Raw genomic sequence first — 72,089 nt, forward strand, 5'->3', positions numbered from 1 at the left:
AGCACGAGCACTTTGAATGTGAGCACAGGGTGGTGGACGCGAGGGGCGGTAGCAAGGGTCCCCGAGCCTGGGATTGTTTTATGATGCAAATTCACACGTAGAGGCGACTGTGTGCATTTTGTTTTGTTTTAAGAAATCAGAGCAGAAATCACTGGTATTCTCTCCATCCTGTTACTGGATCCAGTAATCGCCTAGCGAGGAGAGCCCTGTGTTGGCAGATAGTTTACAGAGCAGGGAGGCCATCCGGAACGTGGAATTACAACAGGAATCCTGGATTCCTTGCAAGCTAGATGGGACTCTTCCTTTTTTTTTTTTTTTCCTTCTCTTCTCTCTCTTCCTCCAAACAGCAGTGTGCTTTCACCTGGGCGATAGTTTATCATTGCCTGTGTTTACCTTCATCTCACTTTCTGGTGAGAGTGTCCTCCTCTCAAGGAAAAGGGGTCCCCCCAGAAGGAGTGGCAGCCTGAACGGGCCACAAAGAGCATGCTTGTCGATGGAGCAGCCCTCCCTGGCAGGAACGTGGTCACACCGTGGAGGGAAGGCCACCGCAGGCGGGCGCAGGGGGCGTAAACCCCCTTCCCTGGGCTCGCTTACTTTTCATTTGAACTATTAAATGTGTCGCCCCAAACCCCATTACCATTCTCCCTCCGTCCTGTCCATTACGAAGGATGAGATCCTGGCGGCAGAGTTAACACTGAAACACTCACTTGAAAAAGAAGCAACCAAATTAATAACAAGGAGTATTTGTTAACAAGAAGCAGCATGAAGGAGGGAAAAAAAAACCTGCTTTCTTTGTCAATGCACTTACCGCACGCAGTTCAGTGTTCTTAGTTATTTTAAATCAAAATGTGGAGTTACTTTAAATCGAGAGGCGAGTGGAATTTCCCCTCTCCCTGCCCGCCATCAGCACAGTGGAGAGTTCATAGTGACGTCCTCCGTCCTCCGGGTGGACCAAGGGAGGCGTCTGATTTGAATGAGCAGGGGCCCGAGTGCAGGAGGAGTCTTTCCGCCTTCTCAGTTCCAGCAAAGCAGAAACAGCAGTAACAGAAGGAACGTTCAGAGCCATGTAAAAGTTGCAAAGCCCACCATCGCCCCAGGCCAGGAGTTCTCATGGCGGGTATGGCTTCTGAATGACTCTTCCTGGATGTGACCGGGACTTGCAGCGTGGTCTAAAACAGTATTCAAGATGGCACCAGCCCTCCACAGAAGCCATTACCGTTTTTAATGGTCCTGTCATACTTTCAATCTAAATCACACTGATTTCTCTCTGAATGAAAATTACCTGGCAAACAGATCAAAGCTTAGTTATCAAAATTAGGCTTATATTTAAAGAGAATTCAGAACCCAAGGATACACCATTAATAATTTACTAACAATCACGAATTCAGCTTTGGTTTGGGAAAAACATAAGTATAAGGAGATTCGTAAAGCCCCACCCCCACCAATTTACATGTGTCTTCTGGATAACGTCATTCATTCATTCATTCATTCATATCTTACAAAGATTTGTTTGGTTGGTGCTGGCTATGTGCTGGGTCCTATTTCTGGTGCTGAGAAGAATTTCATGAGCAAATGCATGAATATGTTTTGGGATAGCCCTTTTCAGATGCTGTCTGGTAACTGAACTGCCTTCTCAATGCATCTTGAAGGGAGAGGCAGGGAGAAGGAAGGGAGTTTCCTCCTTGATTAACACACCACTCATAATAATGTGGTGGAAATTGTTTTGACCCAGGAAACTTAAGCTTATTATATATTCCTTTTTTCTTCCGGTTTGCTCTGACCAATCAAAATAGGAAAATCCCATAAGCTGCAGGGCTGCTTTTTTTTTAGCTATTCATTAAGTTGTGATATGTAAGCAGTGCTGTCTCTGCTGTATTTCGTACAGACCAGTGGGTGAGGGTACCTTCGGGCTTATGGATGATTCCACACATTCTACCTGGATGTTTTACCAGACACCAGCCTTCTGGATATCCTCTTTGTTTTGGACTTGTGACTAAAATTGTAATTGAATTTTTGGTTGGCTATTAGTAAATTGGTATTTTCTGTAACTTTGTCCAAGTGCATTGTTTCCCTGAGCGAATTTGGTAGCGGCTTCAGAGATGCATATGAATTCTCAATTTGAATTTTTTATTATTGTTTGAAAGTGATTCTGCAATATGTGTGCCCTTTGTGTAATGTCAGACATAACTCTAGGGGTTTATATAGTAAAGCCTGCCATCTTTTATAAATGGCTATTTATGAGTGAGTTATTAGTCCTTTGAAATTGGAGTTTTCCAAACAGTGGGCCTTGTCCTATATCCACCCGAATGCCAGATGCGTGCTACAATTTTCCGTCAAATTCAACTTTTCCTTTACGAGTGATTTCATGGATTTGTGTACAGGGATTCCCGGGACTGTCGTGCTTGTCCTTGTGTGCCAAGTTCTGGTAAGATCTCACTTCCTCACTCTGTAATTCTTTTCTCGGGTAAGCTGGCCACAGTGAGCTTTTTATACCCGGGTCATGGTAGTTACTGTCGTAAAGCTGATGTGACGGTTAAGATTATTGAGTCCTGCAGTATTTTGACTCTGGTAGTGCTATGATACTCTTCAGATTCACTGTAATTTCATTTTCATGCATACATTTATATCTCATCTTTCTGAGTAGACCGTTAACTCCTTGAGGGCAAGGACCATATTTTAAACGCCTACGAGTTCACTGTTCTCCACTCCCCGTGTGTGGTATACTGCCCTGCTCAACGTGTCCTTTTGCTAAAGCTGATTATCAGTACCAGCAGACATGGTTGCCTAAATTGAGACCATCTCTGATTTTAGAGGACAGGGGGTGGGAATTGTAGCCCAGCCTTTTCCCACAGACGCACCGATGCCCGCCACATGGACTTGTGTTTTGTTACCCAATGGAGTGGAGACGGTGCTTGTGTGCAGAGCGGTCCCTGCTGGGTGACCAGCGAAGGGATCGTGGGTGGACGGGCTTGTTGGTACCGCGTACTGAAGGTGAGAGCCAGACACTCAGCCACGCGCAAGAGCTGATCATGCGGGGAACGAGGAAGGCCGGGTGGGCGGACCCGCGGTGTGCGGGCCAGTGCTCTGGCGGTAGTTTCCGGCCGCCCTTCCCTGCCCTCACTGTCATCTCCCTTCCGTACTAGCTCAGCCGTTGGGTGGAACATTCTACTGCATCTGTCCCCCTGCCCTCACATCGCGGATGTGTGTGTAACATCAGAAACCTGACGCCTTGCAGGAAGGCGCTGATTTGTGACGGGCAGAGTTTTGTGAAGATACTTTATTTCAGTTCCATCTTAAATAATATAATGCTCTCTGGGACAATAGGGCTTTTTAGAAAATACAGACACAGTTTATGGAGTGTTTTTTTTTTTTTTTTTACTCATTACATTTTAAATAGAATCCTGTATTTTCCCCTGGCTTTATAACTTGTGCAAAATATATCAAAAATATACAGAAGTGAATGAACAAATGTGAAAGCCGCAGATGTGCAGGATTAATCTGTATATTTTTATGCAAAGGACATTTTATGCCAGGACAGACAATAAACACATCCTTTTCCTCCTCTCCGGTCTATTATTTGAATCGCTTCAGTACCAGAAATTGTGCACATTAATAGGTTGGTGAATCTAGTGGTTTATTCATTTGTCTGTTTGAGCCATAGACAATTGCTGGGGGAGGCTTTCTGAGGGGATTGCTTTTGACGATTTTGTAAATACTTTGTGTATGTAAGTTTTATTTATCTGTGGAAAAGTACACAGTTTTCCAAGAGCCACTTTTAGGGCAGAAATACTAGAAAACATTGATGAGAGTGTCAAGTTGAGGTTCAAAAGACAGTTCCCAAAGGGAACGTTAGCCCAGATGTGCTGAGACGTGGGGAAGGGTAAGAAGGGAATCTTCCCCAGGATCTCACCTGATCTGATACTTCTGGAAAATCGCTATTGATACAGAGAATCGGGACGTTGGTCCTAAGGTATTCCTAGTGTCTCCTCGACCGTTCCCTTTACCAAGTGCTTCTGGACGTCTTCCTCCCCAGTTCTGACAGCATGCTTCATCAGGCACCACGCGTGAACACGTGCATGCACACGGGAACCAAAAAGAGAGAAGGGACGTTGGGGTCACGTGTGCTGAGCGCAAGCCTGTGGTCAAGTTGAGGCGAGGGCCCCCCCGGCCGCGGCAGTGACCCCGTGGCTCTGGGGGCAGGGGCTGTACCTGCACGGCAGCGCGAGCCCACCCACTATGGTGAGAACGGATGGAGGTGGGGGGGCAGGCAGGTGCACCTGCTCTCCGAGTCTGTCCGTCCACACTTGAAGAGGCCGTGCAGGCCTCCCCACGACTGAGGAGTAAAGACAGACCAGGAGGCTAGGTGTGGTCCGAACAAAGCCTGGGTAGTCGAGATATCCCAATTATAGCTATTTTGTGTTGCGGGCAGCCGCGGCACCCCACGCGATGCCTTGCCAAGGACAAAGTATTTCCTTGTGTTTACACTTTTTATTACTATGTAGGATTAGGTCTGTTGCACACACAGAAGAGGAAGTCATTTTATTTTACACAAATCAGCTACTTAAAGTAAATTGAGATATATAGAATTTACCAATGAAATGAGTGATTTGATGTGAATAAAAGAGGTGGTGTGGTGTAAATCAACACTGACAGCCAAATGGGGGAAATTGACAGAGCACTGTAATCACTCCCAACATCCACTGAAGTTATTGATCCAGAACCTCTATAATCCCCCTTCACATAACACAAGCAATTTCATATAATACCTGTAATAACGGTGCATTCAAACTCAAGTAGCCATCTGAAGCATTGTATCTAATGGCGGAGCAGGCCTTGCTGAGTAAGTGCCACAACTAGACACAAAAAGCGCCAATGACTCTTGCCTTTCACACGTAACAGCCTCTGATAAGAGCTAGTTCCGAAGATAAACAGTTCCTAATGCCAAAGAAAATGAGCTATTAATTGCTGGCTCGCTAAATATGTTGTAAAAGACGGAGCGGTGGGCGCAGCGTGGAGAGAACGTAACTGGATTTGGGGGTTGATAAACTTCTTAGGTTATCCACACGCCCGGTATCTGATGTTAATTACAACAGAGGGAAGGCAGCTGACAGGCATTTAGCTGCCGGGTCATTACATCCTTCCCAGGTGCTTTTCCCGTGAAATGTTCCTCCAGTTTTACAAGCTCCTTCTTGCACTGATGGATTATTCCGCAGCCTTATCAAAGCTTTGCCAGCTCCTCATTAATATATAGAGCGAGCCGCACTGTTCTATATATCATTGTCTTCCTCTTGGGGAGGGCTAATCTGTCAGCCATTATCAGCCAGTCAGCAGAAGGTAGGCAATCAGAGCTGACAGCAAAGAATCACGGGAGATCAGGCGAGGTTAAATGAGGCTGACAGTTGTGATAATGATGATTATACTATAAATTAAGATATGATGATAAAGGAGAATAAAAGACACAATCTGAAGCAATATTTGGTTTAACATGTCTCTCTTTTTCGTTACTGTTAAATGGCCATAACATTTATCACACCGAACAAGAATGGACGTTTAACTACCATGATAAAATGGGACAGCATCAGATTGAAACCCAACAAGTTGTGATTACAGTGTCAGGCACTTTTCCACGGGCTGAGAAAAAAAAAATGGGAGAGAGAGCATATGTTATAATCATTCATGCATTATTCTGTCGAAAGAAAAGAAAATAGATCTATTTTAGAAATGTCTTCAGCCTTCTCGATGGAAAACCAAAGGAAACAGTTAATATATTCTTCTGCTTCCCAGATCATTTTTATCAATGAAACAATGGGGAGGGAAGTGATAGGGCTCCCGCCACACCTTTTCCCCCAGACGCATGTTTGTTAGAAGCTGGTTCGGAGACGGCACCGGGGTTCTGGGGATGCCTGCTCCCTGTTGCGTTCTGAAATAAAGGCAGCTAAAAATCAGCCCAAGCCTTCCCGCCCACGACTTTTCATAGGAGGCATTTACAGGCTGCAGTAAAACAAAAGTGAGGCACGATTGATTTGCTTTCAAAAATTAAGAAATGGAACAGCTGACATAGCCGCACGAGTCATTAAACTGCCATTTCTCTGGGTAGAGAGGCTGCGATGTTTGGAGCCTGCACGAAATCTCGGCGGCTCGAAGGGAAGGAAAATGAAAACCCGAGGTCCTTTCCCTCCACCTGCGTAAGTGTCGAATCGCGTGGCTTCCAGGCTTTACTTCTCCTCTGCACATGAGCACCGGCCACTGTCCCCCGGGTACCTGCGTGTCACAACGCCTAACACGGCGCAGGTGCGCTACCTCTGTCTGCCTATGGCGGGCTGACAGATCACGTAAGTCCCACGGTGAAATATGCATCCACTTCGTTTCGGATCTGTTTTCACTTTTCTAGTAAAATCAGGGACGGAGGAAAAAGAAGCCTTTTAATTCTCTTTCGCCTCCCTTGACAGTTTACTTTTCAGCTGGGAAAGAAAATTAGTTCTAGCTGAAAATATCCCACTCTGCCGTTCTGTGTTTACACTTCAGATGCTGAGAAATTGGGAGAATAAAAAGTTTAATGCTTTGGCTGTACCTGGTATTGACGGGTGCACACGGCTGTTGGGCTGATTGGTTTTGTTCGATGAGTATTTGTCCGTTCAAACCAGGGTTTACTATCGGCATTTGCAACAAAGCCTTCTTAGTTGGGGCGGGGGCATCCTGTGAGCCCTGGGATGTCGGCCTCACTAGCTGCCTGTAGCACCCCATTGCCAGAGTGACACCCCAGGTCGTCCCCAGATGCTGCCAAATGTCCCCTTGGGAGAACTATTGCTTTCAACCAATACTGTTAGCATATAGATAAACCAGCATGACTGTCTACTGCCCTGTGAAGGCTTCCCAGTGATTTCTGGGGTTTCTCATCCAGAGCAGGCAATTCGGCGGAAGTGAGTCAGGGGTGTTTTTTAACATATAAACAACACGTTGGGGTGAGTGTTTCCATTGTAAACCATTTCAGATTGCAGACTGAAGTTTGGCCAGTGAACCTCACAACAGCGTTTAAAAACAGGTTTAGAAACCTGTGGGTCCGTTCCGAAAATACTTAGCTGAGTACCCGGCTCTGGCCTTGAAGTTTACCCTCAGGAGCGACCAAGGAAGCAATGCCGGAGACGCCAGGAGGGCCCAAGGACATGTTAAGGCGTTTGAGACAAAGCGCACTTGTAGTAGATACACAGACTGTAACACGTGAGCCGTGTCTTCACAGCGCGTGGATGTTACATTCTCTTCACGTACTTACACATCTTGCACATAAATAAACAGGTGTGAAAGATCGTTGCGCTGTTTTGCGTGGAAACCCGTGACTGCTTTGGAATAGAAGCCGCGGCGTCTCCGCGAAGGTGGCGGTTGTGCATGGCCATGTGTCGTCCCTGCAGTAGGGCCAGCGCGAGGCTTTCATGGAACACGGGGAGCAGCCTCACCACCTGCCCCCCTGGCTTCCGTGAGTTCACCTCAGAAGGTTGAGGCTCAGTCCAGTGGCCCTCCAGAATTACACTCTGTTCTTTTCTTCTTCTTTCTCTCTCTCCTTTTCTTTGTTTAGTGCATCTTGCACTTTATTTATTTTTTAACTCCAGTTAGCTAACATACAGTCTTATGTGAGTTTCAGGGCTACAATGTCGTGATTCAGCACTTCCATACATCACCCTGTGCTCATCACAAGTGTCCTCCTTACTCCCCATCATCTATTTCACCCACCCCATCTCCCAGCTGCCCTCTGGTAACCATCAGTGTGTCCTCTATAGTTAAGAGTCTCTCTCTCTCTCTCTTTATTTCCCCTTTGTTCATTTGTTTTGTTTCTTTTAAAAAAAAAAGTTTATGTATTTGAGAAAAAGAGAGAGAGAATTCCAAGCAGGCTCCATGCTGTCAGCACAGAACCTGACACAGGGCTCGATCTCACAGACCGTGAGATCATGACCTGAGCCAAGGTCAAGAGTCAGACACTTAACTGACTGAGCCCCCCAGGCGCCCCCATTTGTTTTGTGTCTTAAATTCCACATATGAGTGAGATCATACAGTATTTGTATTTCTCTGATTGACTTATTTCACTTAGCATAATACTCTCTAAGTCCATTCACACCATTGTAAATGGCAAGGTTTCTTTCTTTCTTATGGGTAATATTCCATTGTGTGTGTATGTATGTGTGTGTGTGCACACTCACACCACCTCTTCTGTATGCTCCATCCATGGATGGACCCTTGGGTTATTTCCATAATTTGGCTATTGTAGATAATGCTGCAATAAACATACGGGGACATGTATCCCTTTGAGCTAGTATTTTTGTATTCTCTGGGTAAATACCCAGTACTGTGACTACTGGATCATATAGTAGTTCTATTTTTAATTTTTTGAGGAACCTCCATACTATTTTCCAGAGTGGCTGTACCGGTTTGCATTCCCACCAACAGTGCACGGGGGTTCCCCTTTGTCCACATCCTCGCCAACACTTGTTTCTTGTGTTGTTGATTTTAGCCATCTGACAGGAGTGAGGGGGTGTCTCATTGTGGTTTTGATTTGCGTTTCCCTGATGATGAGTGATGTGGAGCATCTTTTCATGTGTCTGCTGGTCATCTGGATGTCTTCTTTGGAGAAATGTCTGTTCATGTCTTCTGCCCATTTTTAAACTGGATTGTGTTTTCGGTGTTGAGTTGTATCAGTTCTTTATATATTTTGGATACTAACCCTTTATCTGATGGGTCATGTGCAAATATCTTCTTCCATTCCACAGGTTGCCTCTTAGTTTTGTTGATTGTTTCCTTTGCTTTGCAGAAGCTCTTTATTTTGATGAAGTTCCAATAGTTTATTTTTGTTTTTGTTTCCCTTGCCTCAGGAGACATATCTAGAGAGATGTTGCCATGACCACTGTTGGAGAAATTACTGCCTGTGCTCTATTCTTGAATTTTTATCGTTTCAGGTCTCACATTTAGGTCTTTAATCCATTTTGAGTTTATTTTTGTGTAAGGTGCAAGAAAGTGGTCCAGTATCATTCTTTTGCATGTTGCTGTCCAGCTTTCCCAACACCATTTGTTGAAGAGACTTTTTCCATTGGATATTCTTTCCTGTTTTGTCAAAGATTAATTGACCATATAATCGTGGGTTCATTTCCACGTTTTCTATACTGTTCCATTGATGTATGTGTCTATTTTTCTGCTAGTACCATACTGTTTTGTTAGTACCACACACTTTGTAGTGTAACTTGAGGCCTGGAATTGCGATGCCTCCAGCTTTGCTTTTCTTTTTCAAGGTTGCTTTGGCTATTCAGGGCCTTTTGTGGTTCCACACAAATTTTAGGATTGCCTTAGTTCTGTGAAAAACTGGTGGTATTTTGACAGGAATTGTATTGAACTGTGGTATTTTGATAGGAATTGCATCGAATGTGTAGATTGCTTTGGGTAGTGTAGGCATTTTAACAATGGTTGTTCTTCCAATGCATGAGCATGGAATGTCTTTCCATTTCTTTGTGTCGTCCTCAGTTTCGTTCATCAGTGTTTATGGTTTTCAGAGTACGGGTCTTTCACCTCTTCGGTTAGGTCTGTTCCTAAGTATCTGATTATTTTGGGCACAGTTATGAATGAGGTTGTTTTCCCCTTCCTGCTGTTTCATTATTACTTTAAAGGAATGCAATAGATCTCTGTACATTGATTTCATATCCTGTGACCTTACTGAGTTCATTTATCAGTTCTAAGAGTTTTTTGGTGGAGTCTTTTGTGTTTTCTCTATAGAGTATCATGTCATCTGCAAATAGAGTTTTACTTCTTCCTTACCAATCTGGATGCCTTTTATTTCTTTTTCTTGTCTGATTGCTGAGGCTGGGACTTCCCATATTATGTTGAATAAAAGTGATGAGAGTGGACATCCTTGTCTTATTCCTGACCTTAGGGAAAAGCTCTCAATTTTTCCCCATTGAGTGTGATGTTTGCTGTGCGTTTTCCATATAAGGTCTTTACTATGCTGAGGGATGTTCCCTCCAGACCTACTTTGTTGAAGATATTTACACTCTGTTTTGATGGCATCTTTCTTCCCAGATGCAGAACGCATCTAGTGAGTGTGGGGAGAGACTCTGGCATATGGGCTCTGCTCTGTCGTGCGGCACTTTCAGTGGGTGTTGAGCACAGCCCAGCCGTCAGTCTGGGCGCGGCCCTCCCGGCCGGTCCTGCACGATGGAGTCCAGAACAGCCGCCTTACTTCTGACGAATGGAGTTGCAGACAGACCTCCCAGTGCCTTCTTACTGCCCAGAGGCAAGTGGCGCACCGTCTGGCCTGCGATACTCCAGACTCAGTGAGCCCTCTAAAGACACTCAGAGCTCTGCCCTGGGGGTGCAGCTTGCCGTCCGGAGAGTGGTTCTAATTTTGGCACAGGAGCCGCAGGCAAGAAAATATCTTGTTCCTTAGTCCATTTTATTAACTTTGTTTTGTTGGCTTGAGCCTAGCGCTGTATTACCCCTGAATAATCACAGCTGCGCAGGTAGTTCCAGGAGCGCGAATGAGAGGCTTTCTTCAAGGGCCGTGCTCCTGCAGAAATGATTTGTACCCTCAGGCTGATTGTCACCGACAGAAAATGAGAACCAGGAACATTCAATGCAAAGTAATGTGTTCTGTACAATTACTGGATTAATAATTTTATTCCATTACTGTGTGGGGAGAGAGGACATCAGCCTGAAGATCTTCAGCTCTAGTATATTTCTAAGCGTCCTGTTAAGAGAGTGAGCAGGGGTCAGGAAACTTAATTATGCTATAACTAGATAGAAATTGCCAAGTGATAAAAAGAAACATCCAGACAGATTCAGCAGGAAATTACAGCTTTAATAATATAGCATAATGCCTACTTCTATACAATTATTGGAGAGACCCTGAATGGTTCAGAATAACAGGCTTGAGTTTCCAGTAAGGACAAAAAAAATCCCACTGAAAATGACATTTTGCATCTTGCTGTAAATATTTTTTTTTCAAAAAAGAAATAAATAGATAGTATTATTATTCAGTGATCAAAAATCTTATGCTCATTCCATCCCGGATGCTGTGACCACACTGACATTTTGAAATGATGAGAGGGTTGGATTATGAGGGGAGAAATTTACATTTGCAAATTAAGTTTCTGGTATTATACTTGGAATTAACAACTCGGTCTACTGCAGTCAGCCTTTGAGAAAGAAGACCCCCGCGTGTGGAGGCGGGGGGCACGGGTGCGGTCACTGTTCCCTCGAGTTCCAGCCGAGGCCGTGCGGAGGAGAGGCCCCGTGAGCCGTGCTCTGGAGGAGGGTGGGGGCGAGCTGGGGTGGGAGCGGCGGGGACCCTGGGCCGGGTGTCCTCCACGTGTTCGGAAACGGGGGCGGGAGAACTTTCCGAGCGGGGGGCCGAGCGGGCCTGACAGGAAGCAGTGAGCTGTTGCGAACGTGACCTGGAGTTTTAACTCAGGGCTGCGCCCGGCGTGTGGCACAGGACCCTCCTCTGATGTTTGTGTCGGGCCCTTTTTTCTCCCTCGTGCGGGAGGGAAAAGTCATTTCTCGTGCTCGCCCAAGAGAGCTCAGTGTTTCATTTTGTATTCTGAGGACGCAGATTAATCAGCCAGCTCCCTACCCAGAGATGGCCATTCTGCCCAGAAATCTGCATATCTGCATATTACGGTTCTTCCCCGAATTTAATTTCCTACAGGAGCTGATATTAATCACCCTGTTTAAACAGAGGGGATTTGGGGTCTATACAAATATGACATTTTTTTCCTGTAGAACTAGTAGAATATTTTTCCTCCTTTCTTTCTTCCTTTTTTCAATTTAAAGGGACAATAGCCTTACTGGCTTGGTCCTAAATAGCTTCTGTTGTTGCATTTTATTTTGACTTGACTGTTGACAACTGGGTTGGTAACAGTGAACCCAGATTCTACTTCTTAGACTTGAGAAATGCATTCAGTAGATTTGGAAATAGCATGGCCCCCACGTTTTGACAACGGTGACAGGGATTGTCTGTTCTGACGTCCCTCTACGTCGCACGCAAAAGCTAGGAAGCATTCACAGGATGGAACCGCGGAATCTTCTAAGCAGCCCTCACTGCTTTACTCCAGCTTATTCTGTGCGGAGAAGTTAAATTCATCAGCTGTCGGTAACTCTGCCAGGATTATTTGGCGTATTTTGTTCTGGCTGCCGCCGCACAATGGTGTCCCAGGCAGAAACAGGAGGCCGACGAACAGCGAGCTCAGGGCAATGTGCCGGTGTGCCTGGCACGCCCGTGCCAGCTGGAAGAAGGCAGCAAGCATCAGTTACTGACAAGATACACCGCTGTTATTAAAACAGAAGCTGCCATCCAGGTTTTTGTTTAGACTCATACCCCAGCCTCTCTCGGCCACAAAGGCTAATTTGGATTGGCGCTTTTTCCGGGGGGTCTTGTGCAATGGCCTCAGGGAAGGTATGAGCCAGGAGGAGTAGGGAAATGTTTAGAAGGCCGAGTTCCCAGGCTCTGGAGATCCTGGCTGCCACCCCTGTCCTGAACACTGGGATTTCCTGGAGCAGAAATCCTTGGGAGAGAAATAGAGGCAGTGGGTTCTGTGGATTGGCCCCACCGACATCGGACCGCTCCCGCTTTCTCGACTCTGAGCATTTTTGTTTCTGCGATTAGCAATGTGCGGTGGGGCACCTCTTGAGTTGAGAGGAAATTCCCGGGGAGCCGGCATCCTCCCTTCTGTCCAGCAAGGTCACACAGTGCGCTCAAAAAGAGAGCAGGATTTTATGGCCCTAAGCTAAAACCACCGTTGGTGATATCACTCGATAACTAAAGCCCAAACAAAGACAAATGCTACTTTTTCTTGCTCACTCAAAAAGATTAATGACTTTCTCACACTCGGTGTTTTCTCTTTTTTAAAAAAAAATTTTTTTAGTGTTTGTTTATTTCTGAGACAGAGAGAGACAGAGCGCAAGCCGGGGAGGGGCAGAGAGAGAGGGAGACCTCGAATCCACAGCAGGCTCCAGACTCTGAGCTGTCGGCACAGAGCCCAACGCGGGGCTCGAACTCACAAACTGTGAGATCATGACCTGAGCTGAAGTCGGATGCTCCACCGACTGAGCCCCCCAGGCGCCCCCGGTGTTTTCTCTTTTAATTTATTTACGCCGTTCGGTTGAGAACAGGAGCTAGTTCTGGAGTAGCCGCCATCCATGAAATGGTTGATGTAGGAGTGAGCTGTTCAGCGGGTATGAAATCCAAAGGCCTGTCATCGTTGAGAAGAGATTACCAGTGTCTGTGTCACTCCTGCCGAACTCCTAGGCTGTTCTATTTTCTTTGCCCATTGTAAATCACAAGGGTATCACCCCAGGCAAATAGTGGCTTAGATTGTTTATCTGTCTGTGCTAATAGCATTTTATTTGAAGTCTTAAAAGTCCCAAGTGGCTTAAAAGGGCACTATTACTCGACTTCGCATTTTATTGCAAAATGACTAGGTCCAGCCTCGTTTGCTTGGCTTTGAAGTCTTAATGCTACTTGGCTGTCAGATCCACGCATGTCCTTTCCAATTTAAACTTTGCAGGATTCCCTTGAAACAAGCCCCTTTCCTCTGCAGGGAATGAGGGACATTTAATAACTTGTAAAAATATTGTTTCTGAGATAGTAATATGTTGTCACTGATGTGATACATTTCACTAGTGGGTTTATCGCCAGCGTGTCTGAGAAAAAGGCTAACAATTTAAATGATGCTTTTCTAAGTAAGGGAGGGTACGTGACTGAATAGTGATGGATATTTATTTTCTGTTAAATTATTTTTAAGAAGGTAATCTGCATTGCCCACTGCACCCCCATTCTGGCAAAAAAAACACATAGGGTGAAAATGTTGGAAAGTTACACAATCCTTGGAGTAATCAATAAATACATCCTGAGAAAAAAATGCATTCAAATGTTGGCTTATCTCCAAGCAGTGTTTCAACCTGTGGAGATGTGCAGTCCCTCAGGGCAACAAACAATTAAGAGAAGTTGGTGGGGTGACAAGAAGGACTGTGGGTGTTGCTAACCCCAAGACTGAACCATCATCTGATACAAAGGGGTTGCATCGCCCAGAGTGAGGGAGTCCCCCTCCCCACCGACTTCCATAGAGTTGCTGAACTCTCCCTTGAGGTGACAGATGGGAAATATGGTGATAGTGAGCAGAACTGGTGTGGAATTTTGGTCTGTAACCTGTGTATGGTGGCCCACGCAACCCACGGGTTACAGACCAAATAACTGGCTAGATGTTATTGTGTGTGTGTGTTGTGCGTGTGTGGTGTGTGTGTGCACATATGTATGTGCATGTGTGTGTGTGTGTCTCTGTGTGTTTAGGAAAACATAATGTGCACAATCTACTGGGTGACGACATGTTTTAGAGAAACTCCCTGGGATCTCCATCCAGGTTGTAGATAAGAACACCCACCAAAGAAACTTCTCTATTTCTCTATATATTTCCTGGAAGTGGGACTTTCTGGGTGCCTCCCACTGGCCCCCATGTGGCTGGCACTCCCTGGAGCTGTGAGATGCGCTGTTATAGCCATAAAACCAAGGGAGATAGACTGCCAGCCTCATTCCCGAGGACTCTTTCTTGGTATTCTCAGTGGTACTGATCAGAGGATTGTGAGTCTAAATGCGGTTGAAATTCAGAACCGTCTCACATGACGGGGCTCTCCCATAGCCTCCATACTTTGGTGACAGAACCCATGTGGGTGACGCCCACACGCCGGGGTCTGCCCCACTCACCCAACACTTCTGTAGGGTCCTCACTTGCCTGGCTTGGTGGGATCCGTACTTGAGGGCGATGACCCACCCTGGAACTGCCCCAGCTGATGGGAGAGCCCGATCCCCCAGGATCTTTTGTCATCAAGCTCTTGAGGGTGCCAAGTTCAGAGGTGGCTTCCAGCCCAGGCAGCAACCACCGTAAGTCCATACCGCTGGCCACCACCACTAACAATAGTGCCCTCCTCTCTGCTGGCCACGGTGCTCATGTTTGGCGAGAGTCACCTCACTTAATCCCACAGTAACCCTATTTCACCGAAAAAGAAGCCAGAGCTCAAGCAGGGTAGGAAAGTTCCTGAGTTTGCCAGAAAGCGGCTGGGTGTGCATTCAGACCCAAGCCAGTGACATCAGGGCCCCGCGTCTTTCCCTCCACCATTTCTCCTCTGTTTTATTTTGTTATTGCAGATGCAGAAAAGTGAGATCCTGGGAGGGATCCTTGGTTGGGGCTCTTTGTGAATTTCCACTTAACTGGCCCTGTTGCTTGGGGAGGCCATTTCAAACCTTCTGCACCCTGGCCTCTCCATTTGTGGGCGAAAGCAGAGGTTAACCCTCCCGTACAGTGAGGGGGAGGAAGAGCAAAATCTTGGAAAATAATTCCTCTAGCACGTGCAAAATCAGCATCCAGATAATGCCTCCAGGGAGATGAGGACTGTTCCTTGTCAGGGGACCGGATGTGGTACAATCAAGAGACACGCAGAGACGTTGGTTCACTTTTATTTCCTTTTTTTTTTTTAAACCCTGCAATTCTATTTATTTTATCCAGAAGTGACGAGAAAGCCCAATCTACAGATACTGGTGTAGAGGAGATGCATGTCAGAAGAAGGTAATTGACGGTAAATGTCAAATATTAAATCCTATCTGGTTATTACCCAGCATATTAGCGATGTAAGTAGCTTAACAATTACAGCTGTGATTGACTAGGTGGGAACCAAAATCCTAAACACCCAGCGCCAGAAGGGATAATTATAACACATTAGCACCTGCTCAGACAAGATTGACAATTCCAGCCTAACATCTGCTTAATATCACTTTCATACTTTCACGTATTTTTTTCCCTTTTGAATGGGGTAGCGTAAGATTTCCTCAAGGATAACAATAACCCAACATCTATGTTATTCATTCACATTATCACGGCTGCTTGTTGTCTGTGGTCAGGTTTCCTGCTGACACGTTTACAGTTGAATAAAGAGCAGAGAAATGAGGTACTGGGGACCAGGCAGGCACAGTTGTGGTGTGTTTCTTGAAAACGTTCCTGTCAGCCCGACGCATTTGAAAGAAATCCCAAAACATAGTGCTCAATCGGTTGGTAGTGTCTGCGAGAATAGGTACACGTGCATTAAACTGGATTGGGCTCAGAGAGCGTGATCGGTTGGCCTCTCCATGAAAGCCACAGCAATAGTGGTCCCCCACAAAGGCGTGTGCCCCTGGACCTCTCAGGGTGAACAGGGCGACACCGAGACAAAGGCACGCTGCATATTCCCCACGTCGCTTTTTCTGGAAATATTTGAGAAGCACATTGGAAAGACCCTGTGTCCCTTTCGGATTTGGTTTGCCCGCATCTCTACGGAACTAAAGGTACAGAGTTCTTGCCTGTGTATTAGGATGGAAGTGGAAGTTCATTTTAGTGACTTACTGTTGAATGAAAACTATTGTTTAATACTCTCCCGTTTTGCTCAGGATGCCTGACTGTCCCACAGTCAGGTGGCGAACTGGGCTCATCCATAGGGAACTGCAAGTCAGGCATCTGGGCAGGGAGTCGGCTGCGGAAAGCTGCAGAGCTGAGCACACGGGAGGTGGAGTTTTCTCAAAGGGGCTTGTGTTCACTGATGAATGCTTACATCTCACAGCCGTCAGTCTCTTGTCCTCTTACCCCTCATAGGTTCTTGCATTTTACAAGCATTTGTCGAGCATCTATCATACACCAGCCTCGGTACGAAGTCTTTCAGGTGGAACCTGCAGCATTATGAAAAGCACAGAGCCTTCTGGTCATGCTTAAGGCAGGGGCCCCAGTGCAGGCTGCACAGAGTGGAGGCAGGGGGCTGACCATGTAGGGGAAGGGGGAGGAGCATGGCCCCAGTGGAGGCCTCGGGCCCTCTGTGGCTCATTCCTGTTTCAGGGCTGCAGGGGGGCCTCTCTTGGTGGCCCTGGCCACACCCTGTCTCCTACCCAGCTGCCTTGCAAACCAGCGAATCGGAAGTCTACTGGCTGGGAGGCGTCAGACTGGTGGGTGCTAGCACTTTCTATCCCTCCACCAACTCATGCACGCGCCTCTGTGCCGGTGGGACCCCAGCCTCCCTTCCTCAGCACGTCCAACCCCCTCTGTTCCCAAGGCTGCCTTGTGCAGAACCACATGGCAAACGGAGTGTGGACCCTCTTGACCTAAATCTGCTCTGATGGGCTCACTGTGGTCCAGGCCCCGAGTGGTCCTTGGGATCTGCTCTGATACAGACAGATATGCTGTTGCCCCGTGGAGGTTACCACATGAGAGGGAAAGCCATCACTGTACGGCCCGTGTTTCACAGGGCAAGGAGAGGACTGGGGTGCCAGCAGCTAAGCTCCACCTGGGGGGGAGGTGGAACCTCCACCTCGAAGTGCTAGTTGAGTCCTGGACAAGAAGTAAGAACTGGTTCGGAGGAACAGTCATTTCCTTCACTAATGCAGCTTACCAAACCCCGGTGGTTAAAAATTACCATTAATCCAATAAACAGTCTATGTAGTAGTGGATAAGCTTGTATCATAATACCCGGACCGTTGCAATAATCAGTAAGAAAATGGGCTGTATTTATAAGCATAAAATCGAGGCCATGCAAAAATGAAACCTTGTACCGTGTTCAATCTCTTGAAATGGTGCCATCTTGCTAAAGAACAAGGTTCGTGAACTACAGGGAAAGCTTAGGTGCACAGATGCTGACAGTGATCTTGGTGTCAGGAGGACACTGGTCACAGGAGCCTGACATTCTGAGGGTGCAGTTTGGCTGGCATAAGGGTTACCTAAGAGTGTGTATGGACTCCCGGCGTGGTCCTGATAAACAGTTAAAGAGCGACCTTTTCACCAGCAGATCCCCCAGGAATTGTGCTGGACGCCACTGCCCACATGCATGGGGCTGCTGGGACTGAGTTGGGGTGGAGGTCTCCCCTCGATGGTGTGCCTTCTCCCCGGGCAGACTCTGAATGGGAAGCGTCCTTGGAGGCTGAATCGCGAGGACCGGGACTGCAGACCTGCTTCTTCCTCCCCCACAGGGGGCCTTCCCATGGCGGTGGATTTGGGAGGGAAAAAGGAGAAAATTGCACCTGGTGCAGCCCGGTCGATGGCAGCGCGAGAGGGAACGGCAACTCCGATGCACCCTTACTCCGTCCCGATGCACCACATCCCGCAGGACGCCGAGCATGTTGTCTAGGTTTGCAAGAGCTTGTTATCTCTGCTCCCCGGCTGTGCTCTCAATGAGCAGCCCGTCTGAAGTGTGTCTTAACGGCTGACTTTATGCACCAGGCACAAGATCCAAGAGGCTGATACAAGTACAAGAACACGTGGCTTGTGACAGCAAACAGGAACCTTCTCCTAAGTAGGAGAGGGTCATTAGGCGTCCCAGTGAGGAGTTAGGTTCAGGCCACGGGAATCGTCCTGCCTCCAGGCCACGCTGGAGGGACAGCAGGGCCGCCGTGGGGCTCACGCTTTTCTGCGTCGTGCACATCCACGCGGCGGCTTGGATGTCATGGGCTTTGTCCCTGTTCGTATCCAGATACTATTTGCTGCTACCGCTTTACCGTCCGGACTGTAACGTGCAGCTGCGTGGCAAGTTGAGGGCCGGATATCGGGAAATGGTAGCAGTGATAATAGGTAGGAAGGTAGGGATCCATGTTACCAGAAGCATTTGTGGTGAGCTGAGAATCTGGCCAAGGCACGTGTGGTCACGAGAGTGGACACTACTCTCTTCCACTTGCCTATTTCTGTCCCCATCCAAGCACTGTTATTTCAGCAGCAAGGGTTCTCACACGGGGAGGGAAGAACGCGGGGCCGTCCCATCTGTGCTGCATGAACTTGTCTGCTGTGCTGTCACCGTGCCAGCAGCTTCCCGAGATGAGACCCCCCCCTCGTGATCCTTCCTCTGGGACAGAAGGTGTAAAGCCCCCAGGCACGGTGGGGCTGTGCATTTCAGAAGTGGACATCCTGCTGAAACCAGCGTGGCTTAGCGCCCACAGGGTCGCCCATCGGGGCCGGCTGCACACGCGGACTCCCGCCAGCGAGGTGTTGGCTACTGAGGACCTGCCACGAGTGATCTCCCCGCAGTGGCCTCATCGCCTCTGTCCCAAGTGGCACTCTGACCCCCCACCTTCTAGTTATGGAAACTTCACAGATGGGGGTGAAGGAAAAGGAACTCACACAAGAAGCATTTTCCCTCGTGTGTAACATTGTGCTTATTTTCTGCCTGGTTCTGAGCTTAGAGGGAAGTTCCTCAGCCCCCTTGTTCAGGGAGCCGTTCGCCAGTGTCCTGGGCGCCCTGACAGTGAGATGCTCACGCTATATCACATCTTATACCTAACATTTATACACAGCATTTAATAGTAGCATGATATAAAATAGTATATAATTCATATAGTATACTTATTATATATAATTCATATGCATAGTAGAGAATTATAATTTTAGGCGGTATTTGTCCTCAAGTCTTAAAATGGCAGATAACGGCTACAAATTAAGTGGCACATATCCTGGAGGAGCGCTAGTTCCCCCTTGACGGGGCCAGGGTGGTGCACAGCTAATGACTTGGGAAGGTAATAGAGCAGACCAGCACCCCGCTCCAGCACAGCACCAGCTGTGTCCAGCACCCAGAGCAGAGGGGCTGCCTCTAGGACCTGTTTTACCCTGACAGAGACTGAAATATTCACAAACATCTGAACAGTGGTGCTGGGGACAGTGGAGCCGGATGACCTCGGTCCAGGCAGTGGGGAGGAGCAGTGTGGGAGTGGTGGGGGGACCCCTGCCCCCGCCTGCCCCCACTCCGCAGCCTCTGGCAGTCACTGCTCCACGTGGCTTCCTGCTGTTTGCCTCTTCCAGAACGTCCGATGAGAGAATGTACAGCGCTGTAGCCTTTCGAGACTGGCTTCTTCAACTTAGCAAATGAATTAAAGATTTATCCATTGGCAGCATGAATCAATACGTTTGTTCCTTTCTGTGGCTACTGTGAACATTCATATACTATGTGTGTGTGTGTGTGTGCTTAGGTGCGTGTGTGCATGTGTGTGCGCGCATGTTTGCATGTGTATGTACATGTGTGCATGTGTGCGCACAGGTGCGTGTGTGCATGTGTGTGCATGCATGTACATGCATATGTACATGTGTGAGCATGCATATGTACATGTGTGCATGTGTTTGTGTGTTCGTGCACATACATGTGCATGCACGCATATGTACACATGTGCATGCATGTGTGTGCACATGTGTGCATGCATGCATGTGTGTGCACACACATGTGTATATGTGTGCGTGTGCATGCATGTGTGTGTGACCGAGTCCAAGCTCCTTCCACCCTCCCCACGACAGGCCAGGACATGGTGAGGCAGGATGTTGAGGTAAGGAAAACGACTGGATTCGGAAAGCCAGCAAACTGAGGAGATGGCGGATGGTTGTCCTAAAGAACCATCTCTCCTGGGCAAGAAATTCCAGCCTCTTTTATGTTGGCAAAAGGGGGAAGCAGGAGAAGGTTGGAATCAAAAGTACTGATGTCTGTAGACATCTGAGGAAGGTCCAGTAACTTCTTGTCCCCAGTCAGTTGATCTTTAGGTATGGAATCTGGTCATGCTATTCCTCTAAATCTTAAACATAGCATGGTCCTTTCTGTACGTACTTCCGTATCTCCTCCGGTGAGGCACATTTTGGGCAAAAAGCAGTTTTTGCAAATCTTAGCAATAAGCCAACCCCCCTGGATGTTGACATGCCTACGTGCAGGGCAAGGCAGAAGTTTCTAAGCTACAGGTCACAGCAGCAAGGGAAATAGAACCAGCGTGGAGACAGACATGCTAAGTGTTTTTCCCGTTATGTGTGTGAGTGAACATAAAAGTTTTAAATTCAGTGGGGCAAATCCCCAGGAGTAGGACTTCTGGGTCACGTGGTACTTATATGTTTAACTCCCCAGGAAATCACCAAACTGTCTCGGAAAGTGACTGGACACGTTCCTATCAGCCATGAATGAGAATTTGTTTCTCTGCACCCTTGCCAGCATTCGGTATTGTGAGTTTTAACATTTTTATTCATTTGTTTTTATTTTAATCATTCTAATTGGTGAATAGTGATTGGTATCTCATTGAGTTTGAATTTTCATTTCCTTAGTGACTAATGCTGTTGAGTATCTTTTCATAAGCTTATCTGCCATTGATACATCTTCTTCGGTGAAGTAGCTGATCAGATCTTTTGTCTGGTTTTTATTGGGGTGTTTGTTTTTTTATCGTTGACTTTTAAATATTCTTTATATATTTTGGGTAGAAGACCTTTATCAGATACGGATTTATGAACATTTCTATCCGGCCCATAGCTTGTATTTTCACGGTCTTGACAGTGTTTTTCACAAAAGATAAGTGTTTGCTTTGATAAAGTACAACTTACCAACTTTATATTTTTTAATGGATCATGCTTTTGGTGTCATATCTAAAAACACATCACCAAACCCGAGGTCAAGTAGGCTTTCTTCAAGAAGTATGATCGAGTTAACATTTTACAGTTAGGCATATGATCTGCTTTGAGGTAGTTTTGGATAAGGTGTGAAGTGTGGGTCAAGGTTGATTTACTCACTTACATAGGGTTGTCCTGTATTTCCAGCAACATTTTTTACTCTATCTTTTCCTCCATCAAGTCAGTGTTGTCACCTTGCCCCAAATCAGTTGGCTATGTTTTTGTGGATCTGTTGTGAACTCCATCCTGGTCTGCTGGTTTATGCCCATACATTAGATGCTATCACGTTTGCCATACCATGAATTTGGGCAATTTCTCGTCGGAATTCTCTTGGCTATTCTAGTTCCTTTGTCTTTGAACATACATTTTGGAATCAACTGGTTAATACCTATAGAAAACCTCGTTGAGATTTCGATGTAGATTATAGATCCAGTTGGAGAGAGCTGACATCCTAGCAACAATGGGCCGTGTTCCATGAACAGTCCATCTTTCCATTTATACATCCCTCCCTTGGTTTCTTTCATTGGCATGTTCATAGTAGAGACACCTGCACATAGTCTGTTACATTTACACCTAGGTACTTCGGTTTGGTGTTAAGGAGTATTGGTTTTTTAAAAGTTCAAATTCTAATGATTTGTGGCTCAAGAGCTCAGCTGAGCTGAGAGAGCTGAGCTGCCAGATGTCAGAGCAGCTGATTAAGAAAACAAGCCACGTGGTAAGGACAGTGTTAAGCCTTCCACCCTCTGGTTCAGTAGTGTGAGCAGGAGACCAAACCGGAGAGCACGGTGGCTCTCTCAGTCTGTTTGCACCCATGGAATGGCGCCGGCTGGGGTCAGATGGACTAGGGCAGACGTGGGGTGATCTCACTGCTGAAGGGGCCCCGAAGAGAGGGGTCCGTGGTTTTATGGACCTGGGGGCTTGGTGGGGAGCAGGGGAGGGCTGGGAGAGGAAAGCAGTGACCACTGAGTCAGAACAGTGTCTTCAAGATTCCTCCTGACCCCTCAGTAAGGAGGGGCACCTGAGGAAGAGACCCCCAGATTGGGGCGCCTGGTTGGAAGGTAGATACACATAGGAGCACAGCTGGCCAGGGGGCCTGAGTCCTTGAAGCAACTCCCCTTAGAGCCCATGATGCGTGGACTGCGCCTCAAGTCTGGTGCAGGGAGACCACCTCCCCTGTGCGGTGTGCTGGATAGAGCCTTTGCAACTGCCTGTGGCTTGCTGAGAGATTATACACAGGGGTTCGGCCAGGCACCGGACTCTTCCACTGGCACATAGGAGTACAGGTTGGCTTTCGTGCTTTGTATGGTATCTCGTGAAATTCTTTAACTCGTGTATTAGTTCTGGGAGCCTTTTTGAAGATTTGGGGTCTTTTTCCTGCATAGATAATTGTGTCGTCCGCAATTAAGAACAATTTTATCTCATCCTTTCCAGTCTGTAGGTCCTTTCTTTCTTTCTCTTGTCCTGTTGTGCAGAACTTCCAGTGTGATGTTAAGTAGGAGAGGTAATCATGGACATACTTCCCGTGTTCCCAAACTCAGGGGAAGAATTCACGGCCTCATCGTCAGCGTGGCGTTAGCTGTGGGGTCATCGAAGACTCATGCCCTTTATCAGATTAAGGGGCTCACTTCTGTTGCTTCTTTGCTGAGGATTTAGATCACGAATGGATGCTGAGTTTTGTTAAAAGCTTTTTCTGCACCTGTTGAGATAATCACACGGTTTTTATTTTTTTGTTCTATTTATACGGGGAATTACGTAGATGAGTTGTCAGATGCTGAACTGGCCTTGTGTTTCTGGAATGAACCCGAGCTAGTTGCGTTGTGTTGGCCTCATTACATGTCACTGGGTTCTATTTACTAACTTTTCTACTTTTTTCCATCTGTGTTTCTGTTTTCCTCTTTTTCTGTATCCTCTTACGTTAAGTGAGCATTTTTTATGAGTCTGTTGAGTAATTTCCCTGGAGCTTAAAATATGCATTTCAGGGTTCGTCCCATTCTTGAGGACATTTGTGCCCATTTCAGTGGCGTATAAGACCCTTACAACAGTGGATTGCCAGCCCCCCGCCTATTCCTGTGCGACGTTTGGCGTATCCTCTTTCTTTACGTATCCTATAAACATCCGAGGCATTGCCACTGTTTTTTTTTCTTTAAACCGGGGATTAACTAAATTTTTCGTTAGACCAGGTAATAACTATGGTGGGTGTTACAGGCTCTGTGTTGTCTGTGCAGCTAGTCAGCTGAAATCGGGCGTAGCTGATGTGGGAATGCACACGTTTCACTGTTTTCTGGTGAAACTTCACTCACACAAGCAGGTGGTGGGTAAGGTTTGACCAACAGGGTGTCATTCTCCAGCCCTGCTTTAGACGGCTACCTTTCTGAGAAAGTGAAAAATGAATTGAAACGCACCATTATAGTATTGTTTCCAGTGTCTTTTCACTCCCTTGTGCAGATTCAAGTGTTAGGGTCATCCAATCCTTCTAACCGGAGAATGTCCCTTAGCATTTTTTTTCCCTGTTGAATACGCTACTGACGAATCAAATTCCCAGCTTCTGTTTTTTCCTAAGAAAGTCTTTATTTCTCCTTCATTTTTGAATTCTATTTTCTCTGGAATTCAGAGTCCACAGTTTTTCTTCTTTCAGCAGTTTAGAGGTGTGACTTCATTGTCTCCTGGTTCCCTTGGCTTCTGGGTCCTTGTCTTTGTGACGGGCCCCTGTCCTCTGCCTCCCACCTTTGCCATTCTTTGTTGTTGTTTTCAACAGTTTCACACGACACCCTAGGTGGATTGTTTGTTCTGATCCTACTCGGTATTCTTGGAGCTGACTGGATCTGTGGTTTGGTGCCTGCCATTAATTTTGGAGCATTCATGAGCAATCTTCCTTCAAACATTTCTTCTGCTTGTTCTCTCTTCTTCTCCTTTGCTGTTGCAATTGTGCGTGTTCTGAACGTTTGCCACGGACCCGCAGCGCTTGGATATGCTGCTCTGGGTTTTTCTTCCTTCTCTACACTTGTTCTCTTTGCATTTCAACTTTGGTAATTTCTGTTGACCTGCCTTCCAGTTCACTGACTCTTTTACACCTGCATCAAATCTGCTGATGAGGCTTCAAGACACTTCTTCATCCCATTACAGTGGGGTTTTAAAATTTCTAGCATTTCCGTGTGGTTTTTTCCTTAAACTTCCATCTCTCTGCTGGAATTCCCATCTGATCTTTTATGTGACCCACTTTTTCTGTTAAAGTCTTTAACATACTAATTATAGTTATTTTAAATCCCTGGCAGATAGTTCAACAACTGTCTCGTAGCTCAGTCTGGTTCCAAGGATTGTCCTCCATTGGGAATGTGTTGGTGTTCCTGGCTTTTTTGTTTGTTTGTTTTTAATGCCTTGTCATGTTTTCTTGGGAGCTGTGCATGTTGTGTAGATGAGCAGAGTGAGAGAAATAGTATCCATGCCTGGGGGTGGGTGTGTCCGTCTTCTTCCTGAATCTGCAGTGTGAGGTTTGCAGCCCCTGGGTGGGAGTTGGGGGTGTGTGGGGTTTATCACTGCAGTAGCTCGCTCCATGGGAGCAGGCTTTAACACCTGCAGAGATCCCTTGGGGGGAGGTGGGGCGTGGGGGGAGCAGGGTGAGTCTGTGTTTTCAGTCTTCCCTCAACACGGTACCCCCCGCCCCGGGAGGGTGTCTTTCAGGCGCCTTCCCCTCCCCGTCCCTCTCCCAGCAGGACTCTCTTGGGATTTTTCTGCCTTTTGTTAGCCGAGCTCCTTAGCCCCTTAGCCTGCCGCTGGTGGTGGGTGGGGGGTGTGGTTTCTGTCCTTCTGATGGAGGCTCATTCCTAGGCTTGCACCCTTCCCCTGGGTCTTGGGGGTGTGGCTCTCTCAGTTCCCTGCCTCCCCTCTATAACAGTTGTGGACTCAGAGCTTAAATTTAAAACCCAGGAGTAGGCCAGGGTTTTGTTTTGTTCTGTTCTGTTTTCCCGCCTCTCCCCCCTCAGTCCCCTGCTCCGTGGTCACCAGTGCCCCCACCAGTGGACCACAGTTTGTCCTCCGGTGGAGATGGGGGGGCCACGGTTTGTCCTATGGCGGAGATGGGGGGCCACGGTTTGTCCTATGGCGGAGATGAGGGTGGGTATGGGGGGGTCTCATGACCTTGCTCCGCACTGGTTGCTGTTTCTCCCCCCAGGTCTTCACCACAAGGCCCGGGTCTTGGGCTCTTTCTGCTCTTTTCCACGAGCATTTGGTAGGTTGGTAGAGAGGGGGCCTGCAAGGTCATGCAGGCTCCCCGAATTTCTGCAGCCCCAGGGGCTCACGCTGGGCCTCCGCCAACCCTCAGCCATTACCAGTTGTGTCGTCTTGTCTCTATTTTAGGTGACCCGCGTCTGCGTCTCCCTGCAGCACTGTGTTGCAGAGGCTGAGCCCGCTGTTGGCTCTGCGACCTCAGCTCTCTGACAGGTCCGGGCCAAGTCGTGGATTTGGAGTCAGGCTGCTTCTTTCTCCCTGTAAGGATGGGAGCAACATTCCTTCCAAGGCAGCCCGTGCTGGGGTGGAAGCGGGAAGCCTGCAGGACCCAAGGGGGCCCAGCGCACACGGGAGCGGGGATGTCTGCATCCCAGGGCTGTCGGCCTTGGCTGCGTGCTGGTCTCACCCAGGACACGAGGCTCAGCCTCGGGTTGCACAGAGCTTTCCCCGCGGCTCCAAGCACAGCCAAGGCGGCAACCAGCTGTCTGGTCCTTTGGGAACCTGTTGCTTGTGGTCAGCCCGCTGTCTCCACGCTGGTGAGTGCGTCTTCCTCCGTAAGAGCCTGTTCTGAACTGATGACGGTAGCTGTTCCTTTCATCTATCCAGTAAAGTAGAAACACCAACGGCCTCTTTATTCCTTTTCCTAACAATGTGTGCCAAAAATGACTCCAACAAGGGGCACCTGGGGGGCTTAGGCGGTTAAGCATCTGACTCTCGGTTTCGGCTCAGGTCATGATGTCACGGTTTCATGAGTTTCAAGCCCCACATTGGGCTCTGTGCTGATGGTGCAGAGCCTGCTTGGGATCCCCTCTCTCTCCCTGTCTCTCTGAACCTTCCCTGCTCACGCTGTCTCTGTCTCTCTCTAAATAAATAAATAAAATTTTAAAAAATGAAATAAAATGGCTCCAACAAGACAAAAAAACCAGTTTTGAGTTCTCTCTTTGGCTGATGATGCTTTTTGAAGCTTGCCAGAGGGATTGCTAATTGGTATCTGGTGTTACTGTTTTCTGGAGACAGAAGTAAAAGTCAATCTCATATAGTCTAATCAATTTGGTGAAAAAAACCCCAGATATATATGGTTTTTTTTTTTTTCTGATTTCCCAATCCAATTACCCATGACAATTATTTTTCTTTCCATGAAGTTGCTATTTGGCATTGAACTCTGTCACTATCAAAAAAGCATTGTGTTTGGCATTTGGTTTCCTTATGCCCATCTTAAGAGCCAGCTGCTTTAATTTCATCATTGCTCCCTAGACATAGGTTCCTTGAAACAGCTTCAACGAGCTCTCGCCTCTGAAGGAAATGGATGGATTCCATGAAACATAGTCACGTTTCAGGCAATACTGTCCTAACATCTACTGTCTCCTTCTGCTCCAGCTGGCACTCTGTTTGAGGTGTTTGGACATTCCAAAGGCGGATTAGCCGTTGTTCCTGGGCTTCCCTGGTTTTGCTCCTCTGTGCACATCTGACCAGGAACAAGGCCATCTTGCCTGACCCCGGACTGTCTTCGTGGTCTTGCACATTCTGATGGCGTATGTGACACCTCACGTATGAGCTTCTGAAACTTGTGCGTGCATCCGATTCCCCGGGGGTCTCTTAGATTGCAGAAGGAACAGGGGGCTGGGGGTGGCCGGGGTCACGCATCGTTTACTAGCTCCCAGGTGGCACCCGGGCTGCCGGTCCCTGGACCACACTTCGAATGTCCATGTGCTAAAGGAGCGAAGTAAAAGGTGCAAAACCCCATTTTACCAATTTCTGGAACTTCTTATCCTCCTAATTTTCCAAAAGTCCTGGCCCAGGTTTTAAAGGTTCAAATTACTAGAATATTCTTCCTGACCTTATCTTAGAGATCTCTCTGCACAGCATGAGGGCAGGAGCCCAGCCTCCGGGCCCAGAGCTGAGTGGGCATGCCCGGTAAGGCCCTGTGTTACGTGGAGGGCAAGGAGGCAGCTGGCACTCACCCCTCCTTTCTCCTTCCTTCCGCTTTTCTCCCGGCTAAGCCCCTACTGCACCCCCCGCCCCCAAGCTGCAAAGCCCAGGCTCACTCACAGGAGCCAGGACGATACCTGAGACCTTGCTGGAATGGCCTGACATTGGTGCGAGGTCATGCAGTACTGTCTGCAGATCCCTGACGGGGAGCGTCCCCAGTGCCACCTTGTGTGTTCTCAGCTGACTCCTCTTTCTGGGCCCCGTGTGGGGCTCTCTGGGTGCATCTTTTGGGAGGACCGGGCAGTGCTCCTGGATGCATCTGGATCTCACACAGAACTTAATGACCATTCACACACTAACAGTGATGCCCAGCGGGACCCTACCTCTCTGTCTCCCCGTGGCTGTCATGACGATCCCTCACATCCGAGAAAACCGTATCGTGTGCTTCATTAACTCCCTTCACCCTCCACATACAGAGGCTCTGGATATTCACTGAAATGAGAAATCAGATCATATTATTCTTATCTCCTGTTTGATAGAACAGTCCAGAGAAAACTGACGTACACCTACTGACCTGGAGTGTTTTCTTCAATTTTTTTTCCAAAGCGATTTGTCATTTACTGGGTTTTGACAACTATGAGCATGAAGTCATCATCTGAAAACATTGTGACCCCCTAAGACAGTACTGTGGAAGGAACACCGTGTGCACATCCAGGCCAACTACCCTCTTCTTTGTTCAGCTGCACCCCCTGACTGTAGGAGAGTGGACGCACAATGCCGGGAGGATGGTGTTCATGGGCGACTCCAACGTGACCCTTTCTACTGGGAATTAGGATCACATGGGCCCCACAGATGCTAGTCACATGTGCCCGAAGAGCTATGACAAGTGTCTAAGTGAGGTTGCTCAGGACTTACTGGAGGGAGGGAATGAGCAAATGGGCTGGGGAAAGTTTGGAAGTTTTGAACAAGGCCAAGGCAGCTCAAGAATTCCATCCCTTTCGGGAGAGAAGTCTGTTTATTAGGAATGGGCATTACATTCTAATCAGGGAGATTAATTTGAGAGAGACAGAGACAGCACGAGTGGAAGGGGGCAGAGAGAGAGAGAGGGAGAGAGAGAATACCAAGCAGGTTCCACGGTGTCAGCACAGAGCCTGACACGGGGCTCAAACCCACCAAGCCATGAGATCGTGACCTGACCAAAAATCAAGAGTCAGAAGCTTAGCTGACTGAGCCACCCAGGCGCCCTGGCAAAGGATGTCTTGAGATGATTATGGTTCTCTGTGCTGTGTGCTACCAGCAGGCATCTGTGCACGGACCCGTCTGTGCACAGGACTAACCCTCTGTGGCCATGGTGTCTCATGCCCCCCGCCCCATGCTGTAATTCCAGCCAGTGATATTTCATTTATGGCTGTCCTGTCTATGTCCACAGTGCGGTTGGCCCACGGTTCTCTTTTGTTGTTATATTTTTATGAGACTTCACTGCAGGATAACGATTGACTAATGGTGTAGCCAGGCAGCTTTCCATCCACATATGCAGGATCTAAAAATCTCCTTTTTCTCATTCCCGCAGAACACACAGGCCCTTTTGCCTTTGTGAGCAGCAGGGCCAATTTGCTATTTCTTTCTTGGCATTTATACATTTCTTCCGGCTACTTCCTCCATGCGCCTGTGTGGTGGGCTTATTTGGCTTTGATAGGGTGGCCCCAGTGGATAGGAACTCCGCTACGTTTTTCGTTACAGCCTTGTTATTATCATTATTAGACTTAGCTATTGTAGCACATGGGTCATGTACTGAGTATGCATGGCTTTAAATAATGTGACGTTTTCCTGGGGCTAGTTTACATTAAATGCTAAGGAAGAATCTGATAATGACAAAGCAGACAGATGGGCTTTCTGAAATCAATCCCATAAGAACTCAGTTCAGAGGCCCTCGCTCTTGGAGATACGGTGTGAGGACGTGATCCCTGGAGCTGTAGGGTTTGGGAAGAACTCACCTGTTAGCAGCTGCCCTGGCTTTTCCTCCCACTGACCTTACATAAAGATGGTGCCTTCCAGTTGAGGTTGCCAGAAATCATCTCTCTGGGCTGCCCACCTGAGAGTGAGGCAGTCCATGGCTGCAACCCCCCCAGTCACACAGGGTGGCGCTCATTAGGAGAGGGGGGTGGCTCAGCGAGACTGCGTTTATGGAGCACCTGGTGTTGGAGAGGCGAGCAGATGCTGGGGAACAGCCAGCAAAGGACACCGTGTGCCCAGACACTGCCACGGCTCTGCCTGTGCCTGACCCACCTCTCTGCCACCCACTTCTGTGTGTGGACTACTTGGGGCTCTGCTGGGTCCAGGACGAAGTGGGGTCTGGCTTCCAGTTCACACATCCTATGGTGTGTGCATACTCAGTGAAAGCTTCATAACTCCCAGGTAGCTCACAATCCTTAACTGTCTGCTCCTTGAAGGCCTACCCGGGACCCTGTAGGAGACACCCAACCACATCCTGCTCTTACAATATCATTATTCACAGATGATGAAAGAAAAAAACAGATACATTGGCCTTTGTCAAAATTAAAAATTTTGTGCATCAAAGGACTCACTTTCACAGAGTGAAAAGGCAACCCACAGAATGGGAGAAAAGATCTGCAAATCATATATCTGATGAGGGGTTGATATTCAGCGTATGTGAAGAATTCCTATAATGCAGTAACAAAGAAAACCAACTCGGTTAAAAAATGGGCTAAGGACTTGCATAGACATTTCTCTAGAGGAGACACGCACGTGGCCAGTAAGCACGCAAAAAACATGCTCGGTATCACTTGTTATTAGGGAAATGCGAATTGAAATCACATGGGTACTGTGTCCCACCCGTGAAGGTGGCCGCTCTCAAAAACCCGAAGACAAGTGTTAGTGAGGGTTGTGTGCTGCTGTGAGAATCCAAAAAGGTAGCGTCGCTGTGGAAAACAGTAGGACAGATCCTCAGGAAAGTTAGCACAGACTTACCGTATGGTCCTGCAGTTTCACCACCGGCTGTTTACTGAAAATAGTGTAGTAGCAATCCCAGGTATTGAAACGCCCATGATCTCAGCAGCCAGAAGGTAGAAACAACCCAGACATCCATCAGCAGACGAATGAACCAGCAGGAGTGGGATGTTGTGTGTGCAGAGGGACGTTGTTCAGCCTTAAAAGGCAGGAGATCCTGACACCTGCTATAAGATGGATGAAACTTGAAGACGTAGGTGTGCTGAGCAAAATGAGCCAGACACAAAAGGCCAAAGACTGAGTCTGTGTATGTGAAGTAGTTAGAAATTCCCAGAGACAGAAAGCAGAACAGAGGTCACTGGGGTGGGGGAGGGGAGAGAGGCGTTACTGTTTTATGGGGATAGAGCTTCGGTTTGGGGAGATGAGAAAGTTCTGGACACAGACGGTGGGGGTGGCCACACAGCTCTGGGAATGTGTGGAATGCCACCGAGTTGTGCATTTGGGGTGACGGCACGCCTCGGGTTAGGTGTATTTTACTACAATAGAGAGTATCACGTCTGGGAACTGGTGCTGATATTGGGAGCACTGGCTCAAGATGTGACATCTGTATCTTTTTTTTTAAATTATTTTAAATGTTTATTTTTGAGAGAGATGGAGTGTGAGCAGGGGAGGGGAAGAGAGAGAAGGAGACACAGAATCCGAAGCAGGCTCCAGGCTCTGAGCCGTCAGCACAGAGCCCGATGCAGGGCTCGAAGTCATGGACCGTGAGATCACGACCTGAGCCGAAGTCGGACGCTCAACCGACTGAGCCACCCAGGCGCCCCTGTGACATCTGTATCTTGCCAACACAGGGCTCTCTGTTGGGAGAGTGTGATTCATCTTGTTAGAAAAAAAAAAAAAGGAAAACACAGGGTAAAGAAGATTCTCATGTTATTTTGCTCAGATTTTGTTCTAAGATATTCTAAGGGTTGTCTCAGACCTAGGTTATTGCTTCGGACATGGGAAATCCGGAACGCCGTGATAGGATCTCAGGTTGGGAGGACTCTTACGAGGTCACCATCTTGCCCCCGTCTGCAGCTGTCGTATCATTTAAATTATCCCGGGTGGGCAGTGGCCTGTTCTTCTTATGAAAAAGATCTCTCCATGTTCCATTTCAATTTCAAGCATTTCACTGGCACGAGAATGTTCTCTGTGGATACCCTCAGGCACTCTGTTCAGGAGAGCATCTGTGGAGTGCACACCGTGACAGTGCCTGGTCTCAGCATGACGGGGCCACCCGGATTTCCTGACGAGATCGCAGGGGAGTCCCCCAAACCAGCTTCCAGTCAGGGGTGTGGACAGAAGGTGAAGGCCACAGACTGCCTCTCTGCTGCCTCCTCCCCCACATGTGGCCCCGTGTCCTCCCTCACCTCACCCAGGCTCCAGGCACCGTTGCCGTTCTGTGTTCTTTCGAGCCCTCCTGAGTCCTGGACATTTTCCCCCTGCCTCTTGTGCTGGCTACCTTGTCGGTGAACCTGTGTTCTACAAAGGCTTTGTGGAACGCACAAAGGGAATAAACGCCGATGGTACACAGCTATTAAAATGGAATTATGTACTGTTTTCTTCCACTGCCCCAAACCCCTTCCAGAATTTGCCAAATCGTTCGATTTCATCTTCTATTCTGGAAGTCCCTAATCGCAGATGTTGATACTATGGCACGGTCACTTTTTGGTTAGGATGTACAGTGAACACAAGTCTAGACCTTAGGGAAGTCAAGTTGCTGGCGACTTGTCATCTGTCACTTGTAGGGTCACATTATTCTGTTATCTAGTCACTGGTGAGATAGAGAGGAGAATGGGTTGTTTGGGGAACACAGCAGTTTATCATCTTGGTTTGTGGTTGCTCCGTGCAGAGCTATTCCCTCTGACCCGTCGATCAGCTGGTTTAGAGGGTCCCACATGCACACCTTTGAGGCAGAGAGCGGAGGCGCTGTCCTATACATGAGGAACCTTGGGCTTATGAGACCATCCCCCAGATAAGCAGCCTCAAACCCGCGTCTTTAACATCCCATTATTATAGAGACAAGATGAGCAAAATCTCCTGTCTAAAATATGGTCAAGGGTACAGTATGGCATTCTATGGCGTGACGTGAGGCCCGGCCACCTGGGGAGGCCAGTGCTGCCTCCCCAGGCTTCTGAGCATGGCGTGCTTCTGGTTCTCCATTCCTCGTCCTGGCTGATCTGCCGGCTCTGGTGCCTGCCTGGAAGGAAACCCGGAGGGGTGGGTATTGATGTACAGATGAAGTCAAATGCCATTATAATATGCAGCCTATAGTCGAACTGTTTAATCTGCCTTTGTTATCTGTCACATTGCTCGATGACAGAAAGCAATTGCATTACCGATCTATAAAGCTGGAGTTACTCCCTGGGTGATAATTGACCAGACTGGTATTTCTATTCATGGATTTTTAAAAAGAAGGTAAAAGTGGGTTGTGTCCAAGTACAGCATTTGATTGTGTTAATAAATGTGATAATCAGGTTTGGATGTACAACCAAATGCCTCCCACGAGCAGTGCGGTCGCCCAGCCTGCTGGGTCCCTGTAACCATATAGAACCAGAGGCCATTGTCCCAAAATTGCTACATTTGTGGTACAGGATTGCTTCAACTGTGCCCACTGGAGTTATTTGTTCTAAAAACAAAGTTTTAAACGAAGAGTCCTATAAGAAAACAACATTCTGCTTCTTTTACCCCTTCCTTCCCTTCTTAAGAGAGTGTTCAGAATTTGGACGCCACGAGGCAGGAATCCCTCAAACCACAAAGAAGAGGCTCTCCAGTCTGGACTCCCGTGGTCCACCAGTCCAGGGCCAGCCTGCCCAGTTCTCAGCGGGGCAGCCGTGGAGGCCCGGCCCCCGGGAGGGTGAGCCCTGCTATCGAGCTCCGACCGGCTCCAGGGATGTTTGCTTGGCTCGTGGTACCCCTACCTTCTTCTCCGGGGCTCAGACGCACTGAAGGGCTGGGGACCGGCCTCGGGTGGAAGGACACCAGGCTCAGAGACAGGTGGGCCCAGGGTTAGATCCACCTCTGCCCCTCCTGAAGGCTCGCTCTCAGCCAAGCCCCCCATTCTGTCTTGGTCACGTCTCCTGATGTCTCCATCTGTGGAAAGCAGCTAGCGTTTCCTGCCGTGGGGGTTTGCTGTGAGGCCACAGGGCAGCCCCGCAGAGCAGCCCCCCTCCAAATAGCCATAACGAGACCAAGACCGGTTATTCATATTTACAGTGTTGATTGCAACTGTCTTCCTTGGGTTTTGAATCTTGGAAGTCCAATGATCAAAGCAGAATACAACAACAACAACAACAAAAAGAGGTGTATTATGTGGAAAGAGCAGGGCCAGGTCTTTGCCATTGACCTGGTGGGGTGGGCAAGTGACCCTGCGTGTGTGTGCCAAAGACCGGTCTTGAGTGTCGGGGAGCAGCTCCACACAGGGGCTGGTTTGCTCATTGGCGGGTGTCGTACCCCCGTCCTGGGGTGATGGTTGCTCGAGGACTTTGTCACGAAATGCAAGCATATGTGGAGATGCCCCTACAGCCCCATAACACCTTCAGTGTAACCGGTGGGATAAGAGTCCTCCTTTTAACGAAACACTCACCTTCTGGGAGCCTGTTGGCCACACCGCTCAGGGGCTCCTGGCCGCCCTGCACCTGACGCTGGCTCCCGAGGGAGGAGGCTGCACGGCTTCGCAGGAGGTTCAGGGAATGGAGGGATCAGTGGCAGTAATGACCACCCTGGCTGTTCACTCTGCCCTCTTGGGTGGCCTCAGAGCTGCAGCAACACCCATGTGACCTCTGGGTTGGCTAGAAACGCTGTGGTCACAGCTTGTTCCGATCTGTTTTCAGGATCGTCTGGGAGAGCCAATGGTAAATGGGTGGTACAAGACCTTGAAGCCTCCAGCTTGACGCTTTCCCATTAGGCAGGGAGTGCAGAACGCTGGCCTTTGCGGCAATCTATCTTCCATCTCTGTTTCTGTGACTCCCATCACCATGGTATCTCAGATCCTGGCAGGCACGCAGCTAAAAACAGAACCCGGGGGTGGGGGGAGTGTGCCCTTCCTGACTTCGGATCGTGTGGAGTTCTGTTCTTCAGGGAACAAACTGAGAGCACAGAGCTGGCTCCCTCCTCCCCCCAGGTGCCCCGACAAGGCACCGACCTTCAGGCCTTGGGGCGTAGGCTGGCGTCTGTAGTCTGTGTCTCAGCCTCCAAAGTGGGGGTGCAAGCCCACGTCACTCAGGGCCTGCTGGGATTTCGGTTGCTGGGATTCTCACTCATCCACATGTATCTGGAGGCCTGTGCTGGGCCAGGGGCATGCCCCGTCCTCCAGCTGAGTGCGGGGTCACGGGAAAGTGCTCTGGTAACAGGTGCAGTGGCAGAACCTCCGCAGAAATGCTCCGGGGTCTCCAGGGGGCTCCCGTGGGCTGTATGGAGAGCTCGGCACAGGCCAGGCTGGGACTTGGACCAGTTGGAGTGGCCTGGACCTACGTGGGAGCGTCAACCCAGGGGGGGCAGTAGAAGGTGACGCGGCAGGTACACTGAGTCAGGACGCTTCCACTCAGCCAGTGCTTCGTGAGCTAAGGCCCTACACGACACCTGAGGGGTGAGAGGTGGTGGGGTGGACCCCGGAGGTGCCCACCGATGCCCACAAGGGGGTGTGGACACGAGGCAAGGCAGTTTGCAGCCAGGAAGGTTTTACTGAGAAGTCATTGACCAAATGTTACCTAATGTTTCACGGTGGGAATTTTCTGTCGCGTGAGGGTGTTTTCAGCAAGAGGTCAGCACATAACATCGCAAGCAGAATGCCTCTTCCCGTGACATGGGCATGCATTTAAATTCGTGGCGTGTTCCTCTTGCGTGAGAAGGCCGCTCTCCAGGCACAGCGGCGTTTCTGAGCTGTTTCTCACCGGCACACGGGTTTGGTGGATCCTGCCGTGTGTGGCTGGTGGGTGGTAATTCTAGCTGCCCCCTGATGGTGCAGACCTAGTGTCCGTGTGTCCTCCTCCTTGAGCTGTGTGACTGGGGAGGACGGGAGTCAGAGATGAAGCATCTCTGGGGTGAACCGGCTGCTGGTAGAGGAACAGAATGTCCTTTCCGAGAGGAGAAAGGGCAGAAGGGGTCAAGGCCTCCCTGGGGCTGCGGCTGATCTGGCCTCTGCTCTCCAGGGCTCTGCTCTGAAGGCGGACTTCGAAATTATCCCCGCCTCTCCATCTGGCCCGTGAACATGGCTCGCCTGGAAATAGGGTCTGTGAGCGTGATCGCAGTGAGGTGAGGACACGGGACGGCCCTAACCCAACATGACTGGTGTCCTTCTGGAGGGAAACTGACACAGAGATGGACACACTCGGAAGGGAGGCCATGTGGCGGCCCAGGTGGGTCATCTGCCACAAGCTGCGGACCGCCAAGGCCAGCAGAAGCTGTTGTCCAGTGGCCTCGGAAGGAACCCGCCTCCCGACGCCTCCATCTGGAGCTTCTTGACTTGAGAAGGGAAGTTGCAGTTGTTAAAGCCAGGCTCACTGTTAGGGCAGGAAACTAACAGGCCGACCTTTCGATTCAGTGGCACAGACCAGACTGGCTCCTGGGCCACTTAGAAGAACGTCTCATGGATCCTTCACAAAGACGCCTCGGGAAGGTTTACTTTGAGGAGATTGCATGTTTAACGAGGCGCGCCCTGTGTTTGAACCTGCCGTCCAGGCTCTGGGAGGAGAGGCCGTCCGTAAGGATGACACCTTCATGGCCTGACCAGAGTGAAGCTCATGGCCGGGGCATCTGGGCCTGTTTGTAGAGATTGGGGTGCTGTCCTCTGAGGGAGCACGGGGCGGGTCCAAGGAGCCTCCGTCAGTGATAGTGCAGCTGTCTGCCTTTATTTCTTCTTTAAATTTCTGATCGTTCATCAGTTTAGATACATCCTGTGTGATAGCTTTTCATCAGATTTGGCTGTTTTTCTGCCTTTTATTCTGGCTGTGTTCAAGTGCTCGGCTATGATCACTTTCAGCGACATCGCTTGGAAAACGCTGATAATTAGATTTAAATCATAAAGTATGCTAATGCATGCAGATAGTAGCAGGATAAAGATTTCAAAGGCAACTTAATGTATTCTTCTCCTTGGCAGAAGCCAAGCAGAGCTGTTTGGATAGTAGGTTATCTGCTGCTGTAAGACCAGGTTACACGAGAGGAGCCCGAGAACCCTCGGGGGCTGTGCTCAGGGTCCTTCGGGCTGGACCGCTGTCACAGTTAACAACAATTATGCTTCGGTTCTTGAAAGCGCTTTCCGAACGTGTTCCATGCAGAGTGCACGTGCCCTCCTGTACGGCTCAATCTTTCCTTGCTGCGCATTTGTGGGGTGTCTGGTCTCTGGAAAACACCCATCAGGTGTCTGTGGGTGTCTTAGGGTCTCCAGCGTGGCCCTGCTCTTGGGGACATCAGACAATGGGCGTATAAATGCAGCTGTCAGGTTACATGGATCCCCTGCCCACCACGAGCTAGTAGGGAAGGGGAGGACATGTGACTCACAGAGCAGACAGTCTCCACACGGGAGGTGGGGGGTGGACATCAGCCCTGCAGGGCAACCAAATGGGGGCAAAACATGGTCTCAGCGGCTGCACTCGGGCTGAGATGACCCCGGAGATGTTCTGGCCTCAGCAATTGGGAAGAGGTGTGCGTCTGGAGACGGTTTCTGGATGGTGGGATTAGGAAGGAGGTGGGTGTGCTGTCCGCTGTGTGTGCAGCACTGAGAAGGGCCTAGAACCTTTGTGAGGAGGCAGGTGGATGGGCACCACTAGTGGAAGCCGGGGTTGCACATGCTCTGGGACGTCTCAGCATGACGTGCCATTGCACGAGAACGAGCCCGTAGGGTGGAGGTGAGGACTCGGCCGGCATCAGGAGCTAGGAACAGACACCCCAACCCCCGTGACCTGGCACTAGCTTGGGCAGAAAGACACCCGGCGGCTTGTGCAGGACTCTGCCGGGAGCTGGCCCCTCCGTCTTCCAGTGTGCTGTCCTCAGGGGGCGACACACGTGGGACCGCTCGGCTCCAAGGGAAGAGGGGAGGTGGGTCAGCTCTGCAGCCTGCAGCCGGCCGGGCCCTTCACAGAGGTGAACGTAAATGTCAACAGGGCCAGTCTAACACCGAAATGGAGAAGGATATTCGTGCAGTTTAAGCCTTGAGCCAGAGATTCAAACAGCTTACACACGCACAAAGCCTGCCCTGGCCACTCTGTCAAATCTCCTCGCCCGGCACGCCAGCCCCCTGCAGCAATTCCCCCCCCCCCCACCCCGCCCCGTGCCTGGGCTACACTCTACAGCTGTGGGTTCTGTACCCAACAGGGAACACACTTTTATTACTGCTTGTTCTCCAGCCCTACCCATTAAAGCACGGGGCCCATGAAGGACGCATGCTTTGCTTGGCGCTGACCAAGTCCAAGGGCTCAGAGGGGGCCTGCAGTACAGGCCCAACACATGTTGCTGAGTGCATGGATGGGCACAGAGGTTAGGTTCTCTTGTAGACGGACAGTGGGGCCGCCGGACAGACAGAGATGCCAAGGCCCATGGGATGCGCACAGAGGCGGGCTCCAATGCCGTGAAATGGTGTTTCAAAATCAAAGGAACAGATACTTCTTGTCTTGTTTCCTATTGATGCGGTAACGTTTCCCAGTGCCGAGCTCTGTTTTTGGAGAGCTGAGCACATTCGTGAGGGCCATGAGCAGGCTAGTAGGATCATTTGATGCCTGGACATCTAAATCAGCAAACAGGGCCTCAGAGCGTTGGACCAGCCCTGAGGCTTTCCCGTCCAGGGCCCTCTTGTTGGCTTATGTTCACATCGTCCGATTTCCTATCGAACCGAAGGAAGAAGTTCAGAAAGTCTCTTGCACTCATACACGGGCAGGGACATCAGTCATTATTTTCTTGCCTTAGGTAAAAAACCGGTAATACTGTTTTGATGTGCTCGTGTCATTTCTTCTTCACACAACTTCTTTTCTTCTTTTAATGAAAATGGTCTGATTTCACCGTGCCATGCAGCTAACAGACATGCGGTAGCCATCCCAGGGCGAGCGTCACGGCCCAGCCACTCCTCGGACGCCTGACGTTCCTGAGACGCCAGGTCGAGCAAGCGAGCCAGTGACGGGGCGTCAGACGTGTTCTGGAGTCCATACTGACGGCCTTGTGATCTGTTCAGCTCGTTCTTCCCTTCAGTTTGTCATATGTCTTCCCGTTCTGCCTCCCGATCAACCCGTAGTGCACAAAACCACGTTTTATCATGCTGTAAAATGGAAAAAGATTTCTTTTCAAGCGTCACTGCGATTGTTTTGAAATGCCATTCTGTCTCTCTGTTAAGATTTAATTATCTGTTGCAAATAGCATCTGTGAATCAATGTTGCCCAACTCATTTTGGAATAGAAATGATCAAATATTTGGTAGCCAGAAAGCCAAGTGGGGAGAGCTACACCAAACACACAGCTTTCTGCTATGGCTCATGTTAAACACAACAACATACAGAAATCAGAGAGGAAGAAAGGAGACAGACCAGCTGAGCCACACGGCGATCGTCGCTCTGGGTGGCCTCACGAACAATACCGCCTTGTGGGAGAGGCACACGCATGCACACGCATGCACACGGGCACACGCACGCACACACACATGCAGTCTGGCCCAGGGAACTTCGGCAGGTGCCTGGAAACCACCTTCTGTGTCACCTCCCACTGCAGAGACGGTGTCTCTCAAGATTTGCTCCCCCACAGTCAGCTTCTCCCCCCTTAGAGGAGATACTTGAATCCTCCCCAGGCCATTGGGCACACCTCCTCTGAAACGATATTGATGAGCGCCGGGCTATGCTGCCTAGCCTAGAAGTTTCTCAGCTCAAAGTCTGAGTATCTCCGGCGGTGTGGTGGGTGGAGTGCACATCCTGCTTCCTGCTTCCTGCGTCTCCGCTGCCTCCTGTGAGTGAGCGCTGCCTCATTAGGGGTAATGCCTCTTCTGTCGTGGGTATTCTCCTGGAGTGGTTCCATCTCCAAATATGTTTTTTTCCCATATCCACATGTCAATCAGCCCCTTGTCTAACACCAGAAAATGATAGTCGGGAGAATTGAAATTGCTAACAGTTTTAACACCAAAATTTAACTATTCAAGGTTCAGAATGACGGCAGAATAAATAGTGGCTTTCAGAATTGGGCCCCGTTACAGAGGCAAGTTTCCAAATTATTCTAATTTAATCTCCAAAGTTGCAGAAAACATTCAGACAAAGTCTGTTTATCTTGAGTGAGTCGAATCCCCAGGTTTCAGCCACAGGCCACGCTGGCCTAGCAAACTAAATACTCGGCTTTAATTTTTCCAAGCTCATGTTAGCTATGACATTGAACACTTCAGTTTTCCCTGGCCTTGTGCCCCTGGAGCGGGCCACCGGGTGGTCAGCATGCGTGGGGGCAAGATGGTCCGTGGAGGGCAGGCAGGGCCCTGGGCAGGGGGGCTGTCTGGGTTGTGGCATTTGGCAGATGCTGCCATTCCCTCTTGATGTCTCCCAGCTCCAGACATTCACCTTCACTGGGTCCATAGGTGGTTCTGAGAAGGCAGGGTTCAGACGCTTGTCTCGGCGTCTTGGAACACACCAGGGTCATTGTAGTCGCACAAACGGTTGAATTGGGATCCCTGTTGCCCACAGCCATTTACTCACAGCTGGTGTGTGGGGGCCCATTGGGGGTGACTGAACTTCACCCCAGCCCAAGGGGCTCTCCCAGGGGCTAACACAGACCCTAAGTCCCAGCCCTCCCCTGAGGGCTCCTAACAACCTTCCTGGTCCCTGACAGCCCCCTCTGAGGTTCACCACCATTGCCTGTGACTAAGGACCCAGCCCCACCTGACCGTGGGTCTCCCCCGCAGGTCACCTGACCATGGGCTGGCCCTGGGACACACACCAGCTGAGGCTGAGCCTGGGGGCTCGGTCTGCTACGCTTCAGTGCGTTAGACTGGAGATAGCCTGAAGCCTCCAGCACCCCTACGTCCACCCATGCTCGTTTCACACCCTCTCCCAGGTCGGTCAAGGTGGAGGAGGCTGTGAGGAAGGTGCTGTCAGCCTCACCCCCTGAATGTGGCCAGGAGCTCAGGACTGGATCTTTGGGTAAACTGCTATTTCGTAAGCTTCTTTCCGGAAAGCTGCCAGCCTCCCTTCTTGGATCGGTTGCACTGGACATGCGTGTGCGGTGGAGTTTCACTCTGCCATATGTAAGCCTTAAAAGGAGAAAGTAGAATGAATAAGTAGGGAGGGAGGAAAGGGAGAGCCACAGAGGGTGAGAGCTTGAAGATGATGGGACTGACAAGTACCATGTGAGCTGAGGCAAAAACGCGGAATTTCACCGCTATTATTCGGCAGAGCGGCCTCCCAGACTTGGGGGTAAACACACATCGGGTTCTGCCTTTGAGAAGGAGACAGGTTCCCCAAAGCCGTGTTGTTGGGGGACAGTGCTTCGTGGATTGTATGTTCCTTTGCTGGATGGTAAACACGGAGAGATGTCCTTTTACGCGTTTTCTGTGTCAGAAAGCGTCAGGGAATCCAGGAGGCCGGCCAGGCCCTGCTCCTTTCTGTAAGAAAGGAGCAGGGTAGTGGTGTGGGGGTGACCCACACGCAGGGAACTGTCCCCTGCCTGCCCTTCAAGGACTCACTTCCTGTCCCCGAGTGCCTCCTTCAGTGTGCGCTCACGTTCACGTGGCCTGCTCACCTCCTGTGAGAGTGCTCCTCTCGAGGGCCCTCCCCCAGTGGGAGAAGGGCTTGGACACACAGGCCACCTCACCAAAGACAAATCGGACAAAAATGGTGGCCACGTCTCTCTGACACCCACAGCTGATAAGTATCAACATCTGGAAAAGGGCACGATTTGTGTACAAATGAAACACAAATCACAGATTCATCACTTCCCTAATGAGGTTCTCTCTCAATCTTCTCTTTTCCTCAGAACACAGGCTGGCCCGCCTGACCCTGACCTTCTGTGATAATTAAGCTCTTTGTGATGGTCTGTCGCCCAGACACCCTCTGATTTTCCTTCCTTCGTTTCCAGGACCTGCCTCATTAGAACAGTGTGACTCGAGCCAAGCACAGGGTCTCCAGTGCGGTCCCACCCACCGCACACATCAACATGCCACCATAATCTCGAGTGTTTCTCTGTTACCGACCCCCAGGCCACTGGCTTCTGTCTCTGGACCACTGATAATGGCTCCAGCGCCAGGTTGTGACCGCTGCCTCCCACCCTGATCCTCGCTCATGGCTGCCAGGGGCCCCGTCATTATTTTGGCCACACACCCTTTCATGGTTTTTACCTTTAATCTCATTATCTGTCATTTTTCTGTCCCTAATGAATTCAGCATTCACCTTCGGGGACCGTGCCCTGCGGGTGACACTGCCTTCCCACCCCCATGTTGGGGCCTGTCTAGTGAATCCCATTAGCAGACGTCCTCACTGTGTGTCTTCCTCTCAGGACTGAACCGGCCCCGTCCGTTCTGTCACCTCCCACAGCAGTGACGCGTTTCCAGAGTCCGCTTTCCTTTCCAGCTGGACATTGTGAGTTCTCGGCATCCTGTGCGTCTGGTGCCCAGCGAATCACTCCTCGTGACGTTTTATGATGCTATGGTGGGCCTCCTCCGTGTAGCCTCTTTTACGTTCTTTCACTTCTTCCAACAAGCCAACAACAGCAGCAACAAAATGTATCAGCAAGATTGTGCATAATAAAGCACTACAAGAGGCATTTTTGAGCTTTTTCTCCACTGCCCGCCATTTCTTATTAGTGTGTAAAGAAGGTCTGTTTCCTTAAGATGACTATTCAGCTACAGCTAGAAATTTTAATGAGGAGATGCTGCAGAATTTGGCCCCAGTATGTTGTGTGTGTGTGTGTGTTTTCAGAGGACACTATCTTAAGGTGGTAAAATACCAAAAATCACTTCTATGTGCCAGGAAGCAAATGGACCCCTGATCTTCATTTTTTTTATGAAGCCCTAAATGTAAAATATATTCCATAATTACTTCTGAAAGCGACGCATTTCCATTTCCCTGGTCTTTCCCTGCAGGATCTGGAAATGGATGTTACCTTAGCCCCACGTAAGCATCGGACGTCGAACACACTCATTTCCCAATCACCCATGTTGACATGATTCTGATTTCTCGCCGCTGCTGCTCCTTTGGGAAACGTGTGCGTTACCGTCTGCTCCAGTCCCTTTTGTGAATGATGGGAGAAAATATTAATTGATTTTTTTAGGAATTAATTATCACTGCCAGGTTTCAGAGTCCCTATTGTCTCCCGGCGACCTCTGGCTCTATAAAGTCACACTGAATCTCATGATCTGTCGTGATACTTCATGGAGCCTTCCTTTCATCTCTGAGCACGGCTTTCTCACCTATTTTTTCTTGTAACTTTTAAACTTCATTATGAGATAAGATTTGCATTCTGCCGGGCCCTGGTACTTTGTATCTTACAGGAATTTCCCCTTCGGCATCCATCATTTTTGCCCTGCCTTCTCTGTAATAACAGCGCTTAGCATTTATATCATACACATCTTCGAAGCGCCCCACAAACTTATGGAGGTTTAATTGTCTTGCCCTCGTGGGCCCTGCTGGAGCGGCTACCAGAGGCCCAGACGCTGCCTCGGACGTCCGGGTAGGGTCCCCCTGGGCCCCTCCGCCTTCTCTCTGACCTTCCAGTTAATTCCACATTCAGGGGCCTCCCCATCAGGGGCTGAGGAGAGCCAAATCCTTCAGAGCAAGCCGCAGAACCTACTTACACATCTCACCCCATTAAAACTGTAATCGATTTCTAAAACCTACAGCGTAGCACTGTTAACGGGAAACATGCCACATTTAACATAGAAGGAGATAGAAAATGGGGGCCATCCACTTTAATATGTAGCTTGGTTACTGTCAGCAGTCAGGTCAGCGGGGAACGAGCTTCCTAGAAATGCCCAGCACCAGGGATCAGTGGGCAGATGTTGTCTGCACGGCATCCAACTGACGTGCAACTAACACCACTCTTCCCTGGAGCAGGGCTGTGGCCGGGCGCCTGTGATCGTCTTGGGATCGTGCCTGGAGATGTGCTGAGACTCACTCGGTAGCTTTTCCCATAAAAACAGCAAGGCACCATCTTGTCCGAAGCAGGGAATTAAGAACGGATTGTTCTTTGAGGTTCTTTCAGTTTATGCTTTCTCTAGAGAAGGCTCATTTCAAACAAACACCGCGTCTTCTCAGTGCGATCTTCTAGACGTTTCCCACCAGAAGACCATCTCACTGGCCCCAGGATCATTTCCCTTCATGTCTTGGTCCTCACCTCTGTTTCCAACTTTCATTTTTTAAGCCTTGAAAATAAGTATAAATGTATAACCAAACTGCAGAGAAAACAATTTCTAGTGGGTACTCGTACTAACACCTCTTGAGCTACATTAAAAAAACAGTGTATTTAGTAATCCATTAACTGAAAGTTGAAACCATTTGGGAGCATTTACTCATATGCAGAGTACGACAGTGTTGATAAACATATTGATAATTCTGAGGCATGGCGAGTTTTGAAGAGCCTTCTAGATTATTCAATAAATATTAAATTATGTTTAGATTAATTTTTTAGAAATAGTATCTTTAACAACTGGGAAATTAACAGTTCAGTTACAGTGCATGTGTAACAAGTTTATTAATGAAATTTCTAGGATGCCTGGCATACCACATATGTTCATGGCATATATTAGGACAGGTACATAATAGGGTGATGCTTTTCTAACTTGAATATCTATTATACAAGGCTTTTGACTATTGCAGGGAAACTGATAAAATGGTAATATATAGGGTTCAGGAGTTACTCCTTATCAAGATAATCACATCTGGGTATCATAATGATTTTGCTGCCCTGGAAAGTCATATACTTTGTAGAATCCACAACCAGATGAATCATTACATGGGACCTATAATTAAATCACTTATAAAGGCTGTAAGTGCATGGCAAAGTTTATTGATTTCCTTGAGAATAATAACATCTTGACCTTGCCACTGTTCAAATGGGATTAAATAAATCTTCCCAGTGGGGCCGTGATGAAAGCAAGCAGGCTTCCTTCTCTTCTGTGAGTCTGCCGAGACTTTCCTCCAAGATACTAACTGACCCTATTACTTGTTGGACACACAGGAATGAGGTTGAGACATTCTTTTCCAGTTAATCCTGATTGAAATATGATTATCTTTTCCTATGGATTTATCTCTAGAACTGTGAGCTCTTGTCACAAAATGTCCTCAAAGCGTAGCCTCAGTCAAACTTCCACTGACTGGCACAGGCACTGAGGTCATAAATGACGAGCAAAGCCAGACACGAGGCTTCCGTTCTGTTGGACGGTGCTGTTCTCAGTGTGCATGTGTGTGCACGTGTGTGCACGCGCACGTGTGTGTCTGCTGGTGCGTGTGTTAGCACGTGTGCGTGCTAGAACATGCATGTGTGTTTGTGTGTGTGTGGAAAACCGGAAAGGCAGTTAACAAGCTTGCTTGTGATCTGGGACGACAGAGGGGAGGAGGAAAAGTATGCCCTCTTTGAGGGAGAGGGAAGCATTGAAGGGTCCTGCTAATGAATGTGCAATGACCCGCAGAGATGAGTCCCCTTCTAGAAAGGAGTGGAGTGCTGTGAAACTACATAACCAAAGAACTAAGGGGTCAGGGAAGGCTTTTCAGAAGACACAGAACTTTGTCTGAAATGTGTGTCTCCGTGCGTGCACTTATTCGTGCGTGTGTGTGCAAGGTGCACAGGTGTGTCTGTCTGTGTGTGCATATTTGTGCACACGTGTGCAAGGTACACGAGCAGGTCTCTGTGTGTGTGTGTATTTGTGCGCATGTGTGCAAGGTGCATGGGTGTGTCTCTGCGTGAGCACGTATTTGTGTGAGCATGTGCAAGGTGCGTGGGTATGTCTGTGTACACATGTATGTGTGCACGTGTGTGCAAGGTGCACGGGTGTGTCTCTGTGTGTGCACGTGCAGCAGCGCCTGGGCAGGTGGGCTGTGGTCTGGACCCGAGGCCGAGCGGGCACAAAGGCTTCAGTGGGAGGTGGCACCTTGCTGTCCAGGCCCCGAGGGAGGCCAGCGTAGCAGGGCTCGGGAGGGCTGGCTGGCGGCAGAGGCCAGGCCAAAGAGGGCGCCGGCCTCAGGCCCCGTGACGCTGCGACTCAGCGTTGTAGGCCGATGCGCGGGTGTCAGACTCACGTTTGTCAGGCTCACTGTGGGGTCAGTGAGGAGAGCCCCTAGGGAGGGCTCTGAGAGAGAACACACGTGGGCATCTCTGAGCCTCAGAGTATCTGGAGTTGGACACACAGACGAGTGAGCGCGGCTGGTGCCGGGTCGGGCGTCAGGGACAGAGGGGCCCTGGCAGCCATGCCTTTCTGCCCAGCCTCCAAAGCGCTGCCCCTTCTGTTTGTTGCTCACAGGTCCATGGTCCTGGTAGCCTCCTCCCGCCCCCACTGCCCTCTCTCAAAGCACCACTCGCAAAAGCGGCCATGACCTCAGATGTCAGGTGAGCGTGGCCAGACCGAGGTGAGGACATTCCTGAGACCACGCTCCCATCTGTTTCCGACTGCATGGAGGCCTTTCTCGCTGGGATTTTCTGGCTGTGGTAGCAAACTATCACAGGTGGGGTGGCATAAAACAACAGAAGCGTGTTCCCTCCCAGTCTGGAGACCAGCAGTCAGAAAGGAGGATGTCGGCAGGCCTGCCCGCTCCCTGGGGCCTCAGAGGGGCCCCCACTCTCTGTTCCCGGTGGCCAAGGCGGTGTGTGGCGTCCCTTGGCCCCCAGAGGCATCCTTCCGATCCCCGTCTCTGTCGTGCCATGGCCACCTTCTCCTTTGTGGGCCTCTGTGTGTCTCCCTATGAGGATACCAGTCATACTGGATTAGGGGCCCATCTACTCCAGCATGACTTCATCTGAACATCTGCAAAGGCCCTCTTTCCAAATAAGGCCACATTCTCAGGTATGGAGGGCTAGCGCTTCTGTGTCTCTTGGGGAGAACGATCCAGCCCACAACAGCTGGCTTTTGGGTTTTCAGCTGCTAGAATTTGGGCAACCAGATCTCAGAGCTAGGACACTTTACTGTGGCACCCTGGGAGAAAACATGAAAGAAAGCGAAGCTAGCACTTGTCCCTGAAGAGCTTCAAATTAAAGTCCAGACTTGATTTCCTTCCTTCATAAACACTGTGGGACCATGATCCGTGATAAGTAGATACCTGCATCCAAATACAGCTTTATTGCTGCTGCCTTGAGATGACTTATTACAATATTTCAGCCACAGGAACTGTCACGTGGGACCTAACAAATGTGCAGAGGTCCTCCCCTGCAGAGCTGGCTTCTGTTATGTGAGACTTCCGGACACCCAGAGGTCTGTGGTAATTGAGCCGTGGCCACTTACTGCTGTGTGCCTGTTGCTGTCAGATTCTAAATACAGGCGTGCAACACTCCTCACTGAGCCTGCTGTGGGCCTGGCCACACTGCTCATGGTGACAGTCCCAGGTGGATTGAGATCGGGACGTGCCCCGGGATCCATCTGCACCACACGGTCTGCAGGGAGCTCTGGTGAATGCGAAGACTTCCGTGGCTTGACTTCCTGTGTTCCTTCTTCCATGAAGCTTGCGGGGGCTTCTGACGCACCGTCCCGTTCTATGCTGGCATTTCCATGTCGCATGCGTCACCAGCACGGTGGCCGAGAGAGGTCACTATGAGGATCATTAAACAAACAAAGTTCATCAGAATAGGGTCCACATCCCCATCGAGGCCTTGAGCCCAGAACCTTTCCAGTCAGAGTGCCTCAACTATTTCTTGCCACTCCGGAATCATCAGTCAACACATACAGCAGTTAGTACGAGCTCTGTCACCATCTGCTGGGAAAGCGACCCCGCCCCCCACCCTCAGTGTCACAATCCATGAAGGCACCAGGCTTTCCACTCAGGGTAGCAAGGGGCTGCATGTAGTTGTGTCTCCCGCACCCCCAGCCCCGGTGATGGCCAGACATGGCCTCAAGCGGCCGTGTACCCCAGCATGCCACACAAACATTGTCATCTTTACGTGGGAGGGTCTGCAAAGAGAAGTCCTAGAAGAGAGGGTATCGGGATCCTTTGAGAGGAGTGCTTTTTATTCAATTGCCAGTTTGGTTCTTTGAGGCCTGATCTAAGTCCTACACAGGACTATGCTGCCTTCCCATTTGACCCCAGGCCATTCAGGAAACATCCATCTCAGATCTAACACTGGCCCTGCTCTAGATGCAGATGAGACAGGGTTGTCCAAGACCCTGAACGGCCATGCCCCTGGGGACGGACATGGAAATATACACAGGCAATTAGCAACAGAGACAGGGCGGTGGCTCAGAGGGAGGGCAAGGCAGCTGAGAGCAGCCTGAGGGGTAGGACCACTTCCGTCAGTGGGACAGACGGCGGGATGGACAGTGAAGTAAATTCTTCCTGAGAAACTGACCTTTGAGCTGGGGCATGAGTGACAGAAGACACCAGCATGGTGAGCACTGAAGCAAGAGTGCTGGTGAGGCACAGGGTGAGTCCAATGTCCTGAGGCAGCAGAAGGCTCTCAAGGACTGGAGACGAGGCCGCCAGCTTCCACTTTGGTTCAAACACCTCTTGACACTGTCCTGGTTGAAGACAGACTTGGAGAGTCAGTTAAGCGTGTTTTCCTCTGTGTTGGAGCAAGAACAGTGGCAATCCACGTCTGACACCCACTAAATATGCACCTAGCACACTGTGGGGAACCAAGGAGCCGCCACGATGCACCACGTGTGCATAACCTGCTCATTTATTCAGGTCAGGTACTCATTTGCAGCGTTCTGTCCAAAAGGAAAGCACTGTTACATTACGGAGTAAATAACGTGCTCAGAAATAGGATTTTGAAACACAGAATTGAGATTGACAGTAATAATTTGTATTTGTGGACTACTTTTCCGCCTTTGACCTTGGAATTTTTCTCAACATAGTATGAAAGCATGCACGTGTTTTACACACTCTCATGGCAACCCTGTGAGGCAAAGTGGCTAATAATAGTAAGAGTAAAAATAATAGGAGTTAATATTTACTGAATTCTGACTGCAGCCGGGTCATGCACATGCCTAAGGCAACAAATACCCATATATTTATTAATATAGTTTAGGGAAAATAGCTATAACTTACATGTGTATTGTGCTACGTAATGTGCTTACATTCAACAGATATTTAATGAGTCCCTACTATGTGCCAGGCACTGCTTTAGGGCCAGAGGATGGAGTAGTGAACAAAACAGACACAATCTCTGCTCTACAGAGTTTACTTCATTTCTTTAATCCTTACAATACGTTAGCAAATACTTCCTATTATTGTTTCCATTTTAAGGATGAGAAAATGGAAATACAGAGACGTTAAATAACATTTCAGGTCACACAACTAACAAATGGCAAAGCCAATACTTCTGAAAGAGCTCTGCAGCAGGAAGTGAGTCCCTCCAAATAAGGAGATGACTTGCTGGTTATAATTTCTTCTCATGGCTTGAGTGCTTGTGTGCTGCCAACACGTGAGGAGCACGGCTCCCGACCACACTGCAGCCAGCCTTATTGCCTGGAGCAGATCAAGATACTTCCCAGGGACTCAGGAAGTGGAGGGAAAGTACTCACAGGAGTTGTGGCACAAGGATATGAAGGTGCATCCTTCAGGAGTCCTACAGCACAGGAAGTACAAGTGCACCGTCCAGAAGTCCTGTTGTGGGGACGCAGGGAGTACAAGGGCACCGTCCAGAAGTCCTATTATAGGGACACAGGAAGTACAAGTGCACCGTCCAGAAGTCCTGTTGTAGGGATGCAGGGAGTACAAGGGCACGGTCCAGAAGTCCTATTGTAGGGACACAGGAAGTACAAGTGCTGCCTCCAAGAGTCCTATTGTAGGGACACGGGAAGTACAAGTGATCCCTCCAGGAGTCCTATTGTAGGGACATAGGAAGTATAAAGTGCTCCCTCCAGGAGTCCTATTGTAGGGACACAGGAAGTACAAGTGTTCCCTCCAGGAGTCCTATTGTAGGGACACAGGAAGTACAAGTGATCCCTCCAGGAGTCCTATTGTAGGGAGACAGGAAGTATAAGTAAACCATCCAGAAGTCCTATTGTAGGGACACGGGAAGTACAAGTGATCCCTCCAGGAGTCCTATTGTAGGGACATAGGAAGTATAAAGTGCTCCCTCCAGGAGTCCTATTGTAGGGACACAGGAAGTACAAGTGCTCCCTCCAGGAGTCCTATTGTAGGGACACAGGAAGTACAAGTGCTCCCTCTAGGAGTCCTATTGTAGGGACACAGGAAGTACAAGTGAACTATCCAGGCCTTATCGTAGGGACATAGAAAGTGGAAGTCACCTTCCCTGCAGCCTCTTTCCAGGGCCTTCATCTCAGAAGTAGAATTACCTGACCCAGGAGTCCAGAATAAGCACTTCAAGGCACACAGCCTTGTTCAACTTAATTCACTGTGTTTGGTATGAAAGCCACACACCAGCTTCGAATGCAATCGGAAGATGTTTCCAGGGTGCAGCCATTTCAGACGGCCACAGATGAGATTCAGAATGGAAACAAAGCAGTGTGTGTCTCTTCCAAGGGAAAGATTATCTTTCCCTGGGACAGGTGGCCTCATGGCCTGGGAATGTCTTCTCGTGAGACAATTTACAACCATTCAGATTTCCTTTCCTGATTAAACCTGGTAACCAGATACACAGAGAAAACCCTAGCCTCTTGTCTCTCAGGAACCTCGAGGAATCCTCCTTCTGTAATGGACCACAGAGCAGAATAGCAGGGAAGTGATGGTGTCGTGACAACAAATGGCTCTGTCTGTGCGTGCAGAAGGGTGCTGGGTAAGTCCAGTACTGATTATTTATTCAGTAATCATTTATTCAGCTCACAATTCTGTGGTTTGATAAGTTTAGATGGGCATCAGCTGGAAACCTTTTGGCCTTTCTTGGCTAAAGTAACTCCAGAGTCATCAGTCGGTTACTGCCGTGCTTGCTCTGGACTTTTTTATTCCATGTCAGTTGTCCAAAACAAGTTTTGATTGGCCACTGGGGGATACACACTGCCCTTGGCTCAGGGTTACCTGGTTCAAGGGGGTAGATACATGTAAACTGATACGATGTGCGTGTGGTCTGTGGTATAAAAGTACCTTGAAGAAAGACTATGGGGACATTCTAGAAGATGCCATCCCTTTTGCATGAGGTCATCAGAGATCATTTCAGCAAGGAAGGTGCTTCAGAACTGAGTTTTAAGGCTTACATAGGAGTTCATAAGGGAGGTAAAGGTTGGCCAGTATTCCCCATTAGAGAGAAAAGCAAGTGTGTTTGAAACTCCAGTTTGGTGTGTTGAAAACATGGACGAACATGGACACAGGAGCCAGGGAGCAATTCAATATTCAGGCCGCATACAAAATTAGATAAAAATAGCAGACCCATCCAAAGCTAAATAAAAATTATTTTTAATGCAATCTGAATATCAGGTCAGTATGACCGCAACATTAATGGTGTAAAACATGGAAGATCAAGTTTCTGTCCTAAACAAAAGTCAGAAGCACAGTTTACTGAATGATTATTTTATGCCGAGAGCTCATCTACTTGCTTTGCAAGTGTTAGGTCGTTCCTTCCTCGTTCCGACTCTAGAGGTGTGCATCATCATCCCTGTCAGCACATGAGGAAGCTGAGGTTCTCAGAGGCCAGGTAATTTTCCCAAGTCACACAGAGGAAATGACAACAGCAGGATTTGAACCCAAGTCCTCCAGCCCCGAACCCACACAGTTCCCACCGGGATACAGAAGTTTTACACCGTGTGCCGTCCCCGCAGGAAGATAAGACCAATGCGTGCCTCAGATGCGATCGTAGAAGAACGAACACTATTTCACATCGCGTCAGGAGGGACCACCCACATATGCTGAGGGCAAGGAGGGACATGAGGTCCACAGTGAAGCGCTCAGAGCGCGCGTGCGGCTCTTCCCAGGGTGGTTATTTTAGACTCATAATCTGTTCTGTTCGTACGGATAAGTTTTCCCAGAGCCGCATCTGAGGCATCAAAGCAATGAATAGATGCCTCTTTATAAATTGTGCCATACTTCTTCCAGAAGCAGTGTGTGCGCGCGCCTGCGTATGGTTTTTGGGGGGCGCTTGTATGGGTGTGTTTGCTTGGGGCTTTAATAAAGAGTGATCCCAGATGTCAGCTCGCCTGGGGACTGGGGATGAACAACATTTGCAGACTTCCCTGATTGTTTTCCTTGTTGCCGAAACGTTTAGTTTGGTAAACTGCCAGCTGGCAGATAGAAAGACGCCTCTCTGTCCCTACCTCCCGGTTCAGCAACTTGTGCAGCTCTGTAGCTGGATTAATTAGTGAATATCTGATAAAACAAGAGGAGACATACTTCTTGTTTCGAGGGGTCACGGTTCTGTTAAGTTGTTACTTTGTCTCCTGGAACAATCAGTACGTCGCAGAGCTACCTCACTATTGTGTCACTGCAAGACAGGGGAAGGGGCCTGTGAACCCAGAGAGCCTGGCCCAGCCCCCTCCCGTAGGCCTGGTTGGAGTTGTTCAGGAGTGTTGATGACGAGTGGTGTTGGAGAGCCTTGGGCGTGAGAAGCGTCCTTACCCCAGCACGCACTGGCAAGGCGGGCTGTGCACGGGAGGATGAACCCAGACATCAGAATGACGCTGACTCCTGTGGGTCCTGTGGACAGGATATGAGTGTCTAGACAGTGCTTGGCTAGGCTGCACCTTCTAACTCAAGTTCTGGTGCTCACACGATGAGGGGAATGAGGCGGGGGTGGGGGCAAGGGGCACTGTGCATTTGTAGCTGAACTATTTCTGTGTCCCTTCCCACAAAGAAGAGTGTGTCATCTGCCCTTCTCTCTGCCCTGCCCGCATCACAGATACACTTATTATTCTGCTTCTCCTTGAACGCACGCGTGAACATACACACACACACACCAGCACACACATGCACACACCAGCACGCACATGCCAGCATGCACACCGGCACACATGTGCACACATACCAACACACGAACACACACCAACACATACACACACCAACACACATGTCCGTACACCAGCACACGTGCATGCACACACGCAGCAGCACACACGCCAGCATGCACACCACCGCATACATGCACCAGCATGCATACACACACACCAGCACACACAGAACATGTGCATGTACACCAGCACACACACACACACACATACACACACACACACACACACACACACACACACACTCCTAGAACATCCCTGTCCAAAAGGACTTCTTACAATTATGGACATGTGCTCTGCGTTGTCCTGTGTGTCCACCCCTGGCAGTTGAGGGCTCACAGTGAGCCAGGGAGTCTGAGGGACAGATTCAGATTTAAACTCTCGGCTGCCAAACCGGCCGGCCCGGCCCTGGAGCAGAAGCTCTGCGAGGGTGGGACGTTTTTTGCTCACTTCTGTGTGCCCAGCACAGGGGGCTTCGGGTCGTGTCTGTCAGCTCACTGACAGAAGCGGTCAGAGGACACCGGCCGGGCAGCTTGGTGACGCCCTGAACCAGCAGCCCACAGGCATTCGTCCCCGCCCCCATGCTCGCTCCAACACCGCACGTCCGTCGTCCAGAGAAGGAGACGGCCTGGACGGTGAGGCCTGTCGTGGTTCCTGCTGCTGTTGTCTTGGTGCCAGATTACGTCCCTCTCGCTGTGAGTCTCCCAGAGCCGATCAGAAGCCATACGCGTGTCCTATCCGATAACCTCCTTGGGCCAGTAAACTCCTCCAAACGTTTGCCCAGGGGAGACGCCGCACCGGCCGGTGTTTCCTGTCATTGGCCGTGGATCCGCTCTCCCCACTGTCAGTGTCCTGGTGTCCCCAAGCAGGGCGGGCCCTGTGACCCATCCCCGCGTCCCCATCTCCTCACACGTCAGCTTCTGAGGCGACCTCGCCGTAGCTCGGAGCAGGGCCACAGGCCCTCCGTCCAGACCACCCACCTCCTTCAGCCTCCCCAGACCCTCTCTTTCCACTCCGCAGGCTCTGTAGTTTGAAGGCATCTACTTAGGAGGTGGCAGCCAGGTGACATCTGTCATTTAGGGTAAAAATTTACACAGTCATTGTCAGTGTTGTCACAGGGAAAGGATAAATTGTGATTATCCTTTGTGATGAGATGTCGCGCTTACTTGGGGGTGATTCTGGCCACGCCGCCCAAGCGTCCCGGAGGGGATATGCGGGGGAAGGTGGTGCCCGCGTCAGCAGCACAGCGGGACAGGCCGTGAGGCGGTTACAGATTTGTGTGAAATGCTCGCCACGGAGGAGGGCCACTGCCGAGGGGCCGGCTGCCGCCTCAGTCCCGCCAGTTCCTTTGTGAGCAAAGTCGGGCAACCGTGAGACCCGAATGAAAATTGCCAGGAGGGGCGGACAAGTAGGGCGTCTGAGATGCAGCGGTGAATAAACAGACGCGAATGAGTGCGGTGAGCGGCTGGCCTTGGCCCGCGGGACGGCTGGCCGCTCTGACAGCGACAGGAACCACGAGGCCCCCAGATAAATAGGTCTGTCCGCGTGCTGCTTCTCCAGGCCACACCTGCCTGTCACGGGCCACCCGGTCTGCGGCCCGGGAAGCCGAGTGTCCCCAGCGGCCCCGGAGGATAACAAAGGAGTAGCACCTGCCTCAGAGGCCCACGCGCTTCTCCCGGACGCCTCCTGCCGGCCTCCTGGCCTTCCTCCCTCCTGCTGGCCGCGGCCCCGGGCTTCTGGTCCCACCTTCCTGGCTCCGGGTCTGGGGCCCGCCTGCCCCCCCCCCCCTCCCCACGCTTGCTCCAAGGCGGCAGCAAGGCGAGTGATGAGGACTCCGTCAGGGTGTTGTTAGGGCTGTCTGGGCTCACAATGGCCCATTTCTGGTGATTGGCAGCTACTTACACTCAGCCTCCCACTGAGCTATTGGTGAGTGTTCTTGTTCTCTGCAATTTTAAACTGTTCCTGGCCTGAATATTAATATGTAAGGTCCAGTACATGGGGGAAAAATAATGGCATTTAAACCCTTTAACATCGAATCTGGGTATAGCGAAATAATTCCAAAGTCTCCCCAGAAAGCTCTTAATTTAAGGCTGGCTGAGGCATGCAGGGCGGGGGCCGCATTGCTAATAAGTTGTTCAGTGCATATTCATATCTGGCTTGTATTAGGGCCACTTTTGAATGAAGAGGCTGGAAGAGACCCCACTCACATTCAAATAACACGTGATTACTGTTTAGTCTCTTTATACTCTATCTGGGTGCGTTCAGGCTATTACGTGAGACATTTTTAAAAACTTGTCACGAGAGGGACAATTTGGAACCAATTATACATAACGGATCATTTCGCACATCTTTATCTGGAATGTGAAACAACTCCTGCTTTTAATATCGTCTCTGTGTGTAATTTTTCAAAGGTAAATTATCCAGAACATAAGAAAACATGTTTTTTTTTTTTTCTCATTTAAATAAATTAGGTATTATTTTTCTGTATGATCAATGGGTTTAAACTTCCAAATGGCAGGCCTTGGTGATCAGGGTTAGAATACTGAGCAAGATTGTTCCAAAGGCCAACCCCGAGTCCCCAAAGTTGGGCTGGGGGCCTGGAGGCAGGGTCTTTTCTCCTGTCCAAATTCTCCCCAGATTCTGTCTTTATTTATCCTAAAAAAAAGCGAATTCTCAAATCCTGTTTACTATACACCTCTCATCCTTACTATATATACTATATATATATATATAATATACACACACTATATATATATAAACTATATACAGACATATACTATATACCTCTCACCCTTACTATATATACTATATAAATACTATACCCACGCTATATATATATGCTATATCTCTCATCCTTACTATATATACTATATACGCACACACACACACTCACACACTATATATATATATATATATATATATATATATATATATACACACATATATATGTATATATATGTACACACATATATATATACTATATACATACATTTACTATATACCTATTCTTACTATATATACTACACACTCCATACACACACACACACACACACAAGTTTACTTTATGCCTCTCATTCTCACTACATCATGGTAGGGTAGAGACTGTCCACCTGAATTGTGTCTGCTACCAATGGTCTGGGTCACCTGGCTGAGGTGCACTTGTTAGTGTCCCACTGTTCGTTCATACTTTTCCCTCTTCCTGTGGAAGGGAGCCACTGTGCACAGCCCCACGCTGGGGGAGGGGGTTACGCTGCACCTCCTGAGGGTGAAATAGCTTCATAAATTATTTGGAATCTTTCTTCGTGGGAAATCCATCTCTTCTGCCCAATTTATTTATTTATTCAATTATTTATATACATCATTGTGGACTCATGGATACAGGAATCATTTGCTTGTGATTCCATCCTTCTAAAGAACCAGCATGTAGCTGTGGGTCCCTTTCTGGGTTTTCTGTTCTGCACCGTCGATCTACCTGCCTGTTTCTGTGCTGTTACCATACTGTATCGACGACTACAGCTTTGTAGTGTAGCTTGAAGTCAGGAATTGTGATGCCTCCAGCTTTGTGTTTCTTTTTCAACATTGCTTTGGCTATTCAGGGTCTTTTGTGGTTCCATACAACTTTTGTGGTTGTTTGTTCTAGCTCTGTGAAAAATGCTGGTGGTCTTTTGATGGGGATTGCATTGAATGTATAGACTACTTTGGGTAGTGTGGACACTGTAACAGTGTTTGGTCTTCCAGTCCATGAACATAGAATGTTTTTCCATTTCTTTCTGTCATCTTCAATTTCTTTCATAAATGGTCTATGGTTTTCAGAATACAGATATTTTACCTCTTTGGTTGGGATTATTCATAGGTATATAATTGTTTTTGGTGCGATTGTAAATGGGATTGATTCCTTGATTTCTCTTTCTGCTGCTTCATTATTGGCGTATACAAATGCAACAGAGGGACGCCTGGATGGCTCAGTTGGTTGAGTGTCCAACTGATTTCGGCTCAGATTGTGATCTCATGGTTCATGGGATTGAGCCTCAAGTCAGACTCTGTGCTGACAGTGCAGAGCCTGCTTGGGATTCTCTCTCTTTCTCTCCCTCTCTGCCCCTGCCCCACTCATGCACTCTCTCTCTCTCAAAAAAAAATAATAATAAATAAGTAAAGTTTTAAAAAGTGTTGATTTTGTATCCTGTGACTTTACTAAATTTGTGCCCCAGTTCTAGCAATTTTTTTGGTTTTGGGGATTTCAACAAAGCAGGAAAGAATATCCAGTGGAAAAAATACAATCTCTTCAACAAGTGATTTTGGGAAAAATGGACAGCTATATGCAAAAGAATGAAACTGGGCCACTTTCTTACACTATACACAAAAAGAAATCCAAAATAGATGAAAGATCTAAATGTGAGACAGGAAACCATCAAAATCCTAGAGCAGAACACAGGAAGCAATCTTTTGACCTCAGCCATAACAAGTTATTTCCAGACATGTCTCCAGAGGCAAAGGAAACAAAAGCAAACATGAAATATTGGGACTTCATCAAGATAAAAAGCTTTTGCACCGCAAAAGAAACAACAAAACTAAAAGCCAGCTTATAGAATGGGAGAAGATATTTGCAAATGACATGTCTGATACAGTGTTAGTATCCAAAATCCATAAAGAACTTCTAAAACTCAGCACCCAAAAGGCAAATAATCCATTGAAGAAATGGGCAGAAGACATGAATAGACATTTTTCCAAGGAAGACATCCTGATGGCCAACAGACACATGAAAAGATGCTCAACATCACTCATCATCAGGGGAATACAAATCAAAACCACAACGAGATACCAACTCACACCTGTCACAATGGCTAACTCGCAATTTGTGGGTTCAAGCCCCACGTTGGGCTCTGTGCTGATAGCACAGAGTCTGCTTGGGATTCTCTCTCTCTCCCTCTCTCTCTGCCTCTCCCCTGCTCTCTCTCTTTCTCTCTCAAAATAAATAAATAAACTTAAAGAAAAAAGAAACATGAAAAAAAAGTAGAACCAGCACCCATGAATAGTATTTATGAGGGAAATAACACACACTCTGAAATTATTCATTTGCTAAAACATGGCAGGAGGCTAGGAGATATTTCTTAAATATAAGTGTTCATTGATTTTATAAAGTACCTTCTAGAATGAAATGATACGTAGTTAATGATACATAGTTAATATGTAGTAAAGCTACATGCCCCCTTTCTGTAATCTCATATTACTATGCCCACTCATTTATTCACTCACACCATTAAAACTAATCCTAGGGATAGTGTCTTGATATTTACCTTTTTTCCTGATACATAGTTCAATCACTTATGTTGGGTCTTCACAATCTTGTAAATTAAAGATAAATCTGTAAACCTTATACTCGTCTACATAGCAATCCATCTACCCCGCCTGTCTTAATGAGCTGTCCACATGGGAACCAAAGATTGAACAAAATAGGCAATCTGTGTCCCTGGGAGGCCCACGTTACAGTCAGGTGGACCTTCGGTGCAGACACACATGAGTAAGAGAGCAAGAGCATTTTCAGCAGGGATGAGTGTCGTAAAGAAAGCAGAACAGAGCAAGGAGAGGGCAGGACATTCGCATAAGGGAGGGTGGGTCTGAGATGTTTGTGCCATCGTATTAGTTTCAAAGTCATTTCACTCCTGAGTCACAGTAGCAGGTATCCGTATATAATTTCTTCATGACGGCAATTGCATAAATGCACATAATTTGTGGGTAGAAATGCTATAGATCTTTTCTGCTTATGTAACAACTAACATCTTTTTACACTTGATCTTAGCCAGAAGGCCAAGAAGTAATAGAGCTTTTTAGAGCTCGCAGAACCATCCACAGACCTTACAGCATTTTATCACATCTCAACAATCCCACGGAGGAGGGATAGCTAAAGAGCACAGGGGTTTATCATCCGCTTCACTTCACAGCTGTGATGTTTTAGGAGGAGAGACCTTCAGTAGCCTGTCCAATGCTCTGAGCTAGTAAGTGGTACAAACGGGACCCACATTTAGATTTTAGGACCCCAACTTCACTGCTGCAAGCTTCTTGGCATTTACAAAGCTTGGGTTATTGAAAATCCATCTGATTTCATTCAGGCCGTCTGTGAAAATGCTATGAGTCTCAGATGTAAGGTGTGTTGTCATCAGGGGCTACGGGGGGAACCTTGGCCAGTCCTCCATCGGGTTAAAAACAAAGCCAGTGTTATTGTCAACTGGAGAGGTGGAAATCGGGCCCTTGCCTGACAGCTGCCCCTTCTCAGTCCCTAATAGGGAAGCAAGTTTAAAATCCAAAATCATCCATCTCTTATGCCATCCAGGTGATGAGCACTCTACTTAAGACTCTTCATTTGTTGAATCTCACCATCAACCAACATGAGTTGATCAATCAACACATATTAGCACCACCTAATTTCCAACTTCTGAATGCCAAGTTCCAGAGATACACGCAGACAGCCCTTCCCCTCATAGAGCTTAGAGTCTAGCCAAGGAGATAAATACTAAACAAATTATCCCATCCATCCCATTCATCCATCATCCATCCATTCATCCACTATCCATCTATTCGTTATCTATCCATCATCCGTCCATCCATCCATCATCCATCATCCTTCCATCCATCATCCATCCATCCATCCATCCATCCACTCAGCAAGTGTAAATGGACAAAGAGCTGGGAAGGAAGAGTCCTAGGGACTGTGGCAGTGCAGGGCAGAGCCCCAACATAAGTTGGGGTGAGCATAAAAAAGATTCTCAAAGAAGTGATACTGAGTGTGAGCCAGACTAGAGGACAAGAAATTTCCAAAAAGGGCATCATTTGTGAGAAGACTTTTCACTTCTGGGAAACTGGAAGACCAGAATGGTGAAGCATGGAAAGGAGGAGGAAATGACGAGAGCTAACTTCAAGACCAGTCCCCTTTACCTCAAGCATAAAGCCCTAAGTGCAGGGCTTCTTGTGGCCCCTTGACCTCTTCTCCTCTCACTTTGCCATGCTCATGTGCCCCAACACATCCCTGTAAGACCCCAGGTGCTCACCTTTGCACCTGCCATCACAGCGCCCAGAGCATCTCTGCAGACAAGTGTGGGGCTCATTCCCTCACCTCTTTTGTCCTTGTCCATATGCCTCCTCACAGTGAGGCCCTGGCCACCCTGTTTGTACAGCAAACTCTGAGTCCCTGGGACTCCTCATGCCTGTATCTTGATCCACTTTTCCCAGGATTTTTATCTTCTAGCGTGCTGTTGATTTCCTTGTTTTGTTTGGTGTCTAACTTCCCTCGAATGTGGTCTCTGTAATGCATGGGTTTTTCTCTGTTGTGTTCACAGATGTGGCCCTAGTAGTTAGGACATTGCATGGTTCTCTCAATAAACATTGGTGGAAACAATGCAGTGGAGGACCATTGAGGGATTTTAGGCAGGAAAGTGACGTGGTAACATTTGCATTATTAAAAGATTATTGTCTGCAATGAGGTGAATGGTTTGGAGGGGAGCCAGGGTTCTAGGGAGTGACCAGGCAGGATTTGATCAAAATTCATTTGGCCGCTATTCCTGGAGGTTGCAGAAATAGATGTGGCCATAGAGGGAATATTGTCTGTAAAATGGTTTTAGGCTTCCAGACAAAAATAAACCTTACCTAAAAATTAGGTGACCTCCGAGGAAGAGGGCCCAGAACGACACTTGGGGGTTTGACCCCCATTACCTACGTGGGTACATAAACCATGCCCATGTAGGTAGAAGCAGGCAGCTCCCAGGGCCAGCTGTGCCTCCTGCCAGCTTCAAGCAAACGAGAGAAAGCTCCAAAATTCAGAAAACGGAGTCCATGCTGGGTAGCCAAATGCAGCACTAGAACAAACAGGAGTAATCAAAGGGATCCAAGTTTCATTACGGAAGACAGGCTCTTGGGGTTGGGAGTCTGGGACTCCAGACATGGGACCCTCCGTGGGTAGATAAGATGTCCCCGTGGGTATCCTACTTGCTCTCAGCATACAGGGGCAGGGTCTCTGGCCACCAGGAGGGGACAGAGGCCTGGAGGTCTAAGGGTTCCCCGGGAAAAGGGACTGCTATTTCCAGAAGACAGGACCACTTCTTTCCCTCAGAACCACCTCTCCCAGGGGCCACGAGACTTCCTAGACCGACACCACGTTGAATCTCCGTCAGCACAGCCCGTGTTTGGGTCACAGGGAGCAGCAGGCTCACACTGCAAGGTGTCCTAGACATGGCGATGCTAGAACAGAAGCAGGGTTTTAGAATCTATCAGAGAGAGAGATGATAGACCTCGACTCCCTTTGTCATTGAACCACTGGGACATATGTGGCCCCAGGGAAACTTTCTCTGAGGTGCAGAGAAAAATGAGAAGGGATTCTGGGAAGGGTAGAAACCAGAGATGTCCCACTCCTGCTGGAATCTTCTTAGACTCCTGGCAAGACTTGGGTCCTACAGATTTCCCCATAAACACTAGTTGAGATGCTCATACTCAGCAGTTCTCAAAGTAAGTCTGTAGGCCCCTGGAGGTCTTCGAGACCTCACAAGGCCCCACAGGGTCAGAACCATTTGTGCAAGAGCTGGGGCTAAGCTTCACGGGCCTGCGTCTAAGAGGGTCCCATGCAGGGTCCATTGAGCTGCTGTTAGACTCTCCAAATTCATAACAATTTCTAAACAAGGGGCCCCATTTTCATTTTGCATGGGGCCCTATGACCTTTGTGCTTGGTCCTGAAGACAGTTCTTAGACAAGTGTGGTAGTTAGAGTTCTAGGACATGCCCGCACTGTGCACCCCTCGGAAGCATCCCTCTCTGAGTGGGGGGTGGGCCCAGTGTCGCCCCTGTGACTGTGCTCCATTACAAGGCCAAAGGGCTGTCACAGATATCATCAAGGTCTCAAATGGGTGGACTCTGAGTTAATCGAAGAGATTATCTTGCATGGGTCTGTCCTAATCAGGTGAGCCCTTGGAAAACAGAGATTTTCTCCAGAGGGAGAAAGCCAACAGCCCTGCTGGGAATGGTCTGCAGGGGGGCCGCTGCCAGGAGCTGGGAGTGGCCCCTGGTGGGAGCTAGCAAGCAGGCAAGGACCTTAGCCATGTGGCCACAAGGAACTGAATTCTGCCTGAACGGGTTCGGAAGAGGAGCCCAAGTGCTGACAAGAACCACATGTGGACTGCAGCTATGGGAGACCTGAGCCCAGGACGTGGCTAAGCTCTGCCCAGACTCCTCGTCCACGGAAGTCGTGGGAAAACAAACGTGTCTTATTTGTGGCTGCTCAGTTTGTGGTAATTTGCTTTGCGGCCCCAGAAAAGGAGCGGGATGTTGTGTGCATCTGTCACCATGTTGGCATCTGCATGGGCAGCAAGGTGCCTGGAGCCTTAGCATGGACCCGCGCGCCCCAGGAGCCACCACCCTCTTCACTGCCATGCACTTGCAGCGGGGAAAGCCGGCTGCACCTACGAATGTCCTGGAGGGAGCAGCAGAGAGTTTCACTGTATTAGATCTTTATTTTTTTAATGTTTATTTTTTATTTGTAAGAGAGGGGGAGGGGACAGGCAGCGAGAGAGAGAGGGAGACACAGAATCCGAAGCAAGCTCCAGGCTCTGAGCTGTTGGCACAGAGCCCGATGCGGGGCTCGAACTCACGAGCTGCGAGATCATCACTTTATTAGCTCTTGGACCTTGAGCACGTGTCTTTTTAGTCCCTGTTTCTGCTGCCAACTGGAGCTTGCTGGCTGTCTCAGGAAGAGTACTGTGTTGGTGGCTCAATTTGCAGCTGAACTAACCACTCCTCCCACCGAGCACCAATGTGCTTGGAGAGATTTCTTTTCTTTTTTTTTTTTTTTTGATATTAAATACAATTTATTGTCAAACTGGTTTGCATACAACACCCAGTGCTCATCCCAACAGGTGCCCTCCTCAATGCCCGTCACCCTCTCTCCCCTCTCCCCCACCCCCATCCACCCTCAGTTTGTTCTCAGTATTTAAGAGTCTCTTATGGTTTGCCTCCCTCCCTCTCTGTAACTTTTTCCCCCTCCCCCTCCCCCCTGGTCTTCTGTTAAGTTTCTCAAGATCCACATATGAGTGAAAACATATGCTATCTGTCCTTCTCTGACTTATTTCACTCAGCATAATACCCTCCGGTTCCATCCACGTTGCTGCAAATGGCCAGATTTCATTCTTTCTCATTGCCAAGTAGTATTCCATTGTGTGTGTAAACCGCATTTTCTTTTTTTTTTTTTTTTTTTTTTTTTTTTCAACGTTTTTTTATTTATTTTTGGGACAGAGAGAGACAGAGCATGAACGGGGGAGGGGCAGAGAGAGAAGGAGACACAGAATCGGAAACAGGCTCCAGGCTCCGAGCCATCAGCCCAGAGCCTGACGCGGGGCTCGAACTCACGGACCGCGAGATCGTGACCTGGCTGAAGTCGGACGCTTAACCGACTGCGCCACCCAGGCGCCCCGTAAACCGCATTTTCTTTATCCGTCCGTCAGTCAGTGGACGTTTAGGCTCTTTGCATAGTTTGGAGAGATTTCTAAGAGACGGCCAGTACTTGTTCAGACTTGGGTGCTCAGCGGACGTTCCGCAAATCCATCCCTTCAGCGACAGTAAGTGGCAGTATTTGTTGTCAGCACTGAAAATCTGAATGTTCAGGTGAAAGTTAGAATTCAGGACAACTTACCATGCTCCCATGAGCTTGAGGTGCCCCCGTGCTTCAAGACGCTGTTCCTGAGATGTGGTGATCTTAACACGTGTGAATCTTAACAAGGGTGATTTAAAAAAACATTGATAAAATTTATGATGGCTTGGAAGATTTGCATAACCCTGGCGAACCAGTAATTTCCAGGTGACAGTGCATGGCAGCACAAAACCATCCTTCAAAGGGCAAAGCCGACCAACGCGCTTCAATGTGGTCATGAACAAGTTTATTTCTGCGGCCCCGGATTCCACAGTTACCCCGTGAGACACCGCCGCTGTCTGTGTTTCGGTGGAGAAGCAAAGGAAAAAACCCACGACCTCCTGAAAAGGCCCTTATAACACCGCTCCCTCCTGCAACTGCACATCTGTATGAGGCTGGTGAGGCTGGACTTTCTTCTTGCATTCCAACCAGAACAACACGCAGCAACAGACTCAATCCAGAAGGAGGATGAGAATCCGGCTGCCTTCATTGACCAAGGCATCAAAGACATTTGCAAAAATGTAAAAAATAATGCCATTCTTCTCACTGATTTTTTTTAAGAAAATACACTTATTTTCATACAGATATGTTACTTGAATTAATGGATAACGGATTTATTATAGTTATTTTTTAAATTAAATATGTAAACATTTTCATACCTTTAACTTCTAAAACAATAGTAAATATGACCCTTAGAAACAAAATCTTTTTGTTTTCCCATGTTTTTTTAAAAAAAATTTTAATATTTATTCATTTCTAAGAGAGAGAGAGACAGAGTATGAACGGGGGAGGAGCAGAAAAGAGAGGGAGACACAGAATCCAAACAGGCTCCAGGCTCCGAGCAGTCAGCACAGAGCCCGACGCGAGGCTCAAACTCATGAACCACGAGATCATGACCTGAGCTGAAGTTGGACGCTTAACCGACTGAGCCACCCAGGCGCCCCTCCATGATTTTTTTTTAAATGCTTATTTATTTATTTTTGAGAGTAGGGGAGAGGCAGAGAAGGGGAGACAAAGAATCCCAAGCAGGCTCTGTACTGAAAATGTAGAGCCTGATGCAGGGCTCAAACTCGTGAACCGTGAGATCATGACCTGAGCTGACACTAAGAATCGGACACTCAACCCACTGAGCCACCCAGGCGCCCCATGTTTTCACATGATTTTTGATAGTATAAAGGGATCTTGAGGCCAAGAAGTTTGAGAATGGCTGATCTCACCTGACCTCGTGGCCCACAGTAAGGGACCAGGCTGGGAGAGGGAGAACACCTCAGTGTCAGTCACAGGCTGAACTGAGTCCCCCAGAAGATCAAGTCCTGAGTCCCAGTACCTGTGACTGGGACCTCATTTGGAAATAGGGTCATTACAGAAGTAATGAGGTGGTGATGAAGCCATCAGTATGACAAGTGTGACCGGTGTCTCTATAAAAGGCGACATGTGGAGGCAGAGACAGATGTGCATAGGCGATGGTGTGAAGATGGCCACGTGGAGGGAGAGCTGTGTGCGCCAGCCGAGGGCACCGGGACTGCCGGCCCTGGCCAGGAGCTGGAAGAGGTGAGGAAGAGCTGTCCTTGGAGCCTCAGAGGGAGCACCTCCCTGCTGATGCCCTGACAGTGCATGTCAGGTCTTGGAGGCTGTGAGACAGTCTGTCCGTGTTGTGCAGTCAGCAGCCTGCGGCGCTGTGATTTGTCAGCCTTGGGACACAGACGCCCATGTGGATGCCCCTGTGCCGCCCCACACGGGTCCCCGGGTGATTTCACTCATACCCCCCAGCCCTGCACCAGGGGGACGGGTGACATTCTGTCCATTGTACACGTCAGGGAACCAGAGGTGCACAGGACCCCAGACATCCGGGTCGTGCTCTTGCCCAGACCTGCTCCCTCAAGGGCTCGGTGGCCAGACTCAGGATTGTCTGTCTTTGGCCTACAGCGGTCTTTGGCCAAAAGCACTCCATTTGCCGAGGCAGAATTTATCCTTTAGTTGTGTTATTCATACCAGTGAGGTAATTATTATTTAATTGCATTGGCCGAGTTCCTAACTGTAAAGTTAATTAATAATTATTATTTTTTGCCAGGAACATTCGTTCAGTCAGCGTTAGGAGCCGTCAGTTTTCTCAGTGAATGTGGGAGCGCAGCCCAGCAAACACCGGCGGTTGGGGCTTCAGTTGGCAGGCAACGGAGGGGCCGGAGGGCCGGGGACCTGACCCGCCCAGGGTGACCCAGGCGGAGAAGGGTGGCCAGGGTGGGGGGGGGGTTGGGCGCACATGGGACCTGACCAGAGAGGGCAGAAAAGAGGGAATGGAGGAGGTGAGCCAACCTGTGCTCAGAGGAGTGTGTGGAGGCTGCCCAGGAACTGGCAGGGCCTGGAGGCTGGCTCATCCCACACTTTCCGCGCTGCCACATCCCACAGGCCCGGCTCGCTCGGCGGCAGGAAGCGTGCCCTGCTGCTGTTTCTGGAGGTACTTGTGGAATCTGTGACTTGCCCGGGATACCTGCTCTTCAGGAACAGGGCAGATCCCACTGGGGCGGCCCACACTCTCTTCCTCAGGCTTACTTCCTGTTTACCCTGTGGGGGCGCTGGTGTCTCCTCCTCGCCTCCCCCTCCTCTTCCTCACCTCTACTCCCTACTCTTACAGACCTAGACTTTTTGCTTTTTCTCTCTTTTCCGCTATGAAAGTCTACCTTTCAGGAAGATTCTGAGGATCTTTCAGATTAATGTGTTAATGATTCTCCTCAGGGGAAGGGAAGCTTGAGGTTTTAACAGGGACAAAATTGCATTAACTTAAGAGGAAGCTGTGGCTCGCTGGTGACAGAATGTCAGTGATCTGGCAGATTTATGAAAAAGGGCCTTATGGCCCCGCCCATGAAACCACACGGTCTACCCGCCACGAACACTGGCTGGTGAGGCATGTCCTCCCTATGCCTCAGTCTCCCCCACACACTTCCTAGGAAGTTCTTCCTGTTCAACTCGTATTCTCCGTAGCCGAGCCTGACATAGCTGGGGCCCCAGACTCGGGTGTTTGGCACGGAATGATGGGCAGCTGGCCTGGGAAGCAGCACTCCCGGGCACCCTGGCCCTGCCCGGCATGAGTCCCGGCTCTCTGGAGAGTGACCTGACCGTGCACTTCCATGAGGCTGGGAAGGGGGGTGCAGGGCCTGGCGAGGGAGCACGCCCGCTTTCCGTCCTTGACGGTTTGTCATGCTCGTTTCTATTTCACAGCACACGAATTCATTAAGAAGCCGGAGGTTGCACTTCCTTCCCCCTGGCGAATAACTTCCATGTAATTTGGTGGAGAGGCTACTCTTAACTGAGGTCACCCAGGTCACCCACACCTCCTGCCACTTGGTGGGCATGGGCCCAGGGCCCGGACAGCAAGTCCTCCAGGGTCCCCCACCAGCCTGTCTGCACAGGGTCAATGTGAGGCCTTCTTCTCCTGCCAGGCCGCACTCACTGGGGTATTTCATGATTCTTTCACGTGGCAGAAATCACGGAAGTGCGTCGGTGTGGAGGGAAATCATAAGCAATTGATTCAAATTGGAGAAGCCAGTTGATGAGACACGTTTTCCCTGGTGATTTGTGTTAAGTGCACAAAATCAGGCCAGCCTTTGTGTTGTAACCGAGCCGCTCTCACAGCGGACAAATATTTCCTACCTAACAATTAACTTGCAGATGAGTCCATCTGAGCTATCCAGAGGGCAGATTACCCAGTTGTTGGATTATCCCGGACCCTCGTCTGCCCTCATTACATCCCTGCAGATAATGAGAAGACTCCCTCATGGCGGGATTGAGAAGGTGCCTTTATAATGCGTCGTCTGACTCTGTGTCCGATCATTCCTTCCCCGGCTTTCCCCCAGGGTGCTTGGTCATGTCGGTATCCGTGGGGAGAGAAGGTAGCTCGGGTTGTCAAGGGCACACAGTGAGTAAGCTGTGCCCTGGCAGCTGACCGCACTCCTGTTGTCTTTGAGGCCAACTCTGTGCTTTTTCTCTTGGACGCTGTCTTTGTGCTCTACACTGGAAAATGAAGTGCAGACTCCATCTGGAATCTCATGGTGTTCTCTTTGGAACACACTGACCATCGCTATTCAAAGAGTTTGCATTCTTAGATGCCCTGTCACTTTCTGTCATCTATTCCAGTTTTGCTGGAGACATCCTCGGGAATTGGCTCCACGATTAGCTATTATGTGCTCGTGTTTGATTGTGAACATGTTTCTGGCAGGCGTGCCAAGGAAACTTGGTGCCGTGTCTATGGAAGACCCTTAGTTAACCAGCTTGGGGATGAGCCGGAATGTCGGTCATCTGAACGGACCATTTCTTCACAGATGGGCAGGTCACCATAATGGAGTCAACTTGGTAACCTGATGGCTGAAAGGCCAGCCCTTAAGCTGCCTTTCACCAGCCAGTAGATGGGAGGGGTCAGGGTGTGGCCCGCCTCGCCTGCCAGCCGCCCCTTCTTATTGAGGGCGGTGTTCACACCGCAAAAGTCAGACGAGACACTGAAGACTTGTCACAAGGCTTTATATTCTCCATAACCTGTATGGAGAGCAATGATGGCCTTACCACTTGGAATTTGTTAAAATCTAAATTCAGTAGTTACCACCAGCTGGGGTGTGTGACTGCCTTCTTCCGCCTGTGGGTCTGAGTTTGAATTCTTACACTGTCCGGGGTTGCCTTACCAGTGAGCACTTGGCATTCGGCATATTTGCCATAAGTTGAGAAGTTTGTATTCCTCGGTATTGGGTCCAGACATAGGGAGACTGGTTAGAAGGCCATTGTGTTGGTTGTCGCCCGTCACATAAATTAAGACAGCTATTTCCTGTGCACTTTCAAATACAATCCAATAACCTGGTAAGTTCTCCCTCCAATGAGAAATCTGACGTTAGTTAGTATAAGAGGGAGGAGGTGCCCAAAGGGTGTGTTTGCAGGGCATGGTGGGAAAGAGAGTATCGTCTCTCCGATGGAGACAGGTTCCGCCTACGTGGTGTTTCATGAGCCGTGGGCATCGTCCCAGACTTCAGTCCTGCCTTTCTAGTGACTCCAAACAAACAAAGTTCATCTGATCCTAACACAGGCTTTATTTCATGAAAGCAGGTCACATCCAAAAAGAATCGGAAGGCTATTTCTTGGACTTTCCAGACGAGCGAGGACGTTGCGTTGGTGTTGATTACACCGAGGGCACTGTCCGAGGCCTTCAGGTAGAATGTCATTTGAAGTAGACGTTGAATTAGAGCAGAGGATTCCACTCTCTGCGAAATTGGAGGCTTTTCAGACCGCTGTGAGCAGCATGAGAAAATGCTGGAATGTGGCAAAAGGCCGTGGCCAGGAATGGGAGCAGGAGAAGTTTAGTCCAAGGAGGATCCTGGGCCTCTCACATCAGAGGAGCCTCGGACGAGCGGGCAACCAGGGGGAGGAAAGACGTAATTACAGGGAGAGCAGGCGCGTGGCTGGTGCGTAGGACTGTCATGTGCTGTGTAGATAAACCTTGTAGGACGGACGTGCACAGTCGGAGAGCAGAGCTGCGAGTCCGGGACGAGAGACAAGACTCTGGCAGGCACGGTGGCCCCCATACGTGTGGCCAGCACCGTTGCGAACAGGGAGACGGATCTTGATGCAAGAGACAGGATCAGTGGGAAACCAAGGAACATAGTGGGAAAACCCTAAGGATGTGGGGAGAAATGACAACCAACGGGGGCCTCAAGCTTAGAAGGTAGCACAAAACTATGAAAGGCATGAAGAGATCTGAGTCTACAGTGGAATGTGAGGGTGCAGGAAGGTGAGCAGAGGCCAACACACGGCCATGGAAGGATAAGAAGACGCTCCTGTTGCTTCTCTAACCAGTGAGCAAATGACAGATTCACTGCAGATTCTGGGACACGTGTGGGGAACAGCCAGACAGTGTGTCCAGAGGCCTGGGTGTGTACGTTTATTCTGAATGGGACTCCGCCCACCGATTCCCAGTAAGATTCAGCCCAGCCTCCTCTCTGGTCTCCGCTTCAGGGCCAGGGACGTTGTCTTTGCCTCTGGCTGCGGGGCTGTGAGGAGGACAAGTAGGGGGCTATGTACAGCACCCTGCACGCCCCCCACCGATAATCACTGCCTGGATGAGTCCACACACGACTGAAGAGATGTGCGTATGCACACAAATCACACTCCCAACCGCACATGGGACCTCCCACGCCATGCACTCAGGAAGTATTCCGTTCAGATACAGCGTCCATGTTAGTGCTGCTCACTCACTCCTGGACACGCAGGAGAACTGCATTTTCCCGCGAGGCGAGGCCTGGCATGGTGATGAGGACCGTGGACACGTGTCACTCCTGAGTGGACACACTGCAGGGTGGGGTCTCCACGCTCCCTTTCCCCCGTGATTGTGGAAGCACTGGCTGATATGGAGAGGGCATAAGATAGAAGATTCCAGAAGGCTGAGCCAGCACATGATGGGCGGCCCTGCAGAGCATCCTTGACCCACAGCTTGAGCTGCAAAGTGCTGAGAACCAGGTTAATTATGTCAAACCATGGAGGCTTTGGTGCCGGCTGTCACAGCGGCATGACTGGACCTACCCTGATTAGAAGTGGCCTCTGCAGTTCATCTTCCTTGGGTCCAGGCATGCTTGAACTGGGACAGGCCTGGGACTGGAGTCAGAGTGGACACAAAACCTCCTGGAAAGAAGGCTGCCTGGCATTGCTTACCGTCTCCGAAGAATGGCGCTCGGCCCCCGGGAGAAGTGCCTTCCTGAGCTGGTGCGGGAAGGGAGACTGAGGCTCCCCCACCCTGCTGCCCGTCGGTGGCAGACCTGCCTGTCAGGCACAGATGCCGCGGTGCTCACCACACATGCAGCCCTGCTCCCTGAGGCCACCCCGCGCATGGGAGCCGGTGCGCCCTCCAACGGGGGAAGCCCAACAGACAGGCACACACCTACCACTGGCTGCCTCCCCTCAGCGGCCAGTCACCTAATGATGCCCGCGTCAGGGTGGGGGCTTGGACAGACAAACACTGGAAGGGGAATGGGCCCCACTCTGGGGAGGGAACCCCAGGACAGCAGCTGCCTGTCGGTCTCCCCAAAGCGGGCACGTGAGCAGCCTGGCTCACGGCCACCTGCCTCCCAAGACAAGGGCACTTACTGGTGCCTCTACTCAGAGAGACGCCGGATAAGGGGGAAGGGGGTGGGAGGGTCCGGGAGGTCCGCGTGCCCTGCGCTCGGGCACGAGACCTGCACGTCTGGCCATAAACATCAGCCTGGCTCAGTTCGGCTCCCGTGTGCTGTGTGGACCAGGGCTGAGGTGCTGGGAGCACGTACTGCCAGGCGGATGCGGGCTTGGCCCCACCTTCCGGCCATTTCCTCGGCCGTGAAACAGAGAAGGACAAGCCTGCAGCCGCGTGGACCGCGGGATGATGCACGTCCAAGTTCTCAGTAAGCTGCAAAGAGCGAGTCTGTGCTCTTACAACGCTGACAACTCTGAGCGGCGTCGACGGCAGGCAGGGAGGGCATCCAGCCTCCTTGACCCGGCACAGGCCCCCGGCGGCCATCAGCCGACCTCGTGGGGCTGGTTGAGGGTCATCCTGTCCCCGTCTGCCACTGCCTGTGTGGCCTGCACGGCCGCGTGTCTAGACTCAGGCCCCACCGCCCGGCACACGGCCTTCTCGCCCCGTGGCCTTGTGGGTGACCGCCCTGCCAGGCCCTGTGTCTTCAAGAGCAGCCTCTACGTGACTGGAGACAATGGTGGCACCATAACCAGAGCCAGGAAATGGTTGTGAGCTGGTAGTTTCTTCCAGAACAGGCGTGTGCCCAAGAGCGCAGTTACCCCAGGAAAATGTTTGGCCAACCTACCCCCTGTTCCGTACTCTCTCCCTTCGCCTCCTGACGTGGGCCAGGGTTGGGGGGGGCTGCAAGTTCAGGGGCTGGTGGGAGACAGCGACCGTGAGGCCAGCAGCCTGTGTGCCTGAGTGCCCCCCGGACTCTGGGTCCACGTCCCGCAGACATTTGCCGTGAAGTCAGTGCCGAGTCCTGACAGGGTTTTTTATTTTTTACTTTTTTGTATTCCTCTCATTTCTGTTGAAATGTGACACTCAAATTTGAGACGGGAGCAGAGATCAACAAACCCTGTCAGCCCTTGTCAGCCCAGGTGTGACAGTACCAGCTTCCTAAATTACCGCTAATCCGCCGGGGTCTCTGGATCCGCAGCCTTCATCGAGCTGTTTGCTCACATTCAGTTAACACTTCACATCTCCCCTTCCGAGGTGTCACTGTTTGCCATTTAGTGAGTAGGCAGAACCGTGAGAGCGCCGTGAAGCACACAGATTTGGGACGCCGAGAAAGCTGATTAGCTATTCAGGGGGAATAATCTTATTGAGAGCAGTGAGTGCCGCGTAGAGAATGCTTCTCCCTTCCCGGTAACAATCTTCTAATTATGTTGTCAGGCTTGCTGTTGGGTTCTCCCCCTGTGCCATTAAGAAACCGTTTTCTGTGTTAAGAAAGAGATTTCCAGATTGTGATGCTGTTTGCTGATTTTTTTTTTATTGTTTAAAGAATCTGTATGTATTAAACCAAACATTAAAAAATGACTCATGTGCAGCATAATTACTTGGGACGCGGCCCGGCGACACGGGTGGAGGTGCGGGCGGAAGGGGTGCACGGGGTGCTCGCGCGGGGTGGGGGGCGGGCGAGAGCTGGAAACGCACGTCAGTGTGCCTCCGACCCACGCAGCCAGGGGGTCGGCAGGGGCCGGTAGTGCAGTGCGGCTGGAGGATCCCAGTCCCTGCCTGAAAGGGATGAATCACGGAGCCAGAAGACGGTGCCCACCCTGGAGCTGCGCCCTCTGATCTCAGACCCGAGTCGAGTGGGAGAGAGTCGG

At 49.5% G+C, this 72,089-nt stretch overlaps 1 long non-coding RNA gene across 1 annotated transcript; it reads right to left on the reverse strand.

Moving 5' to 3' along the window:
- Window positions 1-20,979: 20,979 nt before the first annotated feature.
- On the reverse strand, window positions 20,980-34,493 carry LOC122215270. Its single transcript, XR_006200311.1, has 3 exons — window positions 34,180-34,493; window positions 27,971-28,079; window positions 20,980-23,130 (listed from the first exon to the last, which is right to left on the reverse strand). It is a non-coding gene; the product is annotated as an uncharacterized LOC122215270 (long non-coding RNA).
- Window positions 34,494-72,089: the final 37,596 nt, after the last annotated feature.

This window comes from Panthera leo, chromosome A1, assembly GCF_018350215.1.
Source record: "Panthera leo isolate Ple1 chromosome A1, P.leo_Ple1_pat1.1, whole genome shotgun sequence".
In the NCBI taxonomy this organism is placed as follows: domain Eukaryota; kingdom Metazoa; phylum Chordata; class Mammalia; order Carnivora; family Felidae; genus Panthera; species Panthera leo.